Source organism: Panthera onca, chromosome B2 (assembly GCF_046562875.1).
Source record: "Panthera onca isolate mPanOnc1 chromosome B2, mPanOnc1 haplotype 2, whole genome shotgun sequence".
NCBI classification, from domain to species: domain Eukaryota; kingdom Metazoa; phylum Chordata; class Mammalia; order Carnivora; family Felidae; genus Panthera; species Panthera onca.
In genome coordinates, this window is record NC_138343.1 from 2,251,303 (window position 1) to 2,321,608 (window position 70,306).

Below are 70,306 nucleotides of genomic sequence, written 5' to 3' on the forward strand. Positions count from 1 at the left end.
TGAGTTCACAACGAATCCACACTGAATAATAACCACTCTCATTTGTGGACAGGCCTGGGAAGGCGGGAGATCTGATGACAAACTGTGACAGCTCCCTCTTCAGGCTGACTTGCTACCAACCCACAAGCAGAACCCTTCACTGAGCACATGCTCAAGCCTTCTCCGTATGGGTCACTATTCCTTCCATATATTAGACACACAAAGTGAACAAGGTAAATTTGATCTGTTGTTTAGCAAATCACAAGTTCACATGGCCCACCCATGTGTCTTCATCTACTTTTTCTGCCCAAAGGCATAGGAAATTCTGTGAAACGATTTACCAAACCACAGATATCTGCAGCATTTCCCAGATACTAACACTCTAAAAATAAAAGGGAGTAAGTCTGGTAGAAATGCGTCACAGGAATTAATGTCAAAATCATTCTTAGAAAAACTATTTTAATTAGCATCATGAATTCCAAGCCAAAAATAAATGTAGTAATGTTTCAATCATCAAAGGTTGTGAATAAAGACTTTCCCCCCATTCTCTACCTTTGCTACAGAAAATGAAAGCTAACTGTGCCAAAGACAGTTCAATACCCATAGAGATCTGTCACAGATGTTTTAATTCACCTTTCCCCATGAAGTGACCTGACAAGGTCTCTAATAAACACTTGTCTTAATTCCATAAAATGCTCAAATGATTGTATGCAGTTGGATTTTTAAAGTTTTTATTTATTTAATAATCTCTAGGCCCAATATGGGGCTCAAACTCATGACCCTGAGATCAAGAGCTGCATGCTCTTCCTATTTAACTGTGATGCTTGATGTTGAGAAAGTCCTGTACTATACCTTTACCATATATTTGACAATTGAAGTTTATTTTTGTTGTGTATCCTTTGATGTCTGAAGAAAGAAGTTCATACCTGCCCCAGGCGTAAGACTTCTCTCCAGTACAGACTGATGTTTGGTAAGATTTGAACTTTGACTGAAGGCTTTCCCGTATCACTTACACTCAAAGAGGAATCTCTGATCCACTGCAAGAACTGAGCTGACGCTGAAAGGTCCCCAGAGCAGTCACACATATAGGGCTTTGCTCCAGGGTGTATTTACTGATGGAGAAGACTGATCTTAGTGAAGGCCTTCCCACATTTTTCCATTTACGGGTTTTCTGGCAAGAAGCGCTGCTTCCAAATGAAGACCTTCCGCCTACGCACTCCCGTCCAAGATGAATTTGTTTCTGTTTGATGAGAGCTGAGCTCACACGAACATTTATAGCACTGAAGAGATCCTCACGGGTCCTCCGACACCTGACAAGACCCTCCCAGTATCCGCAGGCTTTGCCACATTCTTTACTCTCGTGGGACTCTCCTTTAGGTGGCTTCTCTGCTGTGCAGTGCCACGGGACCTGGGTTTACACTGAAGGTCCTTCCGGGCTGAGAATCCTCATAGGGTTTCCTCAAGTCTGCTGGGGCTCAGTCAGGACTGCTGGTGCTCCAGGGTTCGTTTTCTCAGGGAGAGGCATTTCTGGATCACTCACGTTAGACTGAGCAGCAGATGCTTTTATCACAGCTGAAGCTGAAATTGTGGGCAAGGTGAAGGGAGAATTTCCCACTCCCAGGGCACCGACAGAAGTGCACTTCAGGGCAGGTTCTCCCAAGTGTCTTTACCAGAGTGATACTTATCAGATACTTATCAGTGAGACTTATCCCTTTATCAGAGTGATACTGTCCTTGGCTTGAAGCAGTGCAAGCTGTGAGTCCTCAAAGGGGCTCCTCCCTCACTTGGCTGAACTATTCAGAAGCCCCTGGACTTGTGGAGGCCCTGGGGAATGTTCCCATTTAGTCCTCTGTGCTAGACTTGCGCAAAACTCTGCAGGGAGATAGACTCCTTGTCTAAGGCCAGGAGTCACCCTCTGAAAGAACAGGTTGATCATGAAATAGGCACCCCTTCCTTAGAGGGGGGAAAGGAGTCAAATGTAACAAATGAGAGCAGCCTAGGAGAGAAATCACCCAGAATAGGGCTTTTCATATGAGAAAGTCCTAAGTAAGACTGTACACGTGTTTCTCATTAATTTCTGCTCTTTCCCTTTGCTTTCTTTGGGCTATTTTCCTGTGTTTTAAAAGTGCTCAAATATGGATGTTTGAGAGCACTTTTTACAGCCTTTCTTCTCTTCTAAGTATACCATCTATATATCTTTTAAATTTTTTTAATGTTTTTATTTATTTTTGAGACAGAGAGAGACAGAGCATGAACGGGGGAGGGGCAGAGAGAGAGGGAGACACAGAATCTGAAGCAGGCTCCAGGCTCTGAGCCGTCAGCACAGAGCCCAACGCGGGGCTCGAACTCACGGACCGCGAGATCGTGACCTGAGCCGAAGTCGGAGGCTTAACGGACTGAGCCTCCCAGGCGCCCCTAGCATCTATATTTTTAAATGAAATAATTTACCGAAGGAGCTTGAAAAGGTACCTGGAACAGAGAAGGTCCCAATAGGTGGAAGTTACTACTACTAGTAGTATTCTCACTAACGTAAAATAGAAGTAAAACAGAAGGAAGGGACTAGGGAGGAGACGCAACACTTTTTCAAGTCACCTGTGAACGTAACCACATATAAAGGAGCAGACTAAAGAGGCCATCACATCAGCGAAGCATTTTACTACCTATCTGGAGAGATTACGAAAATCTCAAAGCTGGAAGGGATGTCAACATACTTGACATGTCTCCTTTATTTTTAAGGATATAGAAACTGAGGCTCAGCTCGGTGGCATTAGTCTAGCCTAAGATGGTTACTTAGAGGTAAAAACAGGTTGGAACCAAGGGCTCTCGAATCTCACCTTGAAAGTTTTTACCAGCATAACACACTGGCTCCTTGAAGCCCACGATGGCATAAGAACAACCTTCATGTTGAAACTTTCACGTTACAGCTTAGTAGTTAAGAGAACAGGTCGTCACCTTACACTCTTGGTTTCAGTCCCCGGCTTGACCATTTCCTGGCCAAATGACCAAGTTATTTAATGTCTCTGTTCCTCAACTTCTGCAGCTGTAAAATGGTAGTGGTATGTATCTCATAGCACTGTTTGTTATTGACAAATACACACATAAGGCACTCAGAAAAAGCCCCGACACAGAAAGCATTCCATAAACATTGGCCCTCTCGATGGCAGATTTTATAAATTTTTTTTGGTTCCTCATTGCCATCTTTGTAAGGATTATTTTCCCCCACCCTATCGTTAAGCTTGGCTATTTGACCTGCTTTGGCGAATGAAACATAAATGCAAACGATATATGCTTCTCCTGTAAAAGCCACTGTGTCTTGGGGCGCCTGGGTGGCGCAGTCGGTTAAGCGTCCGACTTCAGCCAAGTCACGATCTCGCGGTCCGTGAGTTCGAGCCCCGCGTCAGGCTCTGGGCTGATGGCTCGGAGCCTGGAGCCTGCTTCCGATTCTGTGTCTCCCTCTCTCTCTGCCCCTCCCCCGTTCATGCTCTGTCTCTCTCTGTCCCAAAAAAAATAAATAAAAAACGTTGAAAAAAAAATTAAAAAAAAAAAAAAAAAAAGCCACTGTGTCTTTCCACCACCGTTTTTCTTTTACTCCTCAAGCCTGGGTCCTGGAGTGGAGAGAACGTGTGCAGATCTGCACGTGAGCCACAGCTGACACACAACATAAGCAAGACTAAGTCCCGTACCATAAGCAACAGATTTGGGGTGGTAGCTGGGGGTGGGGGGAGGTGCTGGTTACATAACAAAAGTCTAGTTGATCATAATGACACTAAGTCCACTTGTACACTCTCATACCATTTCGTGCACCAGCTGCCAGGTGTTGGTGGTCAGTTAACACAGACAAAAATCAGGGGCGCCTGGGTGGCTCTGTCGGTTGAGCGTCCGACTTCAGCTCAGGTCACGATCTCATGGTCCGTGAGTTCAAGCCCCGCGTCAGGCTCTGGGCTGATGGCTCAGAGCCTGGAACCTGCTTCCGATTCTGTGTCTCCCTCTCTCTCTGCCCCTCCCCTGTTCATGCTAATAAACGTTAAAAAAAAAAAAAATTAAAAAAGAAAAAATTAAAGTCAGAGGTGCACCTGGGTGGCTCAGCCGGTTGAGCGTCCAACTCTTGGTTTTGGCTCAGGTCACGATCTCACGGTTCATAGGTTCGAGCCCCGCATCAGGTTCTGTGCTGAGAGAGAGGAGCCTGCTTGGGATTCTTTCTCTCTCTCCCTCTCTCTGCCCCTCCTGTGTTCTCTGTCTCTCAAAATTAATAAATAAACATTAAAAAAAAACCAAGTAACAGTTAAGCCTTGAATCCCTGCTACGGCATTAACGAGACGCTCAACACGAGAAAGTGCTGGCACCTGCAGTGTTCCATTCTTACTCATCTGACAGCATCAGGCAAGGGGCAGGAGAATCAGCACGGCTGTGGGGACTGTCTCACTGCCAAGAGAGCACTCCTGGGGGCCAGGAGGAAGGGGGGCGGGGGAGAGCCGGGAGTGGAAAAGTACCGAATACAGAGTTAGAGTGGGGAAAAGTGTGCTCAAGTTTCCTCTACCCCAGTGAGAGAGTCTTGGCAGAGTTGCTTGGCAAGGTCCCCAGTACCAGGCCTCCAGGTGGAGGTGTGGCCCGCAGCACGAGGATGCCTACAAGCCCTGTCATCCTTGACTGCAACACAGAGACTGCACACGGTGGCTGTGCCTTGGAGGCCAGTGTGGGAGGGTGGCTCTGCCCCACGAGGGGCAAACAAGCTGGACTCCTCGGGTAAGACGATTTGTTCCACAGAATACCTAAATGTAACGTAAAGTTACAACAATTAGGAAAATGTGGTACCGACCCAAGGAAATAAGAATAAACCAATGGAACATAACAGAGGAACCAGAAACAGACCTATGCGTGTAGGACAATTGATATATGACACATGAGCCTTGTACAGCAGTGGGAAAAGACAGTCTTTCCTGTAAGTAATGCCGGATCAACTGGATATCCATATGGGAAAAGAATGAAATCTGACCCTCACTCATACACAAAAATCAGTTTCAGCCGAGTCACTACACCGTACACCTGAAACGAATGTAACACTGTACGTTAACTACAATGAAATAAAAAATTTTTAAGTTTATTTATTTTGAGAGAGAGACGGTGGGGGGGGGGGGGTAGGGGAGGGGCAGAGAGAGAGGGAGAGAGAGAGAATCTCAAGCAGGCTCCACACTGTCACATGCGGGGCTCGAACTCACGGCCACAAGATCGCAACCTGAGCCGGTATCAGGAGTCAGACGCTTAACCGACTGAGCCACCCAGGTGCCCCCAGACACATACTTTTCAACATGCTTTTCCCAAAGTCCCTTCCTTTATCCCTTTTCCTGGGGCCGAAGAACTCACTCTTCCTCTAAGATTTCACCCTCCTGAGGCCTTTTCAGTGGTTCCACGAGTGGTTCTCACACCTTCGGTGCAAAGTAGCCTGTACAAACCCAGTGGCTTTCTCGCTGTATTTACTGTTTTCTCTCTGCACCTTTCTCCCCAAGTAGACTGGGAGGCCCCTGAAGACTGGGGTGCTCTTTCCAGTTACCTTTGTATTCCTAGTACCTGGCACAAGGCCCAACCCACAGCAGGTGACCATCAACACTGTACTTTGAGCTCACAAGGAATAACCATGTTACATGGATCCTGCCCTCCTACCACTACATTCTTCAGTAGAAGAAATGTGTTTCTCCAGAATGTCTGTCCCCTTCGAAGTCTTCAAGACACTCACCACTTACTGCTTAGGATTCAGTTGTGCTGGTTTGGGGTGGGGTATGGCATCACTTCAGCGCTGATCTCAGAGGAGTATTCTCCGCCCAGAAGAGTCTGTCTGCAAACCTCCATCCTAGGGACAGACCGAGACAGTCGGGGCCAAAGAAGTGAAGGCTAAAAACACTGACGATAACAGAACAGAAATGGCATGGCAGGGAACTTTCTCTGGGACAGAGCGAGGAGAAACCAGTCTTCCTCAACTGTCAAAAGGCAGAAAGAAGCAGGACAAAGGAATTCACACCTTGACCCAATGTCGTAGACAATTTCCTGGTGTTTTGTTGAGGCCCTTCATTTCTGCCTGTAAGTATGTGCCTTACTCTCTCCAGCACGCCCCATGCCTCGGCGAGGTTCTGTCTCCTCAGTGTGCGCTCCAAAACCGGGACCTTTTCTGCCTTCAGCCCCCACGTCCGTACTGAAACTTACCTGGGCAGAGTGGTAAGCACGCCTTCAATACCAGACTTCACGCTGTGTGTTCCACATGCAACCCTGACCTCAGTGCCTGACCGCACGAGTCGGCTCAAAGCTTCACGGAGTCCAGTGTGTCTGTGGGCTGTCTTGCCTCAGATGCTCATGAGAAATCATGGAAACTATGTATCTCTTTACAACACAGAGTCCTACTGCAGACCCAATCAATCTGCAATTTCTATCACTTTGGTGTTCATCTTGAACCTCGTGTGGTTTAGTTTCAGGGTTCACAAGAATTTCCTGGCCTGCCACCCAGGGGTCAGAAATCACTATTAATATAGAAAAATAGTAACAAAGTAATTTTTAAGTCCAGATCTCTTCCATGAGCTTCATACATGCATGTGTAACTTTTGGGTGTAGGTCTGGGGACGGGATTAGAAAGTTAGGGTACATTCTGATGAACAGTTCTACTGGGATTTCCAGATACGACAAAGACATTTTCCAGACTGAACTCATTAACTTTGTACCACTTCCCAAATCTGAGCTCTCCCGGTTGATATGAGGCATCGAACTTCAAGGAGTCACTCAAATAGATCCTTGAAAGTCATCCTAAAACCAATGCCATCATCCTCAACTCAACAACAGTTCCCAAGCTTGCCCAGTCTCATACCTCTTGAGTCTGCAAATCCCTAAATCCCTCACCACACTTGAGAAACACCAAATCCAAGGGATCGGAGCACCTGACACTTTTAGAGAGGCTTTTTGTTTTTGTTTGTTTTGGTTCAGGAAGCTCAGTCAAGTTTAGGGATTTACTGGCTCAGGAAGTCAAGAGTCCTGGGGTTTTGCGGGAAGTCAAGAGTCCTGGGGTTTTGCCGACTAAGCAAGAATGACCCTGACAAAGTATCTATTAGATTTCTACCTAAAACAAAGGCAGTCTACCCTCTGCCAAGGAGGTTACTAACCCATCAAATCACCCCTGAGAGCATGGAGGTACAGCAAAGGCAAAGGAAGGAAGATCGATCAGTTCCTATTTCCAGATACAATGAGGATATGTGGTTCCCGTCCCACCAATCAACACTACTTCCAATTTCAAACTTAATAGGTTTTACCTATAATACAACAACAACAACAGAAGGTTTGCACATGAGAAAAATAAAAATATTTGAAATGCTGAAATCTGCTCTTACTAAACCAAAACAAACTACATTACAGTATACATGTATTTAAAGGGCCTTACCTTGTGAGTTGTGAAAGCGCATTCTCAGAAGTCGACGCGATTTCAGAGCTTTAACTAGTCATTCTGGAGCACTTTTCACGGACTTCTCACTTCTTCAATATTCTAAAGGACCAAGTATCAATTAAAACATCAACTTCTTCCATGCCCTTCTCTTAGTGTTAACTCCTGATACAAAAAAAAAAGGCCTTTGGAATATCTTCGCCACATAAATCAATGATGACACTTTCCTTTGGCGTGTATTTTCTGGTGCTTAGTAAGATTAGAACTCCCACGGAAAGCTTTCCCACACGCATCACACTCGTACGGTTTCTCTCCAGTATGGATTCTCTGGTGATGAATTAGGGTTGAGATCTGGCTGAAGGCTTTCCTGCATTCTCCACACGCGTACGGCTTTTCTCCAGAGTGAATCCTCTGGTGGTTAATTAGGGCGGAGTTCACATAGAAGGCCTTCCCACACTCCTTGCACTCATACGGCTTCTCTCCCGTGTGGATTCTCTGATGTTTGATGAGGGCGGAGCTCACGCTGAAGGCTTTCCCACACTCGTCGCACTCATAGGGCTTTTCACCAGAGTGGATTCTCTGATGTTTGATAAGGTCTGAGCTCACGCTAAATGCTTTGCCACACTCATTGCATTCATACGGTTTCTCCCCATTGTGGATTCTCTGATGTATGATCAGATGTGCCCTCACACTGAAGCCTTTCGTACACTCGTTACAGGTGTAGGGCTTCTCGCCAGTGTGGATTCTCTCATGCACAGTGAGGGTGGAGCGCACGCTGAAGGCTTTTCCGCAGTGACCACACTCGTAGGGCTTCTCGCCGGTGTGGATTCTCCGATGTCGGACGAGGCCGGAGCTCTGGGCAAACTTCTTCCCGCATTCACTGCAGGCGTACCGTCTCCCTTCCGTGGGCCTGTCCTCCCGCCTTTGAACCTGGTTCACATACCGAGAGGTTTTCTCGCACTCGGAAACCTGTGATGTACTCCCCTTCCGTAAGCTGGCAACCGGCTGGTGGGGGTCCATCCTTACAGAATTCTTCCCTTCAGAATAGACACCTTGTTCGTGCCTCTGGCCTGGACTTCTGAAACACATAGAGGTTTCAATGTAATTTATTCCTTGTTGCTAAAGCAATAGTATGTGACACAGACTTAACTAGAAGCCTCAAACGTGCTTGACAAACCCAGGCCACACCAATCAAATGTCTGTAAAGTAACATATCACACAACTATTAGAACGAACACCCGACTCAAACGTCTATTTAAAAATTACCCTTTATAATGGTATCTACAGCACAGAATCTGGAATATAAGTGACTACAAAATAATACTTAGTTCCTACTTAAAAAGACTTTTCACCTCTTTAATTAAGTCGGGAAACAAGACAGGAATTGAAGAGATTTGTAGGTAGTAGAGCAGACGAAGGACTGTACAAATACAGAAGGAAAAGAACCAGAACTTCAACCGATAACAAGTTTGGAAACGTGACAGCAGCCTCACCGACAGCTGTGTTTTTACCACGCACACAGAAGTCCACACTGCTTGGCTGGAAGAGAAACATGGGGATAAAAGCTCTGGCCGTTGCTACCACCACTGCTGCTGCCGCTGACGTTGCTGTGACAGCACCTTAGCAACAGGGATGCTTTGCATCCCGTGCCAAGTGTGACAGAACGGACCCCTCGCCTCTCCAAAGAATGGGGCTCCTTCAGACTCCTGTGTGGACAGCGTGGTGCGCTCTCTTATCTTCTGGGCAGAAAACTTGATAAAACTTTTGCTGCAAACTTAAACTACACAAATTATCTCTTCTCTGCCTCTTTCCACTTTACAAATTGTTTTACGTCTCAACGATAATAAACCGATGATGTGCACCCTTGATGAGATGAGAATGGCACTTAGCCTCTGGGGTCATCCTCCCCCAAACCTAGAACCTCAGTATAGTAATGAGAAAAAATCAGTCAACTCCCAACTGAGTGGCATTCTACCAAAAAACTCCTCGAAGCTGTGAAGGTCACTGAGGCACCTGGGTGGCTCAGTCATTTAAGTGTCAGTCAGTTAAGCATAAAGTATATGGGGACTCTCTGTACTATCTTCACAATCTTTCTGTAACTCTAAATGTCCAGCGTGCACAGAAACTATTCTGAAAATTTTACTTAAAAATCTGTCTATGCGGGGCCTCTGGCTGGCTCAGTCGGAAGAGCATGGGACTCCTGATCTTCAGGTTGTGAGTTCGAGTCCCATATGGGTTGTATAGATTACTTAAAATAAACTTTAAAAATGTGTTTATGTATCACAAAGAAATAGACAGATATTTCATGCTCATGGATTGGAAGAATAAATATTTTTAAGATGTCTACTTACTCAAAGCAATCTACACATTTAATGCAATCCCTACCAAGATACCAATATCATTGTTCACAGAACTAGTATAAACAATCCTAAAATTTGTGTGGATCCACGAAAGACCCCGAATAGCCAAAGCAATCTTGAAAAGCAAAGCAAAGCCGGAAGCATCACAATTCTGGACTTCAAGTTATATTACAAAGCTGTAGTGATCAAGAAAGTAGACACATAGATCAATGGAGCAGAATAGAAATCCCAGAAATGAACCCACAACTATATGATCAATTAATCTTCAACAAAGCAGGAAAAAATATTCAGTGGAAAAAAGAATGTTTCTTCAACAAATGCTTGGGAAAACTGCACAGCAACATGCAAAAAAAAAAAAAAAAAAAAAAAGAAACTGGACCACTTTCTGACACCTTACACCAGAATAAATTCAAAATGGATCAAAGACTTCAATGTGAGACAGGAAATGGTTAAAATCCTAGTAAAGAAAATAAGCAGTAACCTCTTTGATATCAGCCACAGCAATTTCTTCCTAGGTATGTCTTCGGAGGCAAGGGAAACAAAAGCAAAACTATAGGGGTTTATAGTTCCTATAGAACTATAGGGACCTCATCAAAATAAAAAGCTTCTGCACAGCAAAGGAAACAATCAGCAAAACTAAAAGGCAGCCGATGGAATGGGAGAAGATATTTCCAAATGACATATCAGATAAAGGGTTAGTATCCTAAGTATATAAAGAACTTAAACTCAACATCCAAAAAACAAATAATCCAATTAAAAAATGGGCAGAGGGGCGCGTGGGTGGCTCAGTAGGTTACGCCTCCAACTTCAGCTCAGGTCACGATCTCTCAGTTTGTGAGTTCAAGCCCCACGTCTGGCTCTGTGCTGACAGCTCAGAGCCTGGATCCTTCTTTGGATTCTGTGTCTCCATTCCCCTCTGCCCCTCCCCTGCTCATGCTCTGTCTGTCTCTCTCAAAAGATAAACATTAAAAAAAAATTTTTTTTAAATGGGCAGAAAACATGAACAGACACTTCTCCAAAGAAGACATACAGATGGCAAACAGAGACATGAAAAGATGCTCAACACCACTCATCATCAGGGAAATACAAATCAAAACCATGATGAGGGAGCCTGGGTGGCTCAGTCGGTTAACCGTCTGATTTCAACTCAGGTCATGATCTCGTGGTCTGTGGGTTTGAGCCCCACATCAGGCTCTGTGCTGAGAGCTCGGAGCCTGGAGCCTGCCTTTGATTGTGTCTCTGTCACTCTCTGCCCTTCCCCTGATCACACTCTGTCTCTCTCTCAAAAAAAGAAACATTATGGGGCGCCTGGTGGCTCAGTGGATTAAGCATCCGACTTCGGCTCAGGTCATGATCTCGCGGTCCATGGGTTCGAGCCCCGCATTGGGCTCTGTGCTGACAGCTCAGAGCCTGGAGCCTGTTTCAGATTCTGTGTCTCCCTCTTTCTCTGACCCTCCCCTGTTCATGCTCTCTCTCTGTCTCAAAAATAAATAAATGTTAAAAAATTTTTTTATTAAAATAAAAAATAAAAAAACAAAACATTAAAACAAACCACCATGATGAAATACCACTTCTGACCTGTCAGAATGGCTATAATTAATAACACAAGAAACAGCAGGTGTTGGTGAAGATGTGGAGAAAGAGGAACCCTCATGCACTGCTGGTGGGAATGCAAACTGGTGCAGCCACTCTGGAAAACAGTGTCTAGGTTCCTCAAAAAGTTAAAAATAGAACTACCTTAGACCCAGCAACTACACTACTACGTATTTATCCAAAGAGTACAAAAATACGAATTCAAAAGGATACATGCACCCCTACATTTATTGCAGCATTATTGACAATTGCCAGGATATGGAAGCAGCCCAAGCGTCAATGATGTGGATGGAACTAGAGTGTATTATGCTAAGCAAAACAAGACAGAGACAGACAAATACCATACGATTTCACGCCTATGTGGAATTTAAGAAACAAATGAACAAAGGGGAAAACAAAGAGAGACAAATCAAGAAACTGATTCTTAATTACAGAGAACAAAGCGATAGTTACCAGATGAAAGGGAGTGGGAGGATGGGTTAAATAGGTGATGGGGATAAAGGAGCGCATTTGTCATGATGAGCACACAGAATACTGTATAGAACTGTCGAGTCATTGTATTATACATCTGAAACTACTGTAACACTGTATGTTAATTAACTTGAATTTAAAAACTTAAAAGTTTGGGATGCCTGGGTGGCTCAGTTGAGCGTCCGACTTCGGGTCGGGTCATGATCTCACGGTTCGTGTGTTTGAGCCCCACAGCCGGCTCTGTGCTGACAGCTCAGAGCCTGGAGCCTGCTTCCGATTCTTTGTCTCCCTCTCTCTGCCTCTCGCCCACTTGTGCTCTGTCTCTCTCTCTCTTTCTCTCTCAAAAATAAATAAGCATTAAAAATTTTTTCTTAAGTATGCCTATGTTTTTGACTAGATAATATACAATTGAAAAGTCAGGACGCCTAGGTGGCTCAGTGGTTAAGCATCTGAGTCTGGCTCAGGTCATGATATCATGGTTCATGCCCCTCTCTCTCAAAGAAAAAAAAAAAGTAAAGGGAAATCAAAATCCTCTGAAAAGATATATAGAGGGGCACTTGGATGCCTCAGTCCGTTAAGTGTCCAACTTTGGCTCAGGTCATGATCTCGTGGTTCACAAGTTTGACCCCCTTAGGGTTCTCTGCTGTTAGCAGGAAGCCCACTTGGGATCCTCTGTACCTGCCTCTCTGCGCCACCCCCACTCTTGTGCACTTGTGTGCTCTCTCCCAAAAAATAAACAAACATTAAAGAAAAAAAAAAAACGACATATAGAAACAAGTCTTGTTTCCATTCCACCCTGATCCCCCTCGGTTTACCACTTCCATAGGTAATTTTTACTAGTTTCTTGTATCTTTGAATGTTTCTTCATACAAACGTGTCTTTTCTGAACCTCTGATTTCCTTGCTCCTGTTGTGGGGTGGGGTGTGGAAGTTCCCCACGAGTCAGGCACAGGACACTACCCTCCATGGCTGGGCTGAATCATTTCTCAGTGATGTTCTATCACGTTTCTCTGAACAGTCGCTCCTTAGCAGCAGTGAAAAAGGCTCACTCAGGGCAGGGGTCACATGCACATGAACTCCTGCCCAGAACCCAGGAAACATGGTTACCCATGGAAGCCTGTGGCCTAAGCTGCTCAGCTCTTATTAAGAAAATAGGAAGAATCCCTAGTCCTACCCAAACCCCTTTAGGTCTGCAGCTCGCTCAAACTGGAATGATCCTATCCTGCCGCTGCCTCAATGGGCTTCCTCATACCGGATAGCTACGGGTATGTACAAAATACCTTTCTGGGCTGTCATCAGACACCTCTGGGTTAACACTTTTAACTTTGAAGAAATCTGTGAGAAGAGGGACATGTGCCCTCATCTTTTAAGCAGAAGTGTCTGGGAGGGGGCAGAAAATGCAATATACAATAGCAAAAGAGGGGCGCCTAAGGGGCTCAGTCGGCTAAGCGTCTGACTTCGGCTCAGGTCATGATCGCACAGTTTACGAGTTCGAGCCCCGCATCGGGTTCTATGCTGACAGCTCAGAACCTGGAGCCTGCTTCAGATTCTGTGTCATCCTCTCTCTCTCTGTCCCCTACCCCTCTCATGCTCTGCTGGCTCCCAAAAATAAATAAAAATGTAAAATAGCAAAAGAAAGGAATCTTCATGAGTAGCTCATTTAGCTTTTTTCTTTGAGGCAAAAAGATCTCAGGAACATCTCAAAACTGCCAGGTGTCCCTGAGTGTCTCGCGCGCGCGCGCGCGCACACACACACACACACACACACACACACACACACACACACACACACACGAGGTAGGGGAGGATACAGGGGCCAGGACGGGGCGGTCCCCTCCCCCCTCCCCCTCCCCCAGAGTCTCTGTTATTCCGCATGCCTGAGCGGCAGGAGGGGGAAGGGGAGGGGCAGGGCAAGGGAGCAAAGGAAGAGCGGCAGGGGCGCGAGAAAGCAGGCGGAGGCCAGGGTGGTGGTCAGCCGAGACCAGGGAGCCAGCAGGCCCCCAGCTCCGAAACCGGACCCCACACCTGCACTTCCGACGTGAGTACGGCGCCGGAAGGGGCAGAGCCCTCGACTTCCGCAGATCCCTGCTGCCCTCACTTTGCGGCCGCTCTAGGGCCCCGGAGGCTTCTTCCTCAGTGGTCCCTGGGCTGGCCGACAAACAAGGTTTTTACTTCAAACAAGGTATTTTGCACCTTTTATCGCCTTTAATTCCGCAAATAAAACGTTATGCTCCTCCTCTCATGTGTAAGAAAACTGAAAAGCAGATAAATTTTTCGGTTGGACAACTAATAAAGCAGACGAGTCAGAGAAAGACAAATACCGCATACGATTTCACCCACATGTGGAATTCAGGAAACAAAACAGATGAACACAGGGGAAGGGAAGGGAAAAGAAAGTAAGATAGGGGCGCTTGGGTGTTTTCGTCGGTTAACCATCCAACTCTTGTTTTTGGGTCAGCTCATGATCTCCTGGTTTGTGGGATTGAGGCTGGCAACTGGTTCTGCAGTGACAGCATGGAGCCTGTTTGGGATTTTCTCTCTCTCTCTCTCTCTCTCTCTCTCTCTCTCTCTCTCTCCCTCTGCTGCTCCCCTGCCCATGCTCCCTCTCACTCTCTCTCAAAATAAACAAAAAAGCCCCCAAAACTTAAAAAGATAGGATAAAAACTGAGAGGGAGACAAACCACGAGAGACTATTTTTTTTTTTTAATTTTTTAATGTTTATTTTTGAGAGAGACCGAGCACAAGCGGGGGAGGGGCAGAGAGAGAGAGAGAGAGAGAGAGAGAGAATATCTGAAGCAGGCTCCAGGCTCTGAGCTGTCAGCACAGAGCCAGACGTGGGGCTCAAACCACGAACTGTGAGATCATAACCTGAGCTGAAGTCAGACACCTAACCAACTGAGCGAACCAGGCTCCCCCATGAGAGACTCTTAAATACTGAGAACTGAGGGTTGCTAGAGGGGTTTGGGGAGGGGGGGGGATGGGCTAAATGGGTGATGGGCATTAAGGAGGACACTTGTGATGAGCACTGGGTTGCATGTAAGTGATGAATCAGTAAATTCTACTCCTGAAACCAATACTATACTATATGTTAGCTAACTTCAACTTACATAAAATCTTAAAAAAAGTAAAATAAGCAAATAAATAAAAAGCAGAAAGCTTAAAAAAAAAAAGGAGACAGATGAAATTTGAACCCAGATCGATTGCAGTCCTAAAATCCCTCCACTTTGCACTCAGAAACAACTTCTTAATTTGTAAATTTAATACTATTCCAATAAAAATACCAACTTTTTTGTAAATAGATTTTAACGTTCACATAGACAAGTAAGTAAACAAGCAAGACTCCCTGGGACAACTCTGAAAAGGAGGGCAATGAAGGAGCACTTTTCCTAAGTGATCATAAACATATTACAAAGCCTCAGTGAGGCAGTGTGATAGTGGTGAGACAGACAAATGGCACAGAACAGAAAGTCCAGAAATAGATGCAATCAGAGGGAGAAATTTAGCAGAGAAAAAAGGTACTAAATCAGTAAGAAAAAGACGAGTAGACTCCTCAATAAATGTATGGTGAGAACTAGGTAATCATCTGGAAAAAATGTTAAATTGGATTCCTTCCTCAGTCTATATACAGGTCAATATTCCAAATAAATCAAAGTTTTATTTATTTATTTTAAAACTTTTTTTTAATTTTTTTAATGTTTATTTATTTTTGACAGAGAGAGGGAGAGAGAGACCAAGCATAAGCGGGGGAGGGGCAGAGAGAGAGAGGGAGACACAGAATCTGAAGCAGGTTCCAGGCTCTGAGCTGTCAGCAAGAGCCCAACGTGGGGCTTGAACTCAAAGACTGCGAGATCATGACCTGAGCTGAAGTCGGATGCTCAAACGACTGAGCCACCCAGGCGCCCCTAAATCAAAGTTTCAAATGTTATAAATGAAAACTATAAACGTACCAGAGGAAAATGTGGGAGAAGTCTTTAATAACCTCAGAGTAGGAAGGCCTTTCTAATTATAAGCCCAAATCCAGAGGCTATAAATGAAAAGATTGATAAATTTGAAAGCAATACAAAGAATCAAAATTCCTGCAAGGTAAAATAACAAAACCACCTTAAGCAGAGTCAAAGACACATAAAGAAACAAAATACAGCTTGTCTCAGACAACAGGCAGCAAAGACAGAATTCTTTATCAGTAACATACTGTGGAAATGGCAGGTGAGCCGGGTGCCCTCTTGTTCTACCCTCACTTTGAAGCAGATTCTGCTGAGGGTTCATAACAGCACACCTACATTGATATTGTTATGTTAACTTAAAAAAAAAGAGTCTTCTCAGGTGCCTTATTGTAGAATCTTCAGAAAACTACAGAATGTCAAAGTTTAATACTTACAACCCTCTCGTGGGATAAAGGGTTCCTATAGTTGAGATTTTAATGGTGCGTTCCTGGGTAGGAGTTGGAGACAGTGATTCTCCCTCCCTTGGCTCCCAGGGCTGATATTTCTTGCTAGATTACTTCTTGACTGTGCAAGAGCTGGGACCTGAAAAAAAAAATTAAACACATGAAATTATGAATGTATCACTGTATAAACAAATGAATCATTAGAGCAGACCAGTTAAGACAGGTATGGAGAAAAATAATGACAATATCTAGATACAACTTTTGTTATCAGGTACCGTTCATCTAATCATGATAACAATTCTAGGCAGGTGCTTTTGTCATCCTCATTTACATATGAGGAAATAGAGACACAGAGAGATTAAGTGATTTGGCCACATCACAGGTTTAGACCTATAGGCCCCCAAAATGGAAAAAAACATCCCTAAGAGACTAAACGTTTACGATGACTTAATAAATACTTCTCCCTTCCCTTCCTGCTGTCTGGTTTCATCCAACTCAGCCACTTTCTCATTGATCCGCGCCCCCCCCCCACCCGCCCCACGCCACGCCCCTAAAGGTCAGGAACTGGCCTCAGCCAGTGTCAACTGAGCTGGAGCCGGCCCAGAACAAGGAGTTTTCTAGTAACAGAATTCTTGAAAGCAGAGAAAACAGCTCCTCTAATACTGCCACGCATTAGAGTCTGCGATTCAGTAAGCTTCCTCTTACGGGTCTCCTCTTCGTTGCCCTTCTTTTGTAAAAGAAACACTATCTTACTCAAAGAAAAAGCAAAGACTGCCATAGCTGTCACACTAACTAGTGAGGGGCGGGAGAAAAAACGCAGTGTCAAGCAAGGGGCTGATCTGCTAGGTCGCGTGTCCGATCCCAGGCTGGGCAGCCGGTGGGGCCGGTGCCCCGACTCGCCCCTGCCGCAGGGCACCGCAGGCCAGGCAGCGCCGCAGGCCGCGCGGGTGGGACAGCGGCTGCCGAGAGCCGGGCACCGGCCCCACGGGCCAAGCTGCAGCCCAAGTGTATCCGCACGCACCAGGAAACGTCCCGGGCACCCGGGTGGCAGAGGAAGCCTGCCCCAAGGGCGTATTTCCAGTCCTCCGCAGTTTCCCCATCTGTTCAGAGAGGCGGGCCGAGGGTCGGCTGGGGGCTACACCACAGCTACCAGGGGTGCACGTGGTCACGGCGGCTGCATAAATCTCGGGAGGCCGTGGGAAAGACCGGGCCGCGCTGGGGCGTCGGTCCGCGGCCGGAGGGGCGGCCGGCCAGACTCCCGCGTCCTCCGCTCGGACGCGGTTCTCGAGTCTGCAGGTGAGCGCTAGCAGCGTAATCGCGGCCACCGCCGCCCGCGGGCCGGAAGTCCCGGCACTTCCGGGGCGGCCCTCTCGACACTTCCGGGCGGGCCCTCCACCAGCCCAATCCTGGAGCGCCGCCGCCCCGGGTGGTCCGCGGGAGGCCGATCCGAGACCCCGTCGCTCACAGAGGTGCTTTCCCTTTGCTGATTCTGTCCAGTTGTAGAACGGACGACTCTGGAATCTTGGAATTTGAAGACACCGCGGCCGGGAAAGGCAGAATCTCCAGGGGGACCCTGAAGGATCCCCCAAACCGCCACGCGGGAGTGCAGGTGCTCAGGGCTTTATCTTTGACGATCAGAAGGCCAGAGCCGCTCCTTGTGTTGAAGATTAGGGAACAGGCCCAGGAGGGCGGGGCTTTCAAAACTTGACTGGGACACCAACTGGCCTTAATGGAAGAATTTAACCCAAGACACCGAGTCAGTATACTTGTATGGACATACAAACTGATGAAAGGAGTAAGTCCTAGAATGAAACATTACAGCTGGAGGCTCAAAGTACGGATCCACCCCCTGGCGGGGTAAAAATTAAGAACATACAAGAACAAGGGTCAGACCTGAGCGCATAACCAGTCAGAAAAGAAATGGGCAAAGCATCAGGAAGCCTGGATTCTCTTCTACCTGCACCACAAACCTTAATGGGCGACCCAGTGGTCGCCGGGCCTTTGTGGACCTCCCTTTGCAGAATGGGTTGGGAAATGATCTCAAAGGTCACTTCCAAGCCTAGCATTCTATAGACTATGAATAATTAAACACAACAGAGCAATGCAGTGATTTCTTTGGTGAACTACACATTGAAACCGATCTTCTAACTCGAGTTGATACTTTTTAAACCTGTTTAAGTGCCATTGAGCTACTTAATGATGATGAGAAAGATGAAGGTTCTTAAAAGGTTTTTTAAAACTAATTTAGGAAATCACATTTTCTTCTACATATTTGCCTTCTTAGGTGAGAGTAATACTCTGTTAAAAACTTAAGTGGGTATGTTTTACTTGGCAAACTCTGACTGCATTCTGGCTTGATTTCCTTGGAGTAGTTAATCCTGCCTAGCCGCTACCAAAGGGACTGTTGAAGGTTATGTGTTGTCTCCAAAGCTACGTCTTTTATATGTTACCGGCCCCCTGCTAAAGGGATAGCGCCCTAAGTATTATCTTTGATTCTAGAAAACGAAACCAGACTGTAGTCCTGTAACACCTGGTACTTGGTATAATGAGGGAGGCAGATCTGACCCTGAAAGCAACCTTAGAACATTATTATCAACCATTTTGTGGTTTACCATCACCCTGATGTGTATATTGCTGTGAACTCCAAACATTAAGGCTTTTTCTTTTCTAATCTTACATACTCTAAAATATATATAACAGGGTTCTTTTAAACCTTGCCATAGCTAATTTTTCTAATTGTGATGCTAGCATTCCTAGCTCTTCTTTCTCCTATATACCTTAAGTGTGTCCAGCCCAGGGCTTCTCAACTTTGGCCCAATTAAACATATGAAGCCAGATAATTTTTGTTGTTGTGGGGGCTGTGTGTGCATGCAAGGTGTCTACAGTGTCCTTAACCTCTATCTGCCAGATGCCAGTAGCATCCCACCTGTCCACCGATGATAGAACCAGAGCTATCTCCAGACACTGCCAATTTTCTCCAGTTGAAAACCACTGATTTAACGTCAGATACAAAAGTCTATTCTGCAGCATTTTTGCAACAATAACTTTAACACAGGAATCTTTAGAGTTTACTATTCCTATTTTCTTCCTTAAAGAATAAATTTGGTCAAATGGAGAGCTTCTTATTTCAGTTTTCAGATATATTCCCCTGAAGTTGGATTTTTTAGTCTTAGGTACAGGCAATTATAGAACTCCATAAATAATCCACACAACGATTCAACAAGCATTTATTAAACACCTACTGTGTGCTCAGCACTGTACTAGGCACTAGGGGGTGCAGAGATACAAATGTAAAAGTTATTCCTGCCCTCAAGGAGCTTACAATTTAATTCTGAAAATAAATACAAATGTGAAACTACAATACAGAGAGCTAGAAAATAATTACAAAGCAACATATTAGTAAGTGCGTGGACCACAGTACAAACTCAAAGGGTAAGTGCTGAGGCAGCACAGAACAAGGGAGGTCTCAGTGTGAGGTGAAGTCAGGGAGAGCCCACTCGAAGTTATAAAGAAGCTAGGCTTTGAAGATATGGATGCGTAAGAAGTGGGGCCAAAAAAAAACACAAACAAAAAAAAAAAACAATCCAAACAAAAGAAATTGCATGAGAAAGGCACGGAGGCAAGGGCTTGTAAGACAGCAGTGGAAGGCCACGGAAGTTTGAACAAGAAGAGTCAAGGTGAGTATGCCAGAGAATTAGGCTGAGGCAGGTGAAACATGAAGGGCAAAACATGGGAGAACCTGGAACACCGCTGCTGGGACAGCAATCATCTGCTGAGTGTTTCTGAGCGAAAATGAATTTTGAGGAGGATCACCTTAGAAGCGTTACTGAAGGGGGTCTTGAAAGCAAGGACACTAGAAAGAAAGAATTACAACAGCTGGGGCCTCAGATGACATGGCTCTGCAGAAGGCTGCAGGGGATGGCAGAAATGTAAAAGATCCAGCCTCAAGGAGAAAACGGAGAACTGGAATGACTCAGCAACACTTGAGACACGTACAGTGAAGAGCAGAAAAAGACTAAAGGACAACTCCAAGACAGGGCAGGGCGCCTGAGGAGCTCAGGACACGATCTCAGGGTCATGAGTTTGAGCCCTACCCTGAGCGTGGAGCCTACTTTAAAAAAAAAAAATAAAGAAATATGAAGGGCAGTGAGTCTATTCAGGGTAAAGAAGCTAAGCAATAATGCCTATTTAAAAGAAAAATGTAGGCTGGGGGACAAGAGTGAGGAGTTCTGTTCCCAAATATCAAATTATGTAGGTAACTGACCCATAGGGTGGTAAATAATTAAAGTACTGAAATACAGAAGTTAAGTGTAAATAATCAAAATAGATAAATAGAAGCAAATACAGAAAAAATACTGGATAAAACCAAGACATGGAGATTATTTTCAGTGGAGAAAAAAGACTAATAAAGAAAAGCTAAAAATTAGGAGGAAAATGATCAAAAAAGATCCCACAAGCCAAAGAAAAGAATTCCTGAGATGCAGGGTCCCTACTCAACAGTGCGAAATATGGGTCAAGGACAAGGGGCGCCTGGGGGTGGCTCAGTCAGTTAAGCGTCCAACTCTTGCTTTCGGCTCGGGTCATGATCTCAAGTTTCTTGAGTTTGAGGCCCACATTGGGCTCCCTGTTGACAGTGCAGAGCCTGCTTGGGATTCTCTCTCTGCCCCCCTCCTGCTCATATGCTCGCTTTCTCTCTCTCTCAAAAACAAAACAAAACAGGACAAGAACTTAGAAAAGGCATTGATATTTGCCCATAGGACACTTCAGTGGCATGCTGAGTACATAAGCCAATAAGAAGTTTTAAGAATATATTAATGAGAAAATGGGGTTGAACAATGGATGCCATGTTTGAAGGATCATGAATGACAAGAAAAACAGAATGGTAGCTGGATATGGGCAGTGAAGTTGAAGGTTTTCCACATTTTACGCTGTAGGTAAACTTAACTACTGTCATCCCAACGGACCATATGCCTGGCTGGGCGCATGGGTATTTCATTTCCCCCCACAATTCTACTTCCTTGGGGCAGTGTAGAGAAATGTACTCGAATCTGTACCTTATTGCTTTATCCTGCCAGTTCCTCTTTTAAACATGCTTTACTTGTACAATTTACCTTTCTAATACTACAAAGCATCAAAAGTATCAGCATTTAAAGATAGAATCATCAATCAAAATGACATTTTCAATCAACTGCACTACACAGTGCTGTACCACTATGCATTCCCTTCCCCAGTAGCTACCTATCCAATGGCTGGCCAGGGCCAGTGTGCTCATTAGAGACAATACAGCACAGTGGTCAGCAGCACAGGCTCCAGAATCTGACACTGTTGGGCAGAGCCCCTGCTCTGTCATTTCCCAGCTACATGACCTTGGTCAACTCACTTCTCTAAGCTTATTTGCTCATCTATAAAATGCAAGATATAATGTGTGTCATAACCATGAGAAACACTTAGCATAGAGCTTGGCACACAGTACGTACTTAATAAATGTCAGCTATTACTATTTCGAGTCTCAGAACCAAGAGTAAAGCTAACTGCTGTGTATGGCAATCATCCACCACATTCTAGCACTGCCACTTGCTCAATGGAGTAAACCTTTGAAGCCTGAGACGCCTCTCCTAGGACTATGCTGGATGGCAGCAGAGTGACAGAAGAACCACTTTATCATGCCAGGTCCTAAAATGAGAAGATCATGATGGGAGAAGGTATTGGTGAACAGTTCATTTCAGATCAAGAGCATAAAAATAGAATCTGCAGGATATAAAGGAATTTAGCACACATCACTCAGTTAAGAGCTCAAAACAAGGTCATAAAGATGGAGCAACCACATTCTGGCGCAGTGATTAGCAGAGACCAAGGATGGCCTTCTATGTGTGCCCCAAATAAACAACAGCCTTTTCTACCTTCTTACACCATGTGGCTATTTCTGGATGCGGCTGAACCAGCTTCAATAGTTCCTTCAGGTCCCAGTCTGTCCTTATTCTTTCCAGAACACTGATCTTTCAGGGCACATCTTTCCTCTGAATTCGGCCAGATGCTTAGTAATTATGGATTTAATGCATAGCATGGCTACACATTACTGTAGTAAAGAGATGTTAGCTGGTGTGCCTACAGTCATTTCAACACGTTACTCTAAGAGCCCTCACTGGACAAGTGCTCCCCTCAACCGCCTGGGAGACTGTGCACGTGTGCACGTATCTTCCCTCGGACAGTGACTCCATCCTGTAAGACCCGCATGTGGGCAGCACTGGCCTCAGGCAGAGTTCGTGTCTTACAGAGGGTACGCAGAGAACAAGGATCTAGAGACCAGATTTATTCCTGGTGTCTTGAAATTTCAAGTACAAGAGAATGAGGAATGGAATTCCCTTCAAGTGCAAGGGAATCTATAGTCCAAAAAAAAAAAAAAAAGAGTAAGAAAATAAAGGATAATGGAAAGCACTATTTTGAAAAAGTTAACCAAGGAGGGGTGCCTGGGTGGCTCAGTCAGCTAACTGTCTGACTTCTGATTTCAGCTCAGGTCATAATCTCACAGTTCAGGAGTTCAAGCCCTGCATTGGGCTCTGCATTGGCAGTGCTGAGCCTGCTTGGGATTCTCTCTCTCTCAAAATAAATAAACTTAAAAAAAAAAAAAAAGAAAATAGAAACAGTTAACCAAGGAAACCAAGGAAACCAAGCATGACCTGTGACAGGTGGGTATCAATGGCTCAATGAAATAGGCAGAACAACCTTGATGTTGTCAGTGGTCAGGGTGGGCCATAGCGGGATACAGAAGGGATTTTATAGGGAAGGAATTTATGATATAAAAGTTGGACCTTTACAATGAAAGATTTTACGACTGGTTTTTAAAAACACCAATCTTAAAATAACATGATTAGTAAGTGCTGTCCCTGTTCAGAACAGTCAGCGTGAAGTTGTGTCAATTCTCCTGGCGTTTTCTTCAGAATGTGTAGCATATTCTTCGGCATAGGATTAATGGAATCAATTCCCATTTTGAAGCTGACTTTGGAAAAAAAGCCAAAAATGACTCAACTCCAAGTCTGGTGAACAAGTGGGTAATGGTCCAAAACGAGATACTATTCAAGACTAGAAGTCTTCCAAATGTTGGGAGGAGTGGTAGCGCTACAGCAACAACCCGGACCGCCAAATTGAAAGGGCAGACCGTGTTCGGATGCACAGGTTCTGGTGTGCTGCTTAAAACAGCCTTGTTACTTTATACAATAAGCCCCTGGTATATGGAAAGCCTCAAAGGAGAAAGACAGTGCCCGGTAATGAGTTAATATTGTGTTTCCACTAGCTTACAGATGAATTCAGAACGGTGAGGAACTGTGGGGTGAGGTATTCGACAGATCACCGCTGTGCATTTATAAAGCTAATGGCAAGAGACAGATGGAGAATGAAGGGTGAGGTGCTAAGGCCATCTGAGGAAGGGGGACGAAGGCAATGACAGCAGTGACAGACCATCCAGTCAGGGGTTTGTGCAGACTGACAGGAACCTGAGAGGGCAGGACTGTAATGGGCCAGAAGGGATGAGTGCACGTTCTCTGTAAGGATCTTAAGTCTTCAAGCACCTGTCTCCCCTTTCGCCCACACGATGCTATAACTGGAACAGTGTCCACACCTCTGTGCACCACGGCATACAGTGGGAAGGTGGAAAAGGAGCCGGAAGTCATCCAAAGGTACAACCACCCAAGCTCGAGAGCAGCCAGGCTGGGTCTCCACTCACCTCCTTCTCTGCTTCACTCCCACAAACATCACTTCTTTTGCTGACACAGGTGCTGGGGGTGGGGGTGGTGGAGGACACGTATGGATGCTCAGTGACTCAGAGGAGTCAGTGAAGGTGATATATGAAGAAAAATGCTGGAGTGCTGTTAAAAATATAGCATTCTGAGTTTGCGTGGGAATACGGTTTTCCACTATCAGGAACGTTGGAATAAAAGAACACGCACACTTAAGCATAAATACGTTATGTGTCTGTAAAAATTTCCCTAGAACTAGGTTCTTAGAAAGCTAAATACAAATACAAGTCTCACAGGGAGGCTGCTTCAAACTCTAAAGTAGCTTCTCAGATCAGATCGGGATAACAAGTGCGCCTGCCGGGGAATCAGTGGGGGAAGGAGATCACAGGAGATGGGAAGAAGCAGAGGAACCGGGAGGAGCCTCTCTCACACCTACAGCTACCCACCCGCAAGACAGAATTAAGTGCCTCCACCACCGGCCACTTGCTCAGCTGCTACTGTGTTTCTAAAGGATGCATCAGGCCACCAGGAGCTCCACTCCATCAGACACCTCCTAAGACAGTCAAGCTGATCCACCTGCATCAAGGAACCGGCCCAAACTACTGAAGAGCTATTCAAACTCTGCCACCGCTATCGATTCTGATCCTACGTTAAGGTTGTAGTGATGACAAAGTTTCTGGCTTTTCGCTTGCACTGAAAGACCTCTCACCAGCATGTGGATTCTCTAATTCTGAATAATGCCCACACTAGGACTGTAGTTTTTTCCCTAAACTCCTGCGGATTCAGATTTTTCTCCACTGTGGATTCTCTGATGCCGAATGAGACTTGACCTCTGAATAAAGGCCTTCCCACACTCATTACATTGATAGGGCTTCTCCCCTGTGTGAATCCTCAGATGCTGTATGAGGCCAGTGTTCCCATTGAAGGCTTTCCCACATTCTTTACATTTATAGGGTCTTTCTCCAGTGTGGATTCTCTGATGTTCAATCAGGCCTGACTTCTGACTGAAGGCCCTCCCACACTCATTGCATTTGTAGGGTTTCTCCCCAGTGTGGCTTCTCTGATGGCCAATGAGGTGTGAGCTCCGCCTGAAGGTTTTCCCACACTCCTCACACTCATAGGGCTTCTCTCCTGTGTGGATTCTCTGATGTCCAATGAGGTGAGAGCTATGACTGAAAGCTTTCCCACACTCATTACATTCATAGGGTCTCTCCCCACTGTGGATTCTCTGGTGCAGAATGAGGCCTGCACTCTGACTGAAAGCCTTCCCACACTGATTGCACTGATATGGCTTCTCCCCAGTATGAATTCTCTGGTGCAGGATCAGGCCTGTGTTTTGACTGAAGGCTTTACCACACTCCTTACAGTGATAGCGTTTTACTTTGTTGTGGATATCCTGATGGGAAAGAAGGGCTGACCTATAACTGAAGGCTTTCCCACACACGTTACATTGATAGGGTTTCTCCCCAGTGTGGATTCTCCAGTGGCGAACAAGGCCTGAGCTCTGGGCAAAGCTCTTCCCACATTCGTCACATTTATGCCGTCTCTCCTGGGTGGGATTTCCCCGCTGCCTCTCTAATCTGCCCAGAAGATCTCGGGCTTCTCCACGCTCATGACCCCCGATAACATCCCCGTTGCATTTGGCAGCTGTCTCTCCATGTGGTTGGATTCCAGTAGATATTACCTGTTTCGAAGCTAATTCCCTGTTCTCACTCCTGGTCTCACCACCTGAAATTAAAATGTGATAAACATCAAGCCAGTGTCACTTTCTATTCTCCATGTTAGAAAGGAATAGAATATAAGGGAAAAGGAAAACACACAGGGAAAAACTACCAGCAATCACACAGCTTCCATCTGTCTCCAAGCTGCTATCATAATCCAGGGAGATGAGAACAGGGCCAAGCAGAAGTACCACAAGCCAAATGGGGAAGAAAGGCCATGAACAAGGAGGGCTGTTGGGAGGCACGAAGGCAGGGAAGGGACCACCTGAGGGGCAGCTGGGGAGTGGGTAGGAATACAGACGTAGTGAATGACCTAACAGGACAGGAATGGGAAAAACCCTGGCACTGACAGGGAGGAACACGACAGGCCCGAAAGTCCCACAGGGCTGGGAGCAGAGGACTCCCACTGGCAGACAGAACAGTACCCACAGTAAGCCCTGGACCAGAGAATAAAAGTCCATGGGCCAGCACTGTTTCTCTCTGTTAGTTCCTGAGTTTAAACTTAAGAATGTCTTTCAGACAACTCACAGCTACCATCACATAACAAACAAACAAAAAAACCTTAAATGATGACAATAACCAGAGCTCTCCTTACCCAGGGAGAACATGTTTCTGTAATTTTCTGGCCTGTCATCTCTATGCAGATCCTTCTGTGATGGATCAAGAAGCCACTCCTCTCGAATTAGGGACACAGCCATGTCTTCGATCTTCTCCAAAGTCTGAAACAAAACAAAATCCCCATGTGGGACTGGCACTGTTCCATGGCTCAAACCCAGACTGTCAGAGGTCCGCCAGTGCTGGGGAGGATCAAGGGGTGGGAACGTACTGTGTAAAGGGATCTGACTAAGCGGGGGACAAAGAGGGAAACGCACCAGATTTGGTGGGGGAAGTCAAGAATCCTGCAGAAACATCTGGGGCAAGTTCCTGGTGAGTACTGCTACAGAGAGCCTGGGCACGTGGCAGATGCCACCGGTGCTGTGAAGCAGATCCAGAAGCAGTACGACTCACCTGCAGCCCTGCTGTGAGAAGCGTGGCCGTCATCTCCTGGTTCCCAGGACTTCCTTTCTGGGAAGAGGCAGGACTCTCACAGGTAGAGATGGCTGAGAGGAGAAAGAAGCGAGGAGTGAGACCACCCTGTCCCACAGTTGCAGGAGCCAGCACTGACCCATTCCAAAGCTGTCTGCATTTCAGAAGATATGCATGTCAGAGGTTTTGCACAAGAAGTGCTGAGCGGCCCCTGGCTGCCTCGGTACGTGGAGCGTGCGGCTCCAGATCTCGGGGTCGTGAGTTTGAGTACAGAGCATAGCGACTGCTTAAATAAACATGTAAAACATTAAAATGAAACACAAAATGAAATAGTATAAAAAGTCAAATCAGGGGCGCCTGGGTGGCACAGTCGGTTAAGCGTCTGACTTCAGCCAGGTCACGATCTCGCGGTCCGTGAGTTCGAGCCCCGCGTCAGGCTCTGGGCTGATGGCTCGGAGCCTGGAGCCTGTTTCCGATTCTGTGTCTCCCTCTCTCTCTGCCCCTCCCCCGTTCATGCTCTGTGTCTCTCTGTCCCAAAAATAAATAAAAAACGTTGAAAAAAAAATTTAAAAAAAAAAAAAGTCAAATCAAATCAAATCTGACGTCTTGGGCTCTGGGTCCACACTAATGTCTGCCCACAGGACACCCGCACCTTGACGTCCCACTCAGCCTGAAATTCCGTGTCGAAAATAGAGTGCTGGTTTCCTAACAGGAGCTGCTTTTCAATTTCTTCTCTCCCACCAAAACTACGTTCCATCCTTGTGCTTGTGTACAGCATTTCTTCAGGTCTTCATCTCTTGGCAAATGGAATAGGAGACCCAACAGAACCAATCTACCTCTATTAACTCTATTACCTTCCTGAAATGTCCACCATGACTGCCACTATCTGCTTCCCATAGGCATCAGACAGTGCAACACCAGGCAACAGACTACTGTGTTTTGGGGAATACGCTTTAGAACTTTAGACAAGAATTATATAACTAACTGAAACCGTTCCTGTTTCTTCTTTAGGAATGTTAAAAACCCATTTATATAGAACTGCTATAAAACACATAAATGAAAAAAGAAACGCAGAGTAAACACAAGATGACACTAGAATGGTCTTGTTCTGCAAGAAGTTCTCAAAAAAATGATAGGGAAGTGTCAAAAGGACACAGAAGCCAGACTGAGGGGGGCCTCCTCTGAACAAATCTGAGACAATTTAGGCATCAAAATAAACACAATAATAAAATAAAGATAACTAAAGATACTTTATTTCTGGAATAAAGTAAGAATTTAGGAGTCCATACTGACATCTAAAATAAGATGGGGAGGGAACACTCTCTATCACAAGTAAGTGTAGAAGGAACGACATAGTTAGAAAATCATCATTTTGTAAGTCTTAGTAATCACCGATTCAGTCAAGAAGCAACAATGAATATTAAAACTAGTATTTTAGCAACAAAAGTTTGATGTGGACCAAATACTTACACAGACTCAAGAGTACTTCCCCCACAAATTACTTATTTATCATAAAGGGAAAAATAGTAACCACAATGATTACCTTAGCAAAAATAAGCCTTTTTAAAAAAAAACCGTGTATTTATCTTGAGAAAGAGAGAGAGTATGCGCCAGCGGGAAAGCAGCAGAAAGGAGGAGAGAGAATCCCAGGCAGACTCTGCTGTCAGCGCAGAGCCTGATGCGGGACTCAAATTCATTAACTGTGAGATCATGACCTGAGCCGAGATCAAGAGTTGGACATTTAACCCACTGAGCCGCCAGGCGCCCCAAACCTAACCAAGAATAACCTTAACCAAGTCATCAAAGGTACCAACACCAATAACAGGACAATTTCCTGTTGTAATGCTGAGAAGGATACAACAGTACTTTTGGGGAGTTCCTGACACATAGGCACAGCTTGAATTTACTCGTAAGGAAACATCACACGAACCCAAATTTTACAGCTATTCTATAAAATCACCAACCTGTACTCTCAAAAAATGTCAAGGTCATGAAGGGCAAAGAAAGGCCAAGAAACTATTTTGAATTGAAGGAGTCTATAGAGACAAAACAACTGACTGCAAAATGGAATCTTGGATTAGATTCTGGAAGATTACTGGGACAACGGACAAAACACGTGTATGAACTATGGATCAGATTAGTACAGTAGCAGCATTACACTTCCTAATTGTGATGCATTTATTGTGGCTATCAAAGAAAATGCTCTTGCTTGAAGAATTATATACTGAAATAATTATAAATAAAGTGGCATGACGATACCAGCAAAACCTCAAAACGTCTATGTTGTTAATACATTGAGGTAACATGGGTCGGTCAGTGGGCTGAATGTCCAACTCTTGATTTCAGCTCAGGCCATGATCCCAGGGTCATGGGATCAAGCCCCGTGTCCGGGCTCGAGGTGTGGAGCTGGCCTGAGATTCTCTCTCTACTTCTCCCTCTGACCCTGCCCAGCTCATGCTCTCACGTTGCAGGCATTTGTAGCACATCCTCCCCTCCCCACCACTTGTTAAGCACCCAACTCTGGTTTCTGGTTTTGGCTCAGGTCATGATCCTGGTTAGTGGGATCAAGTGAGATTCTCTCTCTCTGCCCCTCCCACCTCCCAACATGCACATGCTCTCTCCCTCTCTCCCTCTCTCTCTCTCTCAAAATACATATATAAACTTAAAAAAACAAAAACAAAAACAAAAACCACACTGGGAAGGCACCTGGATGGCTCAGTTGGTTGAGCATCCAACCTCAGCTCAGGTCATGCTCTCACAGCTCATGAGTTTGAGTCCCATGTCAGGCTCTCTGCTGTCAGCTGCAGAGCCTGCTTCAGATCCTCTGTCCCCTTTCTCTCTCTGCACCTCCCCTGCTCACTTTCTTTCTCTCAAGAATAAATACATTTCAAAATTAAATTAAATTAAAATTTAAAAAAATATACTGGGATAACAGAAATGTGTGAATATATAAGAATCCCCAAATTCTTTGATTTGTTCTTGAACTTACCAATGGGACTGACAGTCTATATTTGAAGCCTAGATAAACACTTAAACTCAGATCTTAGGACTGGTCTGTACACAAGAATTCTAGTTCCTGGTTCTCCAGGAACTCAACAGGTACTTTCTTTCCTATTCCTCCCTCTCATCAATGAAGTCTGGTTCCTTACCTTTCTCTTGTGACCCTTGGGACACCGGAGATTCGTGCTGCATTGCCATGGGTCGGAGCTGAGTCTTTGGAAGCCCTGGTGTAGACTCTGAATGTACGACCTCCTCCCAGAGTCCATGTCCATGTGCACGGGCTGGGACCTGAAAACAACAGGGCAGCTGCATTACAAGAAATTCCTTTGCGAGAGGAAGTGAACAACATAAAACAATCAAGAAGAGCTCATCTCTAGGGACACACGCTTGGGAAAGGAGGAAGCAAAATCTCACTTACTTCCTAGAGGCAGTAAGAACACAAATGTGTTGATTAGCGCAGAAAGGCATCATTTCTGATGCCCTTCCTACCACTTTGCACTCCCAAGGCATGGGAAGCCTGATAAACAGAAACCTAGAGCAGTTATTCCACAGAAAAAACTTTTGGTAACAAACCAGGAAACCTTAGTTCTGGTCTCAGATCTACCTTTAATCATGAGTGTCCAAAGTAACTGAAGTAATTCAAGCTCCCCACATACCAGTTTCCCACTTGGCAAAGATCACTGCAAGGATGTTGAGGATAAAAAACGTACACGTATCCTTTACAAAAATAAAAAGGACTCTGCCAATATGAGCCACGCCGGACCGGAACTATTTTTCTCCTCACAAACGGAAATCGACACCCAGTGCTCATTGCACCGCTGCGGTGCTGGTGTCTATCACCCAGCTTGCACACACCGTGGGCACAGCATGCACACATCCGTCTACTTACTGGCCGTCCTAATATATCAATCTGTCTTTCTAAATCCTCCAGCAGGGTCACCACCTCCTCTCCGTTCTCTAGCTGATGTTCCTTAACCAGAGTCTGAAGCTCCTCAGGCAGGATGGTCAAGAACTGTTCTAGCACTAATAACTCCAAGATCTGCTCCTTGGTGTTCAAATCTGGCCTTAGCCACTGATGGCAGAGTGCGCGGAGCTGGATCAGAGCTTCTCGGGGTCCTAATGTCTCCCGGTAGCATAACTTCCTGAAGCGCAGACGGAATGACTCCTGGCCAGGAGGGTTATTTTCATGCAGACTAGATTCCTGGTCCCAGCCATGATCTTCCTCTACCTTGACAATTACAAGGTCTTCTTCAGGAGCGTGGTCTGGTGGGGATGAGGCTGACAACTTTCTTGATTCTGCTGCCATTTAGGGCTGGAAAAACTCAGGAGGCTCGTTTCCACTACCTTCTCTATCTTCTTAAGAAGAACCTTCCAAGGGCCTCTTTTCTAAGGGCAATTCTTGGAGAAGAGAAATCGTCAAACAATATTAAAGCAAATCAAAGGTCATAGTAATTTACTAAGACAGCTTAACAAGTTCCTACCACAACACAGACTTCATGGCTTGGTCATTTAAGTGATCCTCTCCACTGTTCCAGAAGTAACGCCTTACCTCCTTAGCTTTCTGCCATGCCAAATCCATCTGGGGAATATTCCCTTCCTTCTGCTTCCTCTCCTTGGGGATGGGGAATATGGCAAAACAAAGTTAGGAAACCATGTAGACTGGGTCTAATTGAAGGTCTGCATTTAACCTCAGCTGGTCTTCACTGATGCTGATTTAACCTTCAGTATTTGCAACTCTAGCTATACTGTTTCTACACACTTCAACTCTCAACCTATCCCTTGTGTTCAACAGACCTTTCTTTCTTTCCTTCTTTTTTTCTTCCTTTCTTTCCCTTCTTTCCTTCCTTCTTTCTTTCTTGACAGAGAGAGAGGAGTGGGGGGGGGGAGAGAGAGAGAGAGAGAGAGAGAGGGAGGGAGGAAGGAAGAGAAGCGGGGCTCATCCAAAGTGGGGCTCAAGCTCACCTGAAGCAGGGCTCAAGCTCACCCAATGTGGCAAACTATGAGATCATGACCTGAACTTAAGGACTGAACCACCCAGGCACCCCAACAGACATACACTTCTACATAATCTAGCTCAAGCTATTGTCCAGAATTCCTAACACCAAAGTCTTCTCCACCTAATGTCCATTATCCTTCTGTGCTCTCCATCTTCCCTCCTATGTCAAAGCTAACTACTTCTCCCGTGGACCTTATCTCACTCTACAACTCCTTGGAGCACTGGTTGCTACCTTTCCAGGAACCTAAATGCCCATCTACACACACTAACAACCTCCAGAATGTTTCAGAAATAGAATCATACAGTAGGTATCCTTCTGAGTCTGGCATCTTCCACTTGGCATAATACATATGAGGTCATCAACGTCGCGTGTACCAGTAGTTTATTCCTTATGGAGATGTATGTTTATCTGTTCCCTAGTTGAGAGGTATCTCAACTCATTTTCAGTATTTGACGATTACAAATAAAGGCACGATGAACATTTGCATTTGAGGTTTTGTGTAAACATGTTCTCATTTCACTTGGGTAAATATCTAAAGTAAAACTGATGCATCACATGGCAGGTCTATGTATAACTTTATAAGAAACTGTAAAACTTTTTTTTTTTAATGTTTATTTATTTTTGAGAGAGCATGAGCAGGGGAGGGGTGGGGAGAGAGGGGAGGACAGAGGATCCAAAGCAGGCTCCATGCTGACAGCAGAGTCCAAAACTGTTTTCTAAAGTGCCTATAACACTTTGCATTCCACTGGCTATATGTGAGAACTGGTTCTCTCTATCCTAACAAGCAGCATTTGATATGGTTTATTTTTAACTTTAGATATTCTAACAAGTATGTATTGGTATCTCATTATGGTTTAATTAATTATGTTTTAACCACTCCCTGATATCTCACTATGGTCTTTTTTTTTTTTTTAATGTTTATTTTTGAGAGAGAGCGAGCACACGCCACAGATTCTGAAGCAGGCTCCAGGCTCTGAGCTGTTAGCACAGAGCCTGATGTGGGGCTCGAACCCACGAACCACGAGATGATGACCTGAGCTGAAGTTGGTTGCTCAACTGACTGAGCCACCCAGATAGATGCCTATTCACTACGGTCTAAATCTGCATCTTCCTTCTACTTCTGTAGAGCATCCTTTCACCTGTTTGTCTACCACCCATATTATCTTCTCTGGTGAAGTTATCTGCTCAAAACTTTTGCCTGTTTTAAAAATAAACTTTATCATTGAGTTTTGAGAATTCCTTACATATCTTGGACACGAGACCATTATGATATATATGATGTGCAAATATTTCCTCCTCTTCATTCCTTTAACAGTGCCTTTCCAAGAACACAAATCCATAACTTTTCTGAAGTCTAATTTGTCATTTTTTTTCTTTTAGGGATTGTGCTTTTGGTGTCATACCTAAGAAATTTTTGCTTAACTCACAGTCGCAAAGATTTTCTCCTGTTTTCTTCTAAAACTTCTACAGTTTTAGGTTGTACCATAGGTCTATGATCCATCTTGAGTTAATTTTTTTAAGTAATCTCCGCACCCAACATGGGGCTCAAAATCATGACCCCGAGATCAAGAATCACACACTCCACCTACTGAGCCGGCCAGGCATCCCAAATTTTGAGTTAATTTTTTGTATAGAATTTGAGTTGTGGATGGAGTTTAATTTTTTGGAACACAGCTACCAAATTGTTCCAGCACCTTCAAAAAGATTACCCCTTTACCGACTGAATTATCTTTACATCTTTGTAAAATCAATTGACCACGTATGTGTGGGTTTATTTCTGTAATCTCTATTCTGGTCCATTGACCTATATGTTTACCCTTTTCCCCAAACAAAATTGTCTTGATTATTGCGGCTTTAAAATATTAAAACCAAATATTAAGAGTCCTGCAACTTTGTTGCAATATTTTCAAAATTGTTTTGACTTTAAGTTTATTTATTTTGAGAGAGACAGAGACAGTGTGAGTGGGGTTGGGGCAGAGAGAAAGGGAGAGAGAATCCCAAGCAGGCTCCACACTGTCAGCAGAGAGCTTGATGCAGGGCTCGAACCCACCAAACTGTGAGATCATGAGCTGAGCCAAAACCAAGAGTCAGACGCTTAACCCACTCAGCCACCCAGGAGCCTCTGTTTTTTCTAATTCCATGGTCTTTTGATACAAATTCCTACCAACCCTCTCTCCCGGAACTGGATTTGTGCTGGATCTATACAGCTCACTGACATTTTAATATCCATTCTATAAACACACTCTATCTCTCCATTTAAGTCTTCTCCAATTTCTTTCATTAGTGCCCCAAATACCTATTCTTAAAGGAATTGACAGAATATTTTCTCCTTTAAAATCTTTTCTTGGAGCACCTGGCTGCCTCAGGCAGAAGAGCATACAACCCTTGATCTCAGAGTCATGAGTTCAAGTGCCACGTTGGGTGTAGAGCTTACTTTAAATGAGTAATTTTTCTACAGTTACGTATTATTAGTTGCAAAGGAGTTTTGACTTCCTAATTGTATGTTCTCTATAAGTAAAGATCTGTACCTTTTACTTTATTGATAGAATCAAAGATCATTCAAGGGCTATTATTTATAATATCTAACACGGAAGGTATCTGTCTTTAAGAGCAAGATTTATATACAAAACCTATAGATGTAAAGACTTTATTAAAGGGTCCTATTTCTTTGTGGGTATGTCTATGGCCTTTAGCTTTGGTAACAGACATCACTTCTTGCCTGTACTTGCAGTGGTTAAGTGGTCTTCCTGCCTTTGGCTATTCTTTTCTCTCATTCATGTTCCCCACAGCTGCCTGTTGTGGGTTGAACTGTGTCCTCCCAAAAGACATGCTGAGGTCCTAACCTCTGATACCTGTGAATGCGACCTTATTTGGAAATAGGGTCTTTGCAGATGTAATTAAGTTAAGATAAGGTTATACTGGAGTAGAGTAAGCCCTTAATACAACATGACTGGTGTTCTGTTAGGAAAGTAAGAGACACAGAGACTGAGATATACAAAGAGAGAGCCATGTGAAGACACAGACAAAGAAGAGAGCTGTGAGACCACAGACGCAGAGGTAAGGAGTTATGCAGCCACAAGCCAAGGAATGCCTTTAACAACCAGAAAGTCGGTGAACGTGGCTCTGCCAACATCTTTTTTTTTTTTTAAGTTGTTTTTTTTTTTTTCTGTTTATTTTATTTTTGAGAGAGAGGGCACAAGTGGGGAAGGGACAGAGAGGGGAGGGGACAGAGGATCCGAAGCAGGCTCTGCTCTGACAGCAGAGAGCCCAATGTGGGGCTTGAACCCATGAACCATGAAATCATGACCTGAGCCAAAGTCAGACATTTAACCAACTTAGCGCCCCCAGGCGCCCCTGCCAACATCTTGACTTTGGACTTTTAGCCTCCATAACTATGAAAGAATAAATTTCTGCTGTGCTAAGCCACCCAGCTTGTGCTACTTTGTTATAATATGTTACCCTATAAAATTAACACCTTTCTAGAAAGACTTTTAATAAGTATGTAATATAACTCATCACTTTAAAATCTTTTGAAAGGGAACCCACCTCTTCAGCATGATATGCAATGTCCTTTATGGTATGTAAACCTGCTTACCTTTATCTACTATAAGCTCACCTTCACATACCTTTTCCAAATGTGGCTTTCTTTTTAAAAAAAAAATTTTTTTTTAATGTTTATTTTATTTATTTTTGAGACAGAGAGAGACAGCACAAGTGGGACAGGGCAGAGAGAGACAGAGGGAGACCCAGAATATGAAGCAGGCTCCAGGCTCCGAGCTGTCAGCACAGAGCCTGACGCGGGGCTCGAACTCATGAGCCGTGAGATTATGACCTGAGCCAAAGTCAGACGCTCAACCAACTGAGCCACCCAGGCACCCCCAAATGTGGCTTTCTTTAGGCTCCACTCTATTACAGAGCTCTTTATTCTAGTTCAGTGGTTTTCAACCAGGCCAATTTTGCTCCCCTCTCCCAGGGACACTTGGCAACCTCTGAAAACATTTCTGGTTGTTAAAACTGAAGGGAAGGGATTCTACTGGTATCCAGTAGGTAGAAGCCCAAGATGCTACTAAACATCTTACAATGCATAACACAGACCCCCCAACAAAGCATGATCTGTCAATGCCAAGTTTCATAAACCCTGGTCTAGCTGAAACCATTCACTCTAACTTAAAAGTCTCAGCTTACCTACTATTTTTTTCTTGAGGTGTCTGTCACTCCCACTCTGACATGCCCCAACCCACAAGCAGATTAAGGTGCTCATTCTTGCCAAGACATTTTTCACATGGTCCAAATAGAGGATTGATCACATTGTGTAGGTACTGTAAATGTGTGCCCATGGCCACGGTTTTATTGCAAATGTTTGTTTGTGGCAGTCACCTTCTTCTCTGTCCCTCTTATAAAACAAGGAAGTTTTATTACATATTTGTATTCCAGAAAGATCACAAAGGCAGCACTACAGACAATGGAAAGGAGCATAAATGAAGGCAGTATATCCAAAACAGCTGGCAAGAGATGAACATGAGAAAACCACACCTATAATCCTCAAAGAAAGAGGAGACACAGGCCCTTAGGAGGAAAATCAGATTACATCTACTTCTTGACATGAGTCTTGAAAGCAGTGTCTCTTTCAGGAGTTTTTTTTAGGGGGCAGGGGGAAGAATGGGGTAGGGGTAGTTCAGTCTCTACAATCAAATGAAAACACAGAGCTTTTCCACAGAAAAAAACCCCATAGGCACAAAAGCTTACATTCAATTTCAGCACAGTTCACAGACCTGATGCCCATGCAAGGACTCCAGGGCCATTAAGAACCTTACTTAGAGGGATGCCCGGCTGGCTCAGTGGGAAGGGTTTGCGACTCCTGGTCTCAGGGTGCTGAGTCTGAGCCCCATGTTGGGGGGTAAAGATTACTAAAAAATATATCCGGGCGCCTGGGTGGCTCAGTTGGTTAGGCAGCCGACTCTTGATTTCAGCTCCGGTCATGCTCCCACAGTTTGTGAGTTCAAGCCCTGTGTCGGGCTCTGTGCTGACAGCACAGAACCTGCTTGGGATTCTGTCTCTGCCCCTCCCCAGATCGCGCACACTCTCTCCTTCTCTTTCTTAAAAAAAAAAAAAAAATAAAAAAAAAAAAAAATTATATATACATATATATGTATGTATATATATATATATATATATATATATATATATAGACTTAAAAAAACAAAAAACCACCCTTAGAGAGCATGGATAGAAAAGGAAAAAAGTTGGAAAATTATCTTTAAAATTCGATATGGTTGAGGGGTGCCTGGGTGGCTCAGTCAGTTAAGTGTCTGACTTCAGCTCAGGTCGTGATCTCACGGACTGTGAGTTTGAGCCCTGTGTCAGGCTCTGTGATGACAGCTCAGAGCCTGGAGCCTGTTTTGGATTCTGTCTCCTTCACTCTCTGCCCCTCCCCCACTGTGCTCTGTCTCTCAAAAATAAATAAATGTAAAAAAAATTTTTTTTAATTAGATAAGGATGAGAACAATAGTTTGGTGAGTAAACTACTAATACCAAGAACAGAGAAGTAAGAGATAGGGTTAAATATGGTGTCTAACATCAGAAGAGTTTAATTCATGAAGATTTTTATAGAGAAGCAGGGGGATTTCCTGGCATAGTGAGGGTTGACGGAAAAACGAATCTGGGCAAGAGGTTGAGATTTTGCGGAGAATTTGAGACAAGGCGTAATCATTTTTGTTTTGAACAGCGAGGATTAATATCCATGGTCTTAAAATAATTTTTATATTTTTTATTAATGTTTACTTATCTTTGAGAGAGAGAGAGCGAGAGAGCGAGTGTGAGTGGGTGAGGAACAGAGAGAGGGAGACAGAATCCGAAGTAGGCTCCAGGCTCCAAGCTGCCAGCACAAAGCCCAATACGGGCTTGAACCCATGAACTGTGAGATCATGACCTGAGTGAAGTCGGGCGGTTAACCGACTGAGCCACCCAGGTGCCCCACATCTTAAAATAATTTTTAAAAATTTAGGAAAAGTCAATTAAGAGGCGCCTGGGTGGCTCAGCTGGTTTAAGCCTTGGACTTAACCACGTCATGATCTTGCAGTTTATGAGTTTGAGCCCCACATCAGGCTCTGTGCTGACAGCTTGGAGCCTGGACCCTGCTTTGGATTCTGTGTCTTCCTGTCTCTCTACCCCTCCCTGCTCGTGCTCTCCCTCTCTCTCTCTCAAAAACAAATAAACATTTAAAAAAAAAAAAAAAAAGAACTTTATATTAAAATATTAAAGTAAATATAACATATTAACATCATAGTAAATAACACTTAATAAAGTCTCAACAGTGAAACCCAGAGAAGTCATCTAATTATCAGGTCTGTTCATAATTTACACCAACCAAATCAGCCAACCAGTCTTGTCCTTTCCCCACCCTGATTATTTTTTTTTTAGTATCTAATTTTCCACTTTTTAGTCTCTTCCCTCTCCAATCAAGTTTTTTTTTAATTTTTTTTTCAACGTTTTTTATTTATTTTTGGGACAGAGAGAGACAGAGCATGAACGGGGGAGTGGCAGAGAGAGAGGGAGACGCAGAATCGGAAACAGGCTCCAGGCTCCGAGCCATCAGCCCAGAGCCCGACGCGGGGCTCGAACTCACGGACCGCGAGATCGTGACCTGGCTGAAGTCGGACGTTTAACCGACTGCGCCACCCAGGCGCCCCTCCAATCAAGTTTTTGACAATTACAACCTATAACTGGACTTCAATATTTGGACTACAATATTAGTCTAGTATGTACCTGCCTCTCAGTTTCATGTAAGCACTTTATATCCTCTTTTAAGAATACCCGGTCGGGGAGCCTGGGTGGCTCAGTCGGTTGCGCATCTGACTTCGGCTCAGGTCACGATCTCACGGTTTGTGGGTTCGAACCCCGTGTCGGGCTCTGTGCTGACAGCTCGGAGCCTGGAGCCTGCTTGGGATTCTGTGTCTCCCCCTCTCTCTGCCCCTCCCCCACTCATGCTCGGTCTCTCTCTGTCTCTCAAAAATAAAGTAAAACATTAAAAAAAAAGAATACCTGGTCAAGGGGTACCTGGGTGGCTCAGTCAAGCATCGGACTCTTGACTTTGGCTCAGGTTCACGGGTTTGAGCCTCACATGGGGCTCCATGTTGACAGAACAGAGCCTGCTTGGGATTCTCTCTCTGCCCCTTCCCCACTCTCTCTCAAAATAAAATGAACTTAAAAAAAAAAAAAAAAAAAAAAAGAATACTTGCTCAAGTTTACTGATTTAGGAAGTTAAAATAGTCAACATGTACAGTCTCCTGATCTCAAATGCTACATAATCCTGTGAACTACTAAAGACACAACTCAGATTTAAAAGCATTATTCTCTTGGGCGCCTGGGTGGCTCAGTCGGTTAAGCGGCCGACTTGGGCTCAGGTCACGATCTCGCGGTCCGTGAGGTCAAGACCCGCGTCGGGCTCTGTGCTGACAGCTCAGAGCCTGGAGCCTGTTTCCGATTCTGTGTCTCCCTCTCTCTGACCCTCCCCCGTTCATGCTCTGTCTCTCTGTCCCAAAAATAAATAAACGTTAAAAAAAAAATTTAAAAGCATTATTCTCTTAATAGATGAAAAGGAATGCTTTTCTTCCTTCAAACTAATGAGGTCTACTTGGGGATGTTTGAGAACCGAAAACAAAACAAGAAAGAGATCGTCCAGGCTTTAAAGATCAAGAGAAAAACCGGTGAAGCCAAAACTGTGCTTTACAGTTATCAAAGTGAGGAAGCCAGTTTTAACATCTGCTACATTTCACCCTTCACCACGAATTCAAAATGCTTACGATTTGTTAAAACGATTCCTGCATAAATATACTTAACTGAACTACTCAAACAACAGGAATATGGGTTGTTTTGAGAGGTGGTAGCGGCCGTCTTACTGTTGCCTGACAAAAAAAACCACTCGTGAGTGCCCTGAGTTTTAGAAACGGGGCCCCTCCAAAAAGGGTTCCCAGGCGTCTACTTTAGTCGGCCTTGAGGAACAAAGTAAGTACTCGGACTAAGGGTGAATTCTCTATTACCCCAGAGATGTGACAAATGTGTCTTTTGTGCAGTTATCTCAACGCGCCACCGTGTTCTGCATACACTACGAACAGCAGATTGCCTTAACAGCAAACATAGGTTTCCAAGGATAATTCGGGGCTTCCAAAAACAAAGTACAGCTTGAAAAAAAAAAATTTTTTTTTTTTTTTGTATCGTGAAGGAAATGCAAAATTGCTGAGTAAAAACAATTCGGATCGTGGCAACAGTTGCATAAAAGATAACGTGGGGCCGGTTTCCCATTTTAAGAACAACAGCACCCCAGAAAGAGGAACGGGATGACGAAAGCGAGAGTTTGGGGACGCGCCCCCTGCGGACCCTGATGCCCGGCCCTGGCCCCGTCTGTCCCCGGTTCCCGCCGCGTCCGCGTCCCCGGCGGACCCTCAGGCCCGGCCCCGTCTGTCCCCGGTTCCCGCCGCGTCCGCGCCTCCCGCGGACCCTCAGGCCGGGCCCCGACCCGGTCTGTCCCCGGTTCCCGCCGAGTCCGCGCCCCCTGCGGACCCTCAGGCCTGGCCCCGGCGGCGGCCTACTCTGGCCCACAAAGCCCTCCCCTCCCCCGCCCGGAGCCCGGCCCGTTACTCACCGCGAGTTCCGGGGGCGGCCCGGGGCGGGGAAGGGAGGCTGCAGAGGACGGACGGACGGGCTCGCAGGAAGGGCGGGGGGCAAACCGGGGCGAGAGCTGTAGTCGGACGCGGGCCCGCCGGCCTCCAACTTCCAAACCCGCGAAGGCACAACCTCGACCGACGCGCATCTTGTCGGGAGGCACTTCCGGAGGCTCTCTAGGAACCTGGAGGTCTGGAAGCTCTATGGCCGGCCGGCTAGGGGGACCGGCGCCCCGCCCCCCGCAGGCCCCGGGCTCGTCCGCCGGTGCGCGCTTAGCGGTCCCCGGCGGGAGTGGGGACGTGGGTGCGAGCTCGGGTCCTGGCGGTGCTGGCGACTGGGCGCGGAAAGACCCCCGCACTCGGCTGTCCTCCGAGCCTCCTGTACAGACTGCCGATCGTTTGAGGAATTCCTCCCCATCACGGTTCACAGCCTTTTGAATCCCCTATGGCGCTTAATAATAAATAGTACACCTTGTACTGTTGTGTTCACACAACCATTGTAAGGGCGGCTGGGTGGCTCAGTCCGATGCGTGTCAGACTCTTGGTCCCGGCTGGGGTCGTGATCCCAGGGTTGGGGGCATCGAGCCCCATGTCAAGCTCCACAACCGGCTCCGTGCTGAGTGTGGAGCCTGCTTAGGATCCTGTCTCCCTCTGCCTTTCTCCCCTACTCGTACTCTCTCGCTCTCGCTCGCTCTCTACTCTCAGAAAGAAAGAGAGAAAGAGAGAGAGAAAGAGAGAGAAAGACCAACCATTGTGATTGAGAATAAATTTCCTCTGAATCTTTGTATCTGTTCAGCCCTTTTCTATCTTACTGAATTGCAATCTCTTAAAGCCAGCTTTGTAGCTTAGCTTTTCAAATACCAAACCCGGGAGGGAAGCTTCACTAGTGGACTTTTGTTTTAATACCACAAATCTACGTTCACATCTACATTCTTTTCTTGACTGAGAGAAAGCCAATCTCACAGTAGATTAGTAGGGGCTTTATTCTAGTCATTGTCTTACTGAGACACTATTTCAGATTCTTCTGAACAACTGCTTGCATGCTTATTAGCTTCCAGGGGTCCTGTGCAAAAATGGAAAGAGTACACGTGCTTGCAAGCAGTGCTCCCAATCCTTGCCCTCTCAGGGTATCTACCATGTGTCCTTGTAAACGTTAAGATTCACGGACTTCCACATAGGTGTAAATCTTAATTTACACGTCGCCTTAATGCATTATGTTTCTATCATATTTGGTCAGAAGTATTGCTTGCAGGCCTGTGTTTCACTGTTTTTCCGGTTCTTCCTGTTTTGGGATCTCCTTGAGGTCACTTGAGATTACAGAAGGCTGACATCAGTCACCTACCGCCGTGTTAGTGCACACTTTAATACCATTGTATTAAAGATTTAGCTTTTCAGACTAACTAGGATTTGGGGGTGGGGGTTGAGGAAAATGTCTTATTTGTGTTGTTTAGGTCCCCCTCCTATTATGATTCCTTCAACATCTTTCCTAACCACCCACTTATTCTGAGTTCTCAGGTGCCCCTCCAATCTTCACCTTAACTTCCCCTCTTTAGCTGCTCCTACTGATACCCACCACCAATGTTTCTATCCAGTCTCCAACCTGAACCGGAAAATATTCTGTCCACCCATCAGGACTAAATCTTAGTAGTTTTATTTGTTTTTAGGGCTTTTTTGTTTTCATCTAATCATCACAATGAAACAAATAAGAATAAGCACTGAGAAGTTACAGTGTTTCTAGACTCCTTCAAAACACTTATTTTTGCTGTTTATTTTATAGTTCTTGTCTCCCAGATGGGGTGGTGACTGGAAGTAACTGGCAACAGACTAGGAACTCTGCCCTTGGTTTTTGTTTTTAAGTTTATTTATTTAAAAAAAAATTTTTTTTAACGTTTATTTTTGAGACAGAGAGAGACAGAGCATGAACGGGGGAGGGGCAGAGAGAGAGGGAGACACAGAATCTGAAACAGGCTCCAGGCTCTGAGCTGTCAGCACAGAGCCCAACGCGGGGCTCGAACTCACAGACCGCGAGATCGTGACCTGAGCCGAAGTCGGACGCTTAACCGACTGAGCCACCCAGGCGCCCCTATTTATTTATTTTGAGAGAAGGAGAGAGAGAGAGAGAGGGTGGGGCAGAGAGAAAGGAGAGAGAGAATCCTAAGCAGGCTCCATGCCATCAGCGCAAAGCCCAACATGGAGCTCAATCACGTTGAGATCGACTTGAGTTTAATCAAGAGTCAGCCGCTTAACTGACTGAGCCACCCAGGCGCTCCACAGAGGTAGTTTAGAAGTAAAATAGTATCATGACCTAAGGACAGATTTCTTGAAAGGCACTAATGATAACAGAAAATATTGCTAAATTTGACTTCATCAAAATTTAAACCTTCTGCTCAAGAAAAAACACCATTAAGAAAGTGAGAAGAGAGGCTACAGCCTGGAAAACATGTGTAATACATATTTCTGACAACTAGTTTACAGAGTATGCAAAGGACACTCACAACTCAATCATAAGACAAACTAACATAAGTAGGTAAAAGATCTGAGTGGACACTGTAGAAAAGAAGATATTTGAATGGCCAATGAGTACATGAAAAGGTACTCAACGTCATAGAGGGAAATATAACAAAAATCACAACAAAGCATTAAAACCACTACATATCCGTTAGAATGGCTAAAATTAAAATGTCTAACAGCGCCAAGTACTGGTGAGGATATGAAGCGATTGGAACTGTTATTCAATGCTAGTGGGAGTTAAAATGGGATGCTAATTTCAACAACTGGCAATTTTTAATGAAGGTAAATAATGCCTACATTCTGATCCAGTAATCTCACTTCTAGACATTTAGCTAAGACATATGAAAACACAAGTCCACAGCAGCTCTATTCATAATAGGTCCAAACTGGAAAAACCCAAATGTTCATCAATAGGAGAATAGAGAGTGAAATAGTGTAATGTTCATACAATATATACTACTCAGAAATAAAAAGAAGCTACTAATAGATGAATGATGCGGATGAATCTTGAAAATATGTTGGTGGGGCACCTGGGTGGCTCAGTTGGTTAAGCGTTTGACTTTGGCTCAGGTCATGATCTCATGGTCCGTGAGTTCAAGCTCCCCAGTGGGCTCTGTGCTGACAGCTCAGAGCCTGGAGCCCGCTTCAGATTCTGTGTCTCCCTCTCTCTCTGCCCCTTCCCTATTTGCATGCTCTCTCTCTTTCTCAAAATAAATAAATAAACTTAAAAATAATTTATTATGTTGGGGGCGCCTGGCTGACTCAGTTGGTAGAGCATGCAACTCTCAATCTCAAGGGTTGTGAGTTCAAGCCTCACGTTGGGCATAGAGCCTACTTAAAAAAAAAAAAGTTAACAAAACTAAATAGTACGCTTAGTTTTATGGTGTGAAAAACACCAGGCCTCCCTCACTCCTCCATTCCCTACCAATATCTATTCCCTAGAGATATCCAGTTAACTCTTTCCTTTTACTTTTCATATTAACTTCTATATTTATAATGTACTAACACTGCTATTTCTTGATTTTTCACTTACAAATATTCTTTATTATGCATTAACTTCCTACTATGGAAAAAAAGCATTTAATTTTTTAAGTTTATTTATTTTGAGAGAGAGAGAGAGAGAGAGAGACAGAGCAGGGGACAGGCAGCAAGAGAGAGGGAGAGAGACAATCCCAAGCAGGTTTCGTACTATAAGCAGAGGTCAGTGCAGGGCTTGAGATCTCACCACAAACGGTGAGATCATGACCTAAGCCCAAACCAAGAGTCAGATGCTTAACCAACTGAGCCATACCCTAAAAAAGCATTTCATTTTTTAGACCACTACTAGAACTAGCCACACCAGGGATTAGAGGACACGTAAACTTCCTGAGTTGCTAAGTCCAACAGCAACAGCAGCCCCACCAAGGCACAAAAATGTTAGACTCCAGTTACTTGTACTTTCCCCACTTCTATAAGCAGGGGACAAATTTCTATTAATGTTACCAGATGGAGAAACATTTCCAAACTTAGCGTCAGCTGCTCGCTGCTGGAAAATCTGTGCTCAGAGGCAAGTGATTGTGGGAAAGGAAAGTTTACTTTAGTCAAGAAGCCGGTAACCTGGGTGGACTACCTCCCAGGTAGTAAAGAGGGTGGTACCTCGGTGGTAAAGAGGGTGGACAAATCTTTCAAAGACCATCTTCCCTGTCCAGGTGAGGCCAGAGAATTTTTTTTAAATGTTAATTTATTTTTGAGACAGAGAGACAGAGCATGAGCTGGGGAGGGGAAGAGAGAGAGAGAGAAAGAGACACAGTCTGAAGCAGGGTCCAGGCTCTGAGCTGTCAGCACAGAGCCCGACGTGGGGCTCGAACCCACGACCCGTGAGATCATGCCCTGAGCTGAAGTCATACACTTAATAGACTGACCCTCCCAGGTGCCCCATAGTCCAGAGAATTTTAAAGGGGAAGGCATGGGAAAGGGAGGGGGCTACACACAGGAGAAGCAGGTGCCCAGGTGGTAGTCGTATGTGGACATGACCCTGAACAGACTCTCTGGCAAAGCCAAAGCTATTTTCCAATACGGTCAGGCCATATCCTGTGGGAAAGTCTGGTCCTTCACTCCTCAAGGCCAGTGGTCTGCAAATCTCAAGGAAAGCAGGTTATTTCTGCCACAGACACAGGGACTTAGGTCAGCAAGAAAGGAGTGCATAAAATTGAAGCGAATTCACCCTTGGGATCAGTTGGAGTGCTGTTACAATACCACTCCAAATATTTTCCACACCTGGAACCTCAAAGGTGTTCCCAGATTCTCCTCAGTTGCTCTGAATTTTAGTTTCAGAAGCATCACTTCATATGTAGTATATGGACTAGCATAGTAATTTTCTAAAATTTTGGTCTCAGGGTGCCTGGGTGGCTCAGTCAGTTAAGCCCCCAACTCTTGATTTCTGTTGAGGTCATGATCTCACAGGTCCCTGGGATCAAGTCCCACATCTGTGCTGTCAGTGCAGAGTGCTGAGCTTGTCAGCCTGCTTGGGATTCTCTCTCTCCCTCTCTCTCTCTGCCCCTCCCCCACTTGCTCTCTCTCTCTGTCTTTCTCTGTCTCTGTGTGTGTGTGTGTGTCTCTCTGTGTGTGTGTGTCTCTCTCTCTCTCAGAATAAAAAACTTAAAAAATAACAAAATTTTGGTTTCATGATTCCTTTTATATTCTTAAAAACTAATGAGGACCCCAAAGAGCTTATTTTTATGTGGCTCATATCCATCAAGATTTGCTGTATTTGAAATTAAAACTGAGGAATTAACAAATATTTGAAATAACAATAACATTTCCATTACATGTTAACTTTAATATATTTTATGGAATCTAACAATATCTTCTAAAACAAAAAGTTAGTGAAAGGAGTGGAATTACTTCACATTTTTGCTAGTCTCTTTGAAGTCTGGTTTAATAGGTGGCTGGATTCTCACACTTGCTTCCTCACTCAGTATCACCGGAGAAGGTCAAACCTCAGGACCGACAATTGTAAAGGGCAAGAGTGGGTCATTCATTTAAGAACTGCATTTGGGGAAGTTTGGAGATGTTCCCTAGCTGGCCGCTGGGGCTTGAGTCCTCTGCCCACAGCTAGATACTCACTTTCTAAAACAACCGGAAAGGCTCTTACCAAGAGACTGAACGAAGCATAGCAAAACTTGAGATGATTCAGGACATTTACAATGGAACAAAGAGGAGGAAAAATAAAGATAGCATTCTCTAAAAGTGAAGTACACTGAAGCCCGCCACCCTAGAGGAAGGTTCCTGTTTTGGTAATTGTGTAGGTCCTTGGCCTGTCTGCCTGCCCTCTGCTCACTCACCCTACAGGAAGGCCTGCCTGTAGCCTGCTCGAGTGGGACCTAGATTGAGACTCTCCACTGGGGTAAGACCAGCTGCAGAAGCAGCCTCCTCCCACTGCAGTGGAAGTTCACACCATCTACAGTCACCAGCACGTGACTCACTCCCAGATACAAGCGATACCGCGATACCACGCGTCAGAAGACACCTAATGAACATCAAGAGCAGAGCATGAAGGAGAAGGGGCAGAGGTGTCTGATCCCAGAGCACGGACAGACAACCCAGGGAACAGAAAAATGGATTAACTGTAATGAGGCAGGGGAGGAAAAACTTTCTCTCTTCCCTTCTTGGTTCTTTGGTTGGCCTCATAAATCAACATGAGACAGTTTAACTGGAGGACAAAATTTTAGGGTTGTTCATACAGGAGCTCATAAAACTACAAGACTCAAAGAAGTGACCAAAGCTGACTAAACTTCTTTGTTTGCCTTTTGTTTTTTATTATATTTTAAAATATTAAAATAACAAAATATGATAAAAGTGAGAATCTACATGTATATAAAGCAAACACAAAAATATTAAGTAAATAAATAAATAGATAAATAAATAAATAAAAGCTGACATTTCCTCTACCCCCAAATGCTACTACCTAGAATGTTGGGAAACAATTCTCCAAGGATTTCTCACATTTCTCTAAGTCTTCTGACAGATTTTCTTTCAGTTCAGCTTTTCAAAGATGTATCTCCTTTTGGAGCAGATTTATTTCCTAACAAGGATAATAAAGATTGTTAGAAATAACCCATCAACCGGATCAAAGGTGGGATGCAGAGACTCGCAGCACAGTGAAGCAAGGCTTTAATCAATGTTCTTACGAGAGTGGGCGTCTGATGGACAGGCACACTCGGGGCAGTTACAGCAGACAATTTATCTCCTAGTGTGCAAGTCCGTCCCCTGGTTCCTCATTGGCTGAGTACTACAGAGGTTACAGCCTTATCCTGACATCACCTATGCCCATGTAAGGCAAAAAGTAGTCTGTTTGGAACAAATGTGCATTCCCTGAGCTGACCAGAGACTTTCAGTCCCTCCTATTGACAGACATTTAGATTTTTTCCTTTCTTTCTACCATTAGCAATCCTATCTGCCTTACTGCCCTCTAGAATGTCCCTCTCCTTACCCCATAATCACTGTGAGTCTCCCGAGTCCTCTCAAGTCCAGGAGTTGTCTCATTGTTTCCTATCATTCTAAACACTAGTCTGTTATTCTCATAACAGGTCTCTCTTCTCAGGGTTTCATTAATCTATTTATCACATTCTATTTTGTATTACTTGTTATTATTGCATATGCTCTTAACCAGAGTATAAGCTTCCTCATCTAGTATTTATTCCGAGATCTCTCTCTCCCACTTCCGGTATGCAGTGGCCCTTAAAATATGCAGATGTGCCCTACATTTCAGACAGGAAAAATGGTTTGAGTTGTTTTGTCAAGTGGCTAAATTTAGTCAATATGATTCACCTTCTCCTTTCTTTTCTATTAATTCCTTTCCCTGAGATCTGTCCTTATTCATCCAGGTAATACTTCTCAAGAGCTCACCTGTGCCAGGTGCCAAGTTTGGTGAGACTGCTGAGATGAGCAGCTATAGGTCGCTCACAATGACCACACCCTTTTTCCATTCTTCATGGTTTTTGTCTTACTCCAGTCTTGTCTTGCACTTTACTTTTATGGGAGAGCCAAAATAACTTCCAAGCTACCCTTCCAGGTTTTTGGCTGAGGTCCCCCCAACAGCCAATAAAAATGTTAACAGGAGAAAAAGACGTTTAGTAATGAAAGGGCGGACCTGCGCCTTCCGACTCCATCTTGTTCTGTGTCCTCCACCTTGAATGACTGTGTCCCCGACATGCCCCCTTTCCCCGAAAATCGCAGAAACCTCAGACCACGCCTCCTCCCCTTGAGTAACCTCCCGCTCACCCGTTCAAACTTCCTGATCAAAACACGCCGGGCGACCTGCGGCGACCTGCGAAACAGGACTCCCACCCTTCCCCAGCCAATCGGCTGAGGCCACAGCCATTACCTCACCAACTGCCCCTAGACCCCTATAAAACCTTCGTGCTTTTGAAACTCCCTCTCTCCGGTATCTCACGCTGCGTCGTGCAGGTAGGGGATTGAGTTCGAGCTAGCTCGAATAAAGGCTCTTTGCTTTTGCATGGGACTCGGCTCCCTGGTGGTCTTTGGGGGTCACGAATTCTGGGCATAACAGTAACAGGTATACCTCCTGTATACATGGGGAGACCCAGGAAAACGGCATCACTCCTTGAAATGGCGCAAGTCACCACCTTAAATATAATGTCCACCTGTCGGCAAATGAAGATTATGGGGGCTTTCAGATGAAGCACAGTAAAGATGGATGAGATTGTTACCATATTTGTTGTTACTTTGTCGACAAGAAGTTTCTAGAGTTTTAGAGTTCTTCCTTCTCTTCCTGGGGAGACACCCTTACAAATGGACATTCCCTTAAAAAATGCAAATGTTTCTTACAAAAGGGTAACTTTTACTTGTTTTTCTGAGCTCCTGTCCCGTTTTTGTTTTGTTTTGTTTTAAATAATCAGCCTAAAATAACCCTAACAGGCATATTTAAGGGGCGGCAAAATTTGCTCACCTTCACTCTTCCTCCAGATGAGAGGTCGCAGGGATGGGGGGCAGAGGGCTGTCCCCACAGTCACTGTCGGGCCTCCTGAGCAATCCTGGAGGTTTGCCCAGGCCGGAGGCCCAGCGACTTTCGGGGAACGTCCCTACCGCCGGGATATAGCCTTCGGGAGCCCCCCCACACCCTCGTCCTCCGCCTGCACCTGGGGCCCCAGGGCTCTTTCGGGCCGGAACCCCAGTGTTTGTGCCGTCGAGGAAGAGCGGACCCGTTTTCCCGAGCTCTCGCGTTTGCGAGCCACTTCCGGTTGCGAGCGGCTCCGAAGCGGAGGGCGGCAAGGGGCCGTGGGGCCGCGGGACCGCGGGCTGGTGCGGATCTCCGGCCCGGGCTGTGGCTGGGTGTTGGGGGGGCGGGGGGGCGTGCGGAGTGAGGTCGTGGTGAACAGAACGGGTATTAAAACAAACCCGGGAGCAGCAGCAACGCAGGGAACGAACTGGGGCCGGGAGCGCCGAGCAGGATGCTGACCGCCTCCCTAGCGCTCGGGGCCACGGCCCGCGGGCTCCCGGCGTCCATGGAGACCACGCTGAGGGTCCCAGCACCCGGCGGTTCTCCTGTAGGACTCCCCTGCTGCACCTCGGTAGCAGCTCCCGGGAGACTTGTTCCCACGACTCCTGGTGCAGCACCAGCCACTGCTGCTTCTCCGTTTTTGTTCTGTGCGCCATTTAGTCCTCGTGGACCCCCCCTTGCTCACGCGGTCTCAAAATAAGTAAACATTAAAAAAAAAAAAAAAAAAAAAAAAAATCACTGTGCCATAGTGGCACATTTTGGAGCAGCCTGCTCTTGTCCCCTGTGGAACACAGTATGTGCTCAATAAATGTTTGTTGATCATTAAACAAATCAATAATAGGTAAAAAGTCTTTGGCATCATAGAACTTACTCTCACAGAATTAAAGTGGTTTGGAACCTGGAGAATGGGAGGTACCCGAGAGCGAGAAGCTCTTGATGAGGCTGTCCAATAAATAGGAATATAATGTGATGCACCCATGTACAGTTTTCTAGTAACCACAGTAAAAAAAGACCGGTGAAAGTAATTTCAGTAATATATTTTATTTAAACCAGTATACCCAAAATATTAACATCTAATATAAAAATTAACCAAATATCTTACATTTTCATACTAAAATCTTTGAAAGCTGTATTCCTACTTATTGCACATCTCAATTCAGATATTATATTTTCATTGAAAATACTTGATCTATACTGAGATTATACAAAATTTAAAATGCTAAAAGTAGATTCACATATCCAAATATACTTTAAATATATCTAAAGGTTTTCCAATAACTGAATTATGTTTTAAAATTTAATTAAAATCAAATAAAATTCAGATTGCAGTTCCTTAGTTGCATAGCATATGCACTTGGTGGCTACTACAGCGGACAGTGAAGATCCCAATCAGAAAGTCTACTCATGGTAGGCCAGGGGGTAAAGGAGAGGGTAGCACCACACGTAAGCCAGGGAGGGAAGTGTGCATTCTTATATGCAGTGTAAGCTCTTTACACAAGTCACGCTGGAGGGCAGATACCTCTGGTCCTCAACACTGAGGTATGGCTTTCTAAAGCAGACTAATTCTTTAGCATGATTGCTGTTTAGATTTTAGGTTCTGCGGGAATCATTTTTTAGGGGTGGGAAAAGGGTCTAGCAACGCTGGTCACACGTACCATCTCTAAGTAGAATCTTACTGTGTCTGATTAAGAACAGTCCTGGAAATCAGATTATTTTCCTACAGATCAGCTGTTCTCAACTGGGGGCAATCTGACCCCTCAAGGGGGCATTTGCTCACCCACCTAAGTTTTTTTTTTTTTTTGCTTGTCACAAGTAGGGGGTGCTAGTAGGATCCTGTGGGTGGAAGCCAGGGAAAATCCTACAGTGCAGGGGACAGGGCACCACAGGGGACTGTCTTGCTGAAAATGTCAATACAACAAGCCTGAGAAACCTTGCTCTAGAGAATCTGGGTAAGAAAGACTGAGAACCTTAGTATAAGCAACTCTCTTGTGGGATCAGTAATGGGAGAGCAGCTTGTTTTGTTCAAGTATTTCAAACTTTCTAGTTGTGTTTTCATTATTGGACTTTCTGATTATAAATAATTTCATGCTCAGGAAGAGAATGGAGACCTGGTCGATAAATGGTATGCACTGTGCTCCTAAGACTCATTGTACCTTCGTATGGCTTGTATCGTACCACCCAGGCTCAAATGTGACCAATGCCAGTATTAGATTACTCGCCGCTCTCTTGTTCCTATCACCATCTCTTATTTGAGATTTGTTCTTTTCCCTACACCCTTGTTCCTTTTTATTCTCTTCCTTCCATCCCTCTCCCTGATCTTATTTCTCCCTTTTCACTGATGCCCATCCATTCCTCCTGGAACCCCACCTCCCCTGCACTTGTCCATTTCCTCCCCTCAAAGCTGCTGGCTCCTCATTCAAAATCCCCAGTTCACCACCACCCCCATCTGTGGCTGAGAGAGCTGCCCCCCCCCCTCCGTTTAGGGGCCTTGGACAATCACAGCTGTCTTGTCAGTTCACAAAAGCTTCTGACTACAATCCTCACCACTTTCAAAAAAAAACACAAAACAAAACCCATAAACAAAATAAAATACAATCATTCTCTCTCGAAAAAGATGGGAGGAGCAACGCACATGCTTCTGAGGTAACCGAGAACCTGGGCTCCTCTAGATCAGGTGCTGTGCACGGAGGGTGGTGGGTGGCTCCACAGGGACCCAGTGGTTCTGATTAGTGTCTAGCAGATAAGTTCTCTTCTGCTAACTTTGGGCTTGGGTATCCAACTCTAAGACTAGGACAATTCTTTGTACTGACAGGTATTCACAACTATCTGAATAGAATGTTCTAGCATAGAGAGGATAAAGGCAAACCAGTCTGTCATGTCTTTACCAATTTTAAGAGCCCTAATCTTGTGGCAACCAGGATCATCTTTCTTCCCACTGCAGAAGCCTCTCTAAATTCTAGATCAGGATCTGCCGACAACTCCCGTGCACGTGTCTCAGCAAGACAAAAGGTAAAGGGGGAAGCTTCACTCAGTAAGCATTTAACTTTATTTTCAAAATAAGACATTTTTAATACTAGAGATTTAATGCTTTACTTTTCTCTGAGGACCATTAAAAAATCTTTTGTCTCAAATGCCTAAAATATTGCCCAGATGATTATTATAAAAACCAAGTAGGAGCGTGAAGCTTGAGGTTTTAAAATTTTCTACCAAGTATGTTCAAAAGACATAAAAGCCCAGTTTACCTTTATGGAGCCACAAGGAATGGCCTAAGATTCATCTCCCAGTGGTAGTAGAGACCCAAAACGGACTGTGGTGGTTTAACTAGTCGAGCACAATACAAAAGCAAGGATGTCTGACTATTGTCTTCAGGCAGAGATTCGGTCACTGCCTGGTTGTTCTGGTAAGGCTATTCCTAAAACCAGTGGGCAGTTTGATGGTGTACATCTGAATGCGCTGGGCCTCTGGCCACAATTTCTGTCATGTCATTAAAATTCTCAAATTAGGGATGTAAAACTGTTGCAAGTACATTAACCGCTAATATATTTCCAAGCCAAAAAGAAAAAACTTGATTATAATTTAGCCTTTTAATTTAGATTAGGTTACTGTGTTTACTTTAATAGTCTTCAATCCTCCAATTATAATAGACTCTTTCGCTAAGGCTGAAAAGGTGCTATAAAGTTATTACTAAATTACTTTCTTAGGGTGTTTGCATTTTATCTGTTGCTATTGCAGCCTCCTCAGGTATCTCTTTTACTACCTTCCTGAACTCAGAATCACAGGATGTCAAAGCTGGGAAATACCTTACCAGTGATTGATTAGGACAGCAATACCCTTTAGAACTTTCTGCAGATAAAAATGGTCTATATCTGTGTTGTCCAATCCAGGTGCTACTAGCCACACGTGGCTGTTGAGTACTTAAAATGTCACTAATGAACAGAATTTTCTATTTTATTTCAGTTAATTTAAGTTTATACAGCCATGTGTGGGTGACTGGCTACTATACTGGACAATACAGTTCTAGACCGATCCCTCCCATGTCCTTCAGTTTACAGTGACGGGAGACTCAGGAGTGATTTATCCACATTATAGATGCCTCATACACCATCACCCCCCTCCTTCCCAATAGCTCCTACTTATCACTTAACTGCTTTCCTTTCCACTGGAATGTCTTCCTTAGCCCGCTATCTTTCCTGATGGTTTCCTCTTTTTCAGCAATGGCAAACAAATTCCACAAAATGATTGTCCTCCCTACTTTAAGATAAAAATGAGATTAATATTTAGGCCATTCTAGCAGTAGTGGTGGAAAATAGTATTTAGTTATTAATTTCAAAAGCAGCTTTAACTTAACACAATGTATCTGGTAGGTTTCTGCTGTGTCATCTGCATGCTACAGAATGGGAAACGAAGGCAGAGAAAAATCTGAATGTTTAGGGGCACACAAGAGGCTCAGCTGGTTGAGTGTGTGATTCTTGATTTTGGCTCAGGTTGTGGTCTCATGGTTCGTGAGTTCAAGTCCTACGTCGGGCTCTGCACTGACAGCACAGAACCTGCTTGGGAGTCTCTCTCTCTCTGCCCCTTCACACTTGTGTGCGCCTGCTTGGGATCTCTGTTTCTCTCAAAGTAAATAAACTTAAAAAGAAAGTGAATGTTTGCCCAAAGTTGTACACTGAACGGTCAAGTAACAAGGAGAGCTGAGAAGTAGCATTTGCTGCCTTTCCACCAAGAAAATGGCTATTTTGGGCTGCAAGTCAGCAGTATGTCAACAGACAAGGCTTTCTGAAATAACTCTTAACTCTTCCCAAGAAACTGAACTAATTTAGAAATAAAAGGAAACTTTCTCAGGTAGATTCTCTGGTGCCGGAGAAATGCTTAATGACGACTGAAGCTTTGCCCGCATTCAGGTTACTCAGTGTCTAAGGCGGATTCTGTGGGAACTAATGAGGCCTGAGGAGCTAAGAACGGTTCCTTCACCATCTTAGTAGAGCTTATTTGCTGTATGAATTCTCTGATGTCTGATAAGGGCCGAACTCACGCGGAAGGGCCTCCCGCACTCCTCACATTCATAGGGTTTTTCACCTGTGTGGATTCTCTGGTGCTGAATAAGACCTGTGCGCCCACTAAAATCTTTCCCGCATTCTTCACATTTATAAGGTTTCACTCCAGTGTGTACTCTGTGATGTCCGAGGAGATGGGAGCGCTGAATGAAGGCCTTCCCACATTCGTCGCACTTGTAGGGTTTCTCTCCAGTGTGAGTCCTCCTGTGTTTGCTGAGGTCTGAGCTGTGACTGAAACTCTTCCCGCAGTCCTCGCACGTGTAGCGCCTTCTTTCCCTCTGCGGCCACTCCACTCTGCCCTTGCTTTCAGTAGCATCTCCGGGTTCAGGAGGCAGAGGAATGTCTTTGTTAAGTCTGTCATTTACCTTGCCAAGGAACTGTGTGTCCTTGGGCGTATCTTCCTTCTGGGACAACACTTCATTCTTAGTGCTGGTTTCATCACCTGTAACCAAACACAAAGGTGTCCTAACCTAAGTTTGAGAAAGAACACATGAACGCTCTAAGTGTGTTATAAAAGTCACATACAATGCACAAACCAGAGATTTGGTGCCATCAAATCATACCGACAATATAAGGAAGAAATTAAGAGGCGAGCAGGGAGGCTGGTGGCAGGGTTATTTGGGAAGAGATTGAGAAGAGAGAAGGCAGTGATGTGGAGTGAAGGGTCACCTGGCAATCTCGTGCACAGAGTGCTGAGCGGTAAATGAGGACTACGGATACGCTGGGGATAACGAAGACGGACAGACAGGGGGTCAGAGAACAGACGGGGAGGGAGCTGAGACTTTGGGAGAAACATGTCAGGGCCTGAAACATAGGTGGTTAAGTGGGAGAAGATAGTGGGATTAGGGATCTGAACTGAATGTAGTGAGTAGGAACCATCAGAGAAAGGAACCGTATGAAGGATAATAATCAGTTAAAAGCAGGTTGAGAGCATGCAGGGCAGGAAAAATAGAGGAAGTGACAATGGATGGTCTGGTGTGTGTCCACACTCTCATCTCCAGTGCCAGCCCTGAAACGTTGATTTGCATCAGAATCACATGGATGGCTTCTTAAACCAGAATACTAGGCTTCCCACTCAGCTTTGATAAAGCTGGAGTAGAGCTCAAAAATTTGCATTTCTAACAAGTTTCCTGGTGGGAGAGATACTCCGGATTCAGGGACCACATTTTGAGAACCAACGGCCTAGGTATTTTTCAAGGTCCAACTCAAATACTCTCTCCTCCAGGAAGTCTTCCCTAAATCTCCCAAATTGGCTCTTTTCCCTCTTCCTGATCACTATGTCCTTCACCTCATGCTTTGCATACAATAGCACACAATAGCAAGTACTCAGTAAATATTTGAGTTGAACTTTGTAAGAAAATAGCTGTTTTGATGATTTGGAGGGGGTAGAAAGTGTCACCTATTCAGTCATGCTGTAACTACCATCTCAATGAACCTAGGAATCCTAACAGTGCAGCTGTCATTTAGTTAGTCCTCAGGGGCTCACTTGGCCTGAAGGAAGCAGCAGCAAGAGCTCCCAGGGCATCTCAGTGCCTGGGTTGGGCTGGAAACTCTGGCTCGAGTGGCTCACTGATGCCAAGCCACGAAGCCCACTCTTCACTGTCCTCACCGTGTCCCCCTTGCTCCCAATCGTCCTCAGATCTGTTCCTCCTGAAAAATCAGTTTTTAAAACCAGGCAGTAGACTTTCTCAAAGTTTGGATATTTGCTCGAAGATGATACTGTTTTGGAATGTAAATGCCGTGTTATCTTTGGCTGGAAATTACAAGGACTAAATTGGAGCCAGAAGATCAAGAGTCCAGTCCTGGAACTGATCAATGTTTAAATTCTGGCAGGTGAGGGGCGCCTGGGTGGCTCAGTCGGTTGAGCAGCCGGCTTCGGCTCAGGTCATGATCTCGTGGTCCATGAGTTCGAGCCCCGCGTCGGGCTCTGTGCTGACAGCTCAGAGCCTGGAGCCTGTTTCGGATTCTGTGTCTCCCTCTCTCTGACCCTCCCCCATTCATGCTCTGTCTCTCTCTGTCTCAAAAATAAATAAACGTTAAAAAAAAATAAAAAAATAAAAAAAAAATAAATTCTGGCAGGTGGTTTCCTTGGTTTCCTTCTCACCTCTGAGCCTTCTTTACCCATTGTTTGATCAGATGAGGGAAGATAGGATAAAGCATTTGTAAAAGTATAACGTGTGACAGAAGTATTGCTAGGTTAGCAGGGTAAGAGTGATCAAGCAAATCATGGAAATCAGAGACACCTCCTACCATGAAAAGAAGTGTTCTGAAACATCAGCAATTAGCCTCAACAGCTTCTTTACATATAGCTGTCACCAGGGGCTGGCTTTCCTGGGGCTGACTGATGAATATTAACAACAACAACAACAAAAGACACAGAGTTTGCCCTAAATGGTCACTTCACCATCTTCAGTGTAATCTACCAGTCCTCAGGATAAGTCTCTCCCCCACAGCTTTGGGAGAAATCCAGAGAAAAATCTCATCAGGACTTCAAAAGGTTTTTTTGTGTTTTTTTTTTTAATACAAGGTCAGCTTTTTTTGGTCAGCAACTGAAATTATAATCCTCTCCCTTAGATCTGCAACCGAACAATATAAAGAATATCGTATGGACATTGTCAAATGTGAGCTTTTTCATCTCATGGACCTCAGTCTACCTCTTGGTCAACTGGAATTCAGGGTCTTGTTTATGTATCTCTTCTAAGTGCTAGTCTCAGGCTAATAGGATTCCCAGAGACCTTTTTTCAGAACGGACAAAATGAAAAATACTGGGTTGTGACATCTTCTGCCAGGGCTGTCCTTCCAATGTTATTTTGGCATGTGTAATACCTAGAGTCCCTATTAGTTACAATCTGAGATTCACCCAGCCCTGCTGGTCACTGAGAGGAGATGTCCACAAAGCTCATTTGATCACCATGCGTACAGCTTGCTTGACAGTCTGGGGAGAAAGAACAAGGTTAAATGCTGAGTGAAACTGGAACAAACTGTCATTTCTTGCTAATGGAGAGTCAGTGCTGTAAGTTAATAGCATGCCCAGTACTTCAAAATGAAATACTTTAAAAATGTGTTACAAAGAGGGGCACCTGGGTGGCTCAGTCGGTTAAATGTCCCACTTCAGCTCAGGTCACGATCTCACAGTTCATGGGTTCGAGCCCTGCATGGGGCTCTGTGCTGACAGCTTGGAGCCTGGAGCCTGCTTTGGATTCTGTGTCTCCCTCTCTGTCGACCCCTCTCCTGCTCACGCTGTTTCTCTCAAAAATAAATAAACATTAAAAAAAAGTCTCTCTGTTTAACAATAAATTATTTTTAAAAGATAGTGGCTTTTGGGTATGTTATTGTGATGACTTTTAACAACCATTCTGGACCAGCAGGCAGGAGGCCCAGCCTGACTATAATCTCAGCTCTGCCTATAACTCTGGAGACTCAGACAAGTACAACCACTGTGGTGTATTTCTTCACCAGTAAAATGAGGATGTGGACCAGATATTACATGCTTTTAATAAAGTTGAAAGACATGTCTTAAAATGTATTATGATTTCTGCAGGGTTTTTGTTTTGTTTTGGTGGGTTTTGTTAGTTTTTTGCTTCTCAGTTTTGGGGAGTGTGGTGGTGGGGACACAGATAAAAACTGTATATGGCCCTTGGTGCTGTATCTTAGAAAAAAAGTCCTACTTACACTGTTCAGTGCAGACAGAGAGGATTCTGTAAGAATTCTCAGACCTCATAGAATAGCTAGATTTCATAAAGCACCTTTCAGTAGATTATATTAAGGGAAGACAATTTCTATTTTCCCTTGACAAGTTATTTTGATAGTAGCACGTAGGCAAACCTCTACAATTTTAGGTTTAGGAACTGTATTTTTCTGAATTTATAACACGTGGAGGGAAAGTAGTCCGGAGATATGATTAAAAAAACAAAGAAAGACCGACCATCTAGAACTTAAAGTTTTGCAGACTATCCATCATAAGCAATAATTCTGTGTTCTATACTGAGAATTTAGCATGTTAACATGTTAAAATATTCTTGTGACCTATCTGTTAAATTTGTTTTGAAGATTTTAAAAAAATGTTTTTTAATTTATTTTGAGAGAGAGAGGGAGGGAGGGAGGGAGGGAGAAAGGAGTGGGGGAGGGGCAGAGAGAGAAGGAGAGAATCCCAGCAGGCTCCTTGCCGTCAGTGCAGAGCCCAATGTGGGGCTCAATCTCACCATGAGATCCTGACCTGAGCTGAAGTTGGATGGTTAACTGACTGAGCCACCCAGGCACACCAGTTCTTTTTTTTTTTTTCCCCTAATTTATTTACTTATTTAGGGGGAGAGAGAGAGGGAATCCCAAGCATGATCCATGCTGTCAGTTCAGAGCCTGACTCGGGCCTCGATCCCACGAACTGTGAAAGCATGACCTGAGATGAAATCCAGAGTCAGGAGCTTAACCCACAGAGCCACCCAGGTGCCCTCTTACCAGTTCTTATCTTGTGTCTCAGCACGGGCCGCCACCCTCTTCTGTGTCTCTTACTTTTCTGACAGTCCCTGATCTGTCTCCTTTACGGAATCCTCTTCCTCCACCCCAAATTCACATGGTGGCGTGCCTCAAACATTTACATGTGCCTCTCTTCTCTTCACTTGGTACGTTCTTCTTGGTCAATTTCATCTACAGCCATGTCTTCTATCATCTACTCGGGGGCAATTCCCAAATCCCTTTTCTCCTCCCACATCTTCCTCCTGTATCTAGAATCATATTTTAAATTGTACTGCCTACAGAATTGTATTTGGATGTTTCAGAGACAGCAAATTCGTATGTATAAAAACCGAATCTACTCTTAAATCTTCACATATAGATACATCCACCTTCTGATTTTTCTCTCACTCACTGACACCATTATCTGCCAGCTGCCCAAGTCGCAAACTTTGGTTTTATTGTAACAGTCCCCCACCACCAATATCCAGTCAGATATGTTCATTAATAAATGAATAATATGGATCTCTTGAATTTCCTCTTTCCTCTCTCCAGCCTTAGTCTACCATGCTCTATATCTGAAAGTGGTCTCCCCTCACCCTGCCCTGTGTTTATATCTTTTCTCCTTACTATAGTTGTGCACTCATTCACTTACAGGCTTTGGAAAATAGAGAAGAATATGTCACTTGTGATTTCATTAGCTTCAAATAATCTTTGACTACATTTGGAGATATCATTCCAGTGTTTGCCTTTGTAACTTTAAAAAAAGTAGAATCACTGATAGTGATTTTTAAAAACTCAAATCAGGGGCGCCTGGGTGGCTCAGTTGGTTAAGCATCCGACTTCAGCTCAGGTCATGATCTCACGGTTTCTGAGTCTGAGCCCCGCGTCAGGCTCTGTGCTGATAGCTTGGAGCCTGGAGCCTGCCTCGGATTCTGTGTCTCCTCTCTCTGCCCCTCCCGAACTGGTGCTCTGTCTCTCTAGGTCTCTCAAAAAATAAATAAGTGTAAAAAATATTAAAAATAAATAAATAAAAACTCAAATCTGTGTCACCCACTTCTCTATTTAATGTAACAGACCTCCATCTGTGATAGGATGAAGTTCTGTTCCTCAGCATGGTATCCAGGAACTTTCACCATTGGCCTTGCATTTTTCCCTTCTACAAAATTCTCTTCATCAAAATCAAAAACACCTCACAGCAACTGTTGTTCTTAGAATGCTGCTTTCATGCTGCTTCCCCACCCCCCACACTGTTCTCTCTGCCTGGGATGCTTCCCTTCCCACCCATGTGACCATCTCAGCTCAAGCAAACCCACTCTGACACTCCTGCAGGCCAACCACAGGGACAGCTGTCCTGTTTTGGGCAGGTTATAGCATAATTGCTCACTTCTCTGTTTCTTGAAGAGGAGTCTGACCCTTGTATTCCTAACATCTAGCATGGCCCCTGGCATATCGCAGCTGCTCAACAACGTTTATAAAAGAAGAATGAACAGAAGAGGAAGTCTCAGTCTCACCTTCAAAGCTAACCAATATCCCACACTGCACTCGCAAGCACTAAGAGACTCTTTTAAGTTATACATCATTGAATGCCATCTTTCCAGGTATCAGCTAGAAAGATCTTCACTTAAAATCATTTTTCAGATTAGACAAATCACCTGGCAGGGAGCCTAGAGAATGAGAAAACCATACTGGTAAAACTTATAGCAGCGAGAATGAATCCATAACAGACTGGAGTATAAATACTGCCCCAGGTGGGAAGAGCCTCTTGAGAAAGGACAGAGAGCATTGGAAAAAAAAAACCAAAACAAAAAAACAACAACAAAAAAAACTCCAGTGTTTGGGCAAAACTGGGATTTAAAGTTTGTTTACTTTTGGGTGCCAGGGAGGCTCAGTCAATTGAGCATCTCTTTTTTTTTTTTTTTTAATTTTAATTTTTTTTTAACGTTTATTTATTTTAGACACAGAGAGAGACAGCATGAACGGGGGGAGGGTCAGAGAGAGAGGGAGACACAGAATCAGAAGCCGGCTCCAGGTTCTGAGCTGTCAGCACAGAGCCCGATGTGGGGCTCGAACTCACGGACCACGAGATCACGACCTGAGCCGAAGTCGGACGCTTAACCGACTGAGCCACCCAGGCACCCCGAGCGTCGGACTCTTGATTTCAGCTCAGGTCATGATCTCACGGTCCCTGGGTCTGAGCCGCACATCGGGCTCCATGCTGACAGTGCAGATCCTGCTTGGGATTCTGTCTCCTTCTCTCTCTGCTCCTCCCCCACCTGCTCATGCTCCCTCTCTCAAAACGAATAAATAAACTTAAAAAAAAAAAAAAAAGTAATTAAGGGGCACCTGGGTGGCTCAGTTGGTTGGGCGTCCGACTTTGGCTCAGGTCACGATCTCGCGGTCCGTGAGTTCGAGCCCCGTGTCGGGCTCTGTGCTGACGGCTCGGAGCCTGGAGCCTGCCTCGAATTCTGGGTCTGCCTCTCTCTCAGCCCCTCCCCCACTCATGCTCTGTCTCTGTCAAAAATAAGTAAAAACATTAAAACTAAACATAGGAGGAAGAGATGCCAATAGCACACGTGCACACAGAAAAGGCCACGTAAAGACACAGCAAGTGTGTGAGTCAAGGAGGGAGGCCTCACCAGACACCAGGCCCGCTGACACCTTGATCGTGGACTTCCAGAACGGTGAGAAAATACACTTCTGTGTGTAAGTCACACAGAAATGGTGGTATTCTGTTTCAGGAGCCCTACTAGACTAATACAGAGTGTCATACAAATTCTCCTGCTCCAAATGTAAATTTAAGAGAATTCAGAACTAGAATAATAACAGATAGATATTTAAGATAATATTTATTATTAAAGTGTTTATTTTAAGAGAGAGAGAGAGAGAGAGAGAGAGAGAGCGCGCGCGAGAGCAAGCATGAGCAGGGGACAGGGGCAGAGACAGAGAATCCCAAACAGGCTCTGAGCCCTGAGCAGTGCTTGATCCCATGAACTATGAGATCATGACCTGAGCTAAAATCAAGAGTTGGACGCTTAACTGACCTAGCCACCCAGGTGCCCCAGAAATGTAAGGTATTATTAACTCGAATGAGTATTTAAATTCCATCCCCCATCCACTGGGCCAAGTAGCAGCTTTTAAGTCTAATGAAAAAGTAAATTTTCATAATTCTTTCCACGATAAGGCAACACTAGGAAGGGAGGTAAAATCTTCCAGAGTGAGGTGGAGGATAAACAGGAAAACTCGAAAAGGAGACGATCAGAGTGAGAAAGTTCCTGTCCAACACAAGGAACCACATCTTCCCTCACACACATAAAGTCTTGCTCCTTACCATTCCTCTGGGGATCCCCAGATTCCTGCTCCTCGTGGATCTTCTCGGGATGGAGCCGGACAGTCAGTGACTCATGGGGCCTTCCCAAGGGGGCCAACTTGTCCAAGAGCGTGTCCTGTCTTTCTGAATTGGCTGGGACCTGGAGACAATGAAACATTGGCTGGGCTGGTAAAAGGCAGATTTTGTGAAAGAACTTAAAGACCTTTAGAGAAAAGATCAAAAGAAGCATTTGTCAGGGACAGGAACACAAAAGGGAAAAATTCTCATTCAATTGCAAATGGCAACAAATGACTAATCTCTGTACTTGAGGCAAATTCTCACAAGGACCCGCAGAAGTGCAGGATCACAATCTTGGGATTTGGAAAGAATCTTAAAAATTATCTAGCCCACCTTCCACCAAACTGGGGCACTTCTATAACTCCTTTGTCCAATATGATAGCCACAAGCACAACGTGCTTACTGAGCACTTGAGATGTAGTTAGCAGGAACTGAGATATGCAAAGGGTAAAATACACAATGAATTTTGAAAATAATACAAAAAAGAATGTAAAATAGCTCATTTTTTATAGTATCTACATGATTACTTTGGGATAAATATATATATTATTAAATATAAGGTTACATATATATAAAAGTATATATATATGTGTGTGTATATATATATGTATATACACACACATATATATATATACATGTGTATACACACACACATACATATATATACACGGTTTTTTAGTATTTATTTTTGAGAAAGAGACAGAGTGTGAGCCGGGGAGGGGCAGAGAGACGGAGACAGAATCTGAAGCAGGCTCCGATGCTCTAGATCACCAACCAGGTTATTATGACCTGAGCCAAAGTCGGATGCTTAACTGACTGAGCCACCCGGCGTCCCGCTTTGGGTTAAATATATTTAATTTCACTTGGTTTCATTTTTTAAAATGTAGCTACTAGAAAACCTCAACTACACATGTGGCTCACAGTATAATTCTATTGGACAGTGCTGTTCTGTAACATTCTTGACATCTACTTGAACCCACCTTAACTATTTTCCTATGAAAAGAGAGGGTTTTCTCATTTTTAAAAAAAAATTTATTACCAGGTAGCCCATTTCTTAATAGTTAGCTGTGAATTTTGGAGACTTCTTTACCTCTGATACCTATTTGCCTTCCAAACTGATTCGGAATCCGTCCCCGGCGTCTTTACTGAACTACACTTGCGTTATTCGACATCGGCAGCCAGGTCCCTCCCTAAGCCTTGTTCTCCTCTAGGGTAACATATGCAATACCTTCAGGTGTCCTTTCCCATGCCTTTTCTGCTTTGGCTCGGTCCATACACCCTCATCTCTCACAGCCTGGGCACTGTCCCCTTCCCACCTGCTTCTGAGGCTCATCCAGCTCTCTCTCCAGGTCCTCCAGCACGCTCACCGCCTCCTCCCCAGTGTTTGGATGGTGCGCCTGCACCCACTGCTGCAGGTCCCTGGGAAGAATGCTCAGGAACTGCTCCAGCACCAGCAGGTCTAAAATCTGCTCCTTGGTGTGGCACTCCGGCCTCAGCCACCGGCGGCACAGCTCCCACAGCCGGGTGAGAGCCTCCCGGGGCCCGGGTGCATCCCGATAGCAGAGCCTCCTGAAGTGCTGCCGGAACACTTCCCTCTTGCGGGGGCTGTAGTTTTGTGGGCCGGGGTCCCGTCCCCGGTAACGGTCTTCCGCCTTCGCTACCCCAAGTCCTCTTTGTCCCTCGGGTTCCAGGGCTGCGGCCATTCTGGGCTGTGCTGGAGGATAATCGTCTCTGGGGCGGATTCAAGGCCGGTCTCTGGGAAGCTTGTTTCGGAGAGAAAGTTGGAGGCGGAGAAACGACGGAAGGTGCAGCGAGCGCAAAGCCACGCTACCCCGGGCGGCCGGCGCCCTCGAAGGCTGCGCGGACGCGTGCCGAGCGGGGCTGTCCTCTCTCCGGGGCTCGGGGGCAGCGGACGCTGCTTACGCAGCCCGGAGCCACAGGTGCTCACCTGCACGAAGGTCGCGCTGCTCACCGGGTTGCGTACAGGTTACCCGGGAGCACGCACGGCGGCTGCACAGGCCGCCGCGAAACACACGCCGCCCGGGGCTCCGCGGCTGTGGGGACCCGCCCGCGACCCGCCCGCCCCCGGCCCCTTCCCCGTACAGGACCCAGGAGCCAGGGCGGACTCACCTCGCCCGCGCACACGCACAGGGACCACCGCCGCGATCTCCCGGCGGCCCGGAACAAAGGCTGGAACCCGGCCGGCCAATGGCGTCGGCCACGGGCACTTCCGGCCGCTCTAGGCAGCCTTGCCTCTGTGGCGGCGGCCGCACCTCCCTGCCCGCCTTCCGGGGAGGACCTGGCGGACCAGCGGGCCCTGGGCGGGGCCCGCGGCGCGTCCTGCCAGTGCTTTTTAGGTTCACTTATTAAATACGTGGTATGAAAAAACAATGCATTCACATCGTTCAGTATTTAAGAAGAGTGTTCTCCAGCATTTAGTTTGACAGTGTTTTTCGGGACACGCTCACGGGTGGGTAGGCGCATCCGGCAGGTGCACGTTCCCCTCGCTTGTCTCCTCTTACCAACTAATACTGGAGATTGTTCGTAAAGGGCTTCCTGCAGCCTCCGGCTTGCTTTTTTCTTTTCCTTTCTTTTCCTTTCTTTTCTTTTCTTTTCTTTTCTTCCTCTATTTAAACAATTGCATTGTACTCAGTTGGTCGTATGTGCCGTCGTTTATTAATAATTACCCCGTTGATAGTCATGTAGGTTTCCAATCTTTTCTTTTACAAACGCTGCTGCAATAAGTTACTGTAAACATATTTCTGTCTCATGTGTAAGGTTATTTCCATAGTATATATTCCTAGAAGTAGAATTAGTGGAGTATAGAGGAAGGGTATTCGTACTTTTGTAACTGGTAACATTACCAGTCATGAAACCTAGTAGAGATGTTCTGGTTTACCTATATTTGGCCATATAATCTTGTAAAATATTTCGATGTTTGCTAATCTCTTGGGTTAGAAATACATCGTTGTTGTTGTTTTTTTTCCCCTCTTTCCCTTTCTTATACAAACCCTGATTATTCACCTACTATGCCAGGCACTGTTCTGGAAGCTGTAACTATAACAGAAGATAATGCCCTTGCCTTCAAGGATTTTATAATTTAGTGTGTGTGTGCTTGTACATATGAGGTAGGGAGGCAGGCAATAAAAAAATGAGAAAAACGTATAGTGTATTAGATGGTGGATGTTACTGCCAAGGAGAAAATAAAGGAAATACGAAGTTTGGAGGGAGAAACAAGTAATGCAATTTTAAGTAGGGTGGACATGGAGGACCTCACTAGTACATTGGCATTTAAGCAAAGATTGAGGGAGATGGGTGAGTGTGTCATCAGGGTAAATTTGTTTCAGGGAGAGGATAGCAAATGCACAGGCTGGAGTGGAGTGTATTTGAAATATTCTAGGCACAGGGAGGAGGCTTATGTGTCCAAAACTAAGGGAAGAAAAGGGTGTTGGGAGTAGAGAGAGGGAGAGAAATGAGGGTCTTGGATGAGTTCAAGGATCTTGCTTTTTATTCTTGGGAAGCCATTCAGAATTTCTGAGAAGAGGAGTAACATGTTCAGATGCAGTTACTGAAAAGATTACCGTGTTAAAAATAAACTTGTAAGTGAAGGGGATTGGACGAGGGCAGAAGCAGGGAGATCGGTTCAAAAGCTATTACTACCTTGGAGTGGGGATGGTTCTGAGCATGGCATAAAACCCTAAAGACATATAACTGAAAACTCATAAAGGAAAAGACGAATGTAACTGGCGATGTTAAAATTTGCAATTTCAAATGAAGAAAATAAAAACTAAGCCAGAGTAACATATGCCAGCCATCTAAAAGACACAGGACTGATTTTCCTAAAACACACAGACCTCTTACACACACACACACACACACACACACACACACACACACACAGAAAAGAAAAATATCAACAAGCCAATAGAAAAATTGGCAAACTTAAGTAGACATTTATAGAACACAAATATTAATAGACAATAATATGAAAAGGAGCTCAAGTTCACAAAGAATTTAAATTAAAACAATAACAAACTTTTCTTAAATTGTTCAAATTACTAAAGACAGAAAGATTAGTCATATTCAGTATTGGAAAGTATGTGAAAATATAGGCATTGTTACTTTGTATATTTTTGGAAAGCAAGACTTTTTAAAATTACTACGTCCATACCTCCTGATGCAGCAACTGAGTTTCTTGGAATTATTCATGTAGAAATATTTACACAAATGTTCAAATATACACTAAGAAACATTGTTTATTTGAAGTGGGAAACCCAAATGTCCACATTTGGGAATTTAAATTTTTATATGCCCAATCTTTTTAAAGGCTAAAAACTCAAAGATACCAAAGGCATATGGAGTAAAAAAAGTAAGTTACAAAACAGTATATAATACTATTTTTACAGAATAATTGTGTTCTCAGTGATTATCACTTCAGGTAAACTTACAGGGAACCTGATTTTATACATTATATATTTCTGTAAAACATAACTTTTTTATTAAACATTTTTTTAAATTATATTTTATTAAACATTTTTTTAATGTTTATTTATTTTTGAGAGAATGAGAGAGACAGCGTGAGCAAGGGAGGGGCAGAGAGAGAGGGAGACACAGAATCCGAAGCAGGGTCCAGGCTCTGAGCTGTCAGCACAGGGCTGGAATTCATGAACTGGAAGATCATGACCTGAGCTGAAGTCAGAGGCTTAACTGACTGAGCCACCCAGGTGCCCCAAAATGTAACATTTTAACAAAAGATTTTATTTTTAAGTAATCTCTACACCCAACATGGGGCTTGAACTCATGACCCTGAGATCAAGAGTTGTAGCTCCACCAACAAAACCAGGCAGGCACCCCTGTAAACTGTAACTTTCTACACAAACTTACTACTGCTGGCTGTAACCAGGAAAGAATTATTTTAAAACATCATTCGTTCTTCACAACCTACAACTTTCCTGTTTGGGGAATGTCACCGATATCCCTTTTCTCTATGAAATGCTTTGGCTGGCAGGTCATCTGGTAAAAGGGTGTAATTCCTTTAAGATGAAGAACAGAGCCAATTTCCCTTTGCTTTGAAGGCAGATACAAGTGATGAAATACACTAGGGTGGGACATTTAGGAGATGCAGAAATGGGCAAATTCGAACTACAGAGGAAGCTCCACTATCCCCTGCTGCCCCCTTCAGTGAGTTTCTCCCTCCTTATCTAATGTATCAAATTCTCTCACTGGGTTCCAAACACAAACCCTGCTTCAGGTCCTGAACTTTTTTTTTTTAAACTTCTATCTTCCAAATTTACCACAGCACCTCCCCTGTCCCCCGAAAAAAAACACCTCACAAAAACACTAGTAGACGGTTTCTTTTTTAAAAATATTTTATTTATTTAATTAAATGTTTTTATTTATTTTTGAGAGAAACAGAGAAAGCGAGCAGGGAGGGGCAGAGAGACAGAGGATCCGAAGCTGGCTCTGAGCTGACGGGAGAGAGCCCAATGCAGGGCTCGAACCCACGAACGGTGAGATCATGACCTGAGCCAAAGCTGGATGCTTAACAACTGAGCCACCCAGGTGCCCCACAAGTACACTATTTCAAAATAACAGTATTTTATGGGTGTATATTTTCACTTGCTTTCATTATTTAAAAAGGGAGAAAATAAATGAACAAAATGATGTGGTAAAGAAAGAATTCTTGAGACATCTTCTGCACAAACAGGTGGTTTTATTATAGCACGGGGACTGGACCTGTGGGCAGGAAGAGCCACCCGGGGATTGTGAAGACAGATTGATTATCTACTTGGGAGTTGGGGAGGTAAAGACAAAGGAAGTTTCCAAAGGGATTTTCATATGTTAAAGATCCAGCAGGTCAAGTTAAGGTTTTTCCCTCTAGTGAGGCATTAACATTGAAACAGTAGGGAGTTCCTGGAGAAATGTTACACCCTGCCTGCCTCAAGTGTTTGTCAATGGCTGCAGGCTATAAGGAAATTTAATTTTATCTACATTTCCTTTTTGCCTTTGTTCCTCACATCACTGAGCATTCAAGGAATTAGAAAAAGAAACCCCCAAGTAAAAGTTTAGAAAAATAAGAATTAGAAAATAGAAAAAGTGACATTAATAGATCCAAAAATGAACTATTTGTAAGCAAGCCCATTAAAAACAAAAAAACCTATAGTAAATCCAATTGAGAGAAAAAATTTAAAAATTGTAAATGACAAATAGCAGATGAAGAAGAAAGTATGCTATCAAAATTTTAAAAATCTTAATGATGGGGATTTTCTGGGAAAGAACCTTTAGTTCCAAAATTTATTCAAGAAGAAAAATCAGGGTGCCTGGGTAGCTGCTAGTGAAGCATCCGACTCTTGATTTCGACTCAGGTCATGATCTCACAGTTCTTGAGTTCAAGCCCTGAATCAGGCTCTTGATTTCGACTCAGGTCATGATCTCACAGTTTTTGAGTTCAAGCCCTGAAGCAGGCTCTGTGCTGACAGTGTGGAGCCTGCTTGGCATTCTCAGTCTCTCTCTCTCTCTGCCCCTCTCCCACTCATGTGCACGGCTCTCTCTCTCTCTCTCAAAATAAATAAAGTTAAAAAAAAAAAAGTAGTGGAAAAATCTAGGAGCACCTTGTTGGCTCAGTCAGTGGAGCATACGACTCTTGATCTCAGCGATGCAGTTTTGAGCCCCACGGTGGGTGTAGGGATTACTTAAAAAAAAAAAAAAAAAAAGTAGAAAAACCTAATAAACCAATCCTAAAGGAAATAATTGAAAAAGCTACCAAAGAATCATCTCCAGAAAGGCTCAATTCTGTAATATTTTAATTTTTAAAAAGTATTTACCGCATGTGTATGATGAATTCTAATGTTTTCATCTGGAATATAGAGTAGAAAGGTGAGAATCACTCCCTTTTCATGACCTAAATACACTGTTGATATTTTGTTATTTCCAATTTTTAATATTTTAAGACTGTTTTACATATTATCATATTTTAAAAATACTTGTGTAGGCTGCTTAACATTTAAACATAGTAAAAACTTTTCATTTTATTATAAGCCCTTCGTAAGAATAAATCACATCTACATACTGTTTAAGATACTAAATCGTACCTTACAGAAGAGCTGGGATGCTGACATGAGATACAAGATGCTGGACACGACTGCTGTTCCAACAAATAACAGCCATGATTGTCACAGTCTGCAAAGGACTTTTCATTTTGCCACATCATTTATTTAGTATAAGATGGGTACTGCTATCTCACAACGCACTTTTTCCTTTTTAGGAGGAATGGGCAAATCACCCGCTTCCCACAGAGGCCAAGAATGTCTTCCTTCTCCTGGGGAGAGTCCTTCTGCTTGGCTGGCTTTGCTAAGAAGCCGTAGAACATGGCTTTTCCATAGGACACCGGTGTCCTGTGTCCCATCACCCAGAGGCCCACACAGGGCCCGGGGCGCGGTACAAACCGCAGTGAGCTGAGATTGGGTACGGGTCTTTCATTACCAGGGATGTGACCTCCAAGGCATAGAAATGAAGGGTGGATTAATACTGAGGGCTTCAGCCTCCAGGTCTTCCATGTTTTCACTGCCTTTGCTTCCACTTCCTGTCTGCGGTTGGTTTATCTTGTGTCTCTGACCTTTCTCCTTCCCTGTTCATCCCTGACCCTCCCTTATTCGTAGCTTTTTCTTCCCACTCTCCCATTTGGGCCTCATCCTCTCCCCACTCTCCCATTTGGGCCTCATTCCACGGCCTTGCCGCCCCTGTGGCTTCAGATCTTGAGCTTCTCTCCCTCAGCTGCACCTCTGCTTTGGGCCCTGAGCCTGTTCACTCCAACATTAGTGTTGACTCCCATCAGCATGCGGTTTTCATCTCACAGGAAGAACTAGTCTCCACAGGTCTGGCTAGAAGCCATCACAGTTGACTCTCAATAAGTACCTGTACGTTCTATCTAAGGAAAATTTTACCGTGGCTTTCCTCTACCTTCAGGTGCTCAAGTATACATTTTTAAATTTGTTTATTTAAGTAGGCTTCATGCCCAGCGCAGTGCCCAAGAAGGGGCTTGAACTCACTACCCTGAGATCAAGACCCGAGCGGAGATCAGGAGTCAGATGTCCGACTGACTAAGCCACCCAGGTGCTCCTTAAATCTTTTATAGTAAATCTTCAAGCTTTTGTTAGCAGAAAGCCTTTTCTTCAGAGAAAATCTTCTTGGGGGCCAGCGCCTAAAGCTAAAGTGCAGTGTTTTGGTGGCAAGGTGGTCCTGAGAAGCCCGGAGAGCAGGGCAGGGCTCACACAGGTAGGGGGAGCAGCGGGTGGTCAGGGAGCCCAGGTCGCTGTGTGGTAGTGGACTGTGTCCATCCGCAGTGGGTGATAATCTGCTCCAGTCAACTCCTGCCTCGTGGGAAGGTGGCATCTACTATTGCCACATCATGCGTTTTTGTGAGAGAATCTGGAAAGTCAGATTCGATGTGAAATCTCCAGATTTTTAAAAGTTGAAATAATTTCATGTTATCACAAAACATACTATGTGGGAAAAACGCACATACGGGCCAAATACAGCGCCCTGGCCTGTTTGACATCTCTGG

The 70,306-nt window shown here is 44.6% G+C and overlaps 4 protein-coding genes across 12 annotated transcripts in view; all 4 read right to left on the bottom strand.

Annotated features, from left to right (window-relative positions):
• Positions 1-421: 421 nt before the first annotated feature.
• LOC132666245 (uncharacterized) lies at positions 422-16,299 on the bottom strand. Of its 3 annotated transcripts, none has more exons than XM_060614192.3 (4): positions 16,195-16,299; positions 7,394-8,471; positions 5,711-5,824; positions 422-1,894 (listed from the first exon to the last, which is right to left on the bottom strand). In XM_060614192.3, the coding sequence occupies exon 2, from the start codon at positions 8,411-8,413 to the stop codon at positions 7,604-7,606; it is 810 nt and encodes a 269-aa protein (XP_060470175.1). In that variant the 5' UTR covers positions 8,414-8,471; positions 16,195-16,299; the 3' UTR covers positions 422-1,894; positions 5,711-5,824; positions 7,394-7,603. The 3 variants fall into 3 exon arrangements, with proteins under 3 accessions (XP_060470175.1, XP_060470174.1, XP_060470173.1); XM_060614191.3 differs by lacking the exon at positions 422-1,894 and adding an exon at positions 4,046-4,748; XM_060614190.3 differs by lacking the exon at positions 422-1,894 and having other exon boundaries at positions 5,091-5,824.
• Positions 16,240-40,529, bottom strand: ZKSCAN8 (zinc finger with KRAB and SCAN domains 8). 3 transcript variants are annotated; one of them, XR_013555449.2, is made up of 7 exons: positions 40,322-40,529; positions 30,573-31,081; positions 29,833-29,971; positions 26,666-26,757; positions 26,253-26,376; positions 23,924-25,664; positions 16,240-16,342 (listed from the first exon to the last, which is right to left on the bottom strand). XR_013555449.2 is itself a non-coding variant. In XM_078446490.2 (7 exons), exons 3-7 carry the CDS (start codon positions 30,987-30,989, stop codon positions 24,703-24,705), a joined length of 1,734 nt encoding a protein of 577 aa, XP_078302616.1. In that variant the 5' UTR covers positions 30,990-31,081; positions 31,233-31,295; positions 40,322-40,529; the 3' UTR covers positions 19,415-24,702. The 3 variants fall into 3 exon arrangements, 2 of the variants coding, with proteins under 2 accessions (XP_078302616.1, XP_060470132.1); XM_078446490.2 differs by lacking the exon at positions 16,240-16,342 and adding an exon at positions 31,233-31,295 and having other exon boundaries at positions 19,415-25,664; XM_060614149.3 differs by lacking the exon at positions 16,240-16,342 and having other exon boundaries at positions 19,415-25,664.
• Positions 40,530-51,363: 10,834 nt separating this feature from the next.
• On the bottom strand, positions 51,364-63,970 carry ZSCAN16 (zinc finger and SCAN domain containing 16). Of its 5 annotated transcripts, none has more exons than XM_078446503.2 (4): positions 63,874-63,960; positions 63,060-63,691; positions 61,687-61,825; positions 51,364-54,348 (listed from the first exon to the last, which is right to left on the bottom strand). In XM_078446503.2, exons 2-4 carry the CDS (start codon positions 63,444-63,446, stop codon positions 53,828-53,830), a joined length of 1,047 nt encoding a protein of 348 aa, XP_078302629.1. In that variant the 5' UTR covers positions 63,447-63,691; positions 63,874-63,960; the 3' UTR covers positions 51,364-53,827. The 5 variants fall into 5 exon arrangements, 4 of the variants coding, with proteins under 4 accessions (XP_078302629.1, XP_078302630.1, XP_078302631.1 ...); XR_014137679.1 differs by lacking the exon at positions 51,364-54,348 and adding exons at positions 56,848-58,627; positions 59,870-60,869 and having other exon boundaries at positions 63,060-63,970; XM_078446504.2 differs by lacking the exon at positions 51,364-54,348 and adding an exon at positions 55,983-56,841 and having other exon boundaries at positions 63,060-63,970.
• A 4,559-nt stretch (positions 63,971-68,529) lies between these two features.
• Positions 68,530-70,306, bottom strand: part of LOC132666250 (zinc finger protein 24-like) — a 14,901-nt gene continuing 13,124 nt past the window's right edge. Inside the window, exon 4 of the mRNA XM_078446497.2 lies at positions 68,530-70,306. This exon is cut by the window's right edge and continues 1,520 nt beyond it. The gene's annotated coding sequence lies outside the window, so the exon portion shown is untranslated.

Bases quoted from the DNA above. Each gene is read 5' to 3' on its own strand.
- LOC132666245 (XM_060614192.3), bottom strand. From the start codon at position 8,413: ATGGACCCCCACCAGCCGGTTGCCAGCTTACGGAAGGGGAGTACATCA.
- ZKSCAN8 (XM_060614149.3), bottom strand. From the start codon at position 30,989: ATGGCAGCAGAATCAAGAAAGTTGTCAGCCTCATCCCCACCAGACCAC. The intron at 26,377-26,665 runs GTGAGTCGTACT...GTTTTGTTTCAG, and splicing joins TTCTCACAGCAGGGCTGCAG to ACTTTGGAGAAGATCGAAGA. The intron at 25,665-26,252 runs GTAAGGAGAGCT...TTTTAATTTCAG, and splicing joins CAGAAACATGTTCTCCCTGG to GTGGTGAGACCAGGAGTGAG.
- ZSCAN16 (XM_078446503.2), bottom strand. From the start codon at position 63,446: ATGGCCGCAGCCCTGGAACCCGAGGGACAAAGAGGACTTGGGGTAGCG. The intron at 61,826-63,059 runs GTGGGAAGGGGA...CATTGTCTCCAG, and splicing joins TGGATGAGCCTCAGAAGCAG to GTCCCAGCCAATTCAGAAAG. The intron at 54,349-61,686 runs GTAAGGAGCAAG...GTTTGGTTACAG, and splicing joins TGGGGATCCCCAGAGGAATG to GTGATGAAACCAGCACTAAG.